This window comes from Chelonia mydas, chromosome 1 (assembly GCF_015237465.2).
Source record: "Chelonia mydas isolate rCheMyd1 chromosome 1, rCheMyd1.pri.v2, whole genome shotgun sequence".
NCBI lineage: Eukaryota > Metazoa > Chordata > Testudines > Cheloniidae > Chelonia > Chelonia mydas.
The window spans coordinates 311,628,555-311,700,643 of NC_057849.1; the positions used below are offsets into that span (position 1 = coordinate 311,628,555).

General features: G+C 41.9%; 1 long non-coding RNA gene across 1 annotated transcript; it reads left to right on the forward strand.

Annotated features, from left to right (window-relative positions):
- Positions 1 to 17,448: 17,448 nt before the first annotated feature.
- On the forward strand, positions 17,449 to 29,946 carry LOC122462340. Its single transcript, XR_006284827.1, has 3 exons — positions 17,449 to 17,589; positions 24,840 to 24,844; positions 29,935 to 29,946. It is a non-coding gene; the product is annotated as an uncharacterized LOC122462340 (long non-coding RNA).
- The last annotated feature ends 42,143 nt before the right edge of the window (positions 29,947 to 72,089 follow it).

A 72,089-nucleotide genomic window follows, 5' to 3' on the forward strand; every position in this document is an offset into this window, starting at 1 on the left:
ACTTCAAGGAATTGTGGATTTTGTGCAAATGATGTGACCTTTTTCAATTTCAGACTCACAAACTGTGATCTAACAGCAATAATGATCTCTGGAAAGTAGACAGTTGTTGATGTTGGTCTACTGAAAATTTCATATGCCCTCAGGCTTTGCCTTGAGGTAAACCTCTCAAGTGGGTTACAATCACTAATGATCACTTCCTTCCCTTCCTGCCTTCTTGGTCAAAGTCACTTCTCTTATCAATTTGTATGTTTGACTGGCAGGTCACCGATCTATATTTTTAATGAGATTCAAAAACATTTCTGCTCTGAAGTGTGAATTCTGAGTTCTGATTATGGACTCAATCCTGCAAATACTTATACACATAAATAACTTTTCACATGGGAGCAGTCCCATTTCACTGAATGTATTTAAAGTTACCCATATATGCAAGTGTTTGGAGGATTGGGGCCTGTATTTCTGAAAATAGAGCTCAGGAATGCAAGTTGGTGAGAAACTCCCCTAGCGGGTAATATCCTCAAAAGGTTTTAACATCCTCTCATGTTTTAAAAATATGTAAGAAGGCTATTGAAGGTTTACGGCCCCCGTTCAATAAGGTATTTGAAACTAACTATGTAAGAATTTTAAATTTAAGGGCCAGGTTCTCTCCTGCACCAGAGTTTGGATCAGCTTGGATTGGGCAATAGGGAGCTGGCTACCAGTTACCAGGTCTTGAGGCCACATACAGTATATCTACACTGCAACTGAAGGTGTGATTCCAGCTGGGCACTAGCTTTACCTGCACAAGCATGACTAAAGACAGCTGTGAAAACATGGTGGCACAGACTTCAGTGTGGACTGTACCAGCACACCAGGAATGCTGGGTAAATATTCATATTGCTAACTTGCACTGAACCCTATGTCCCCATGTCAACGCTGCTATTTTTAGCCATGATTCCATGGGTAAGACTAGTGTGGGAACGTCTATATGAACTGCTATCACATGTCCAACTGCTGTGTAGACATAGCCTTAGAGGTGCTTTTGGGCAGCTCTAATTTGCCCCACTAGTGTGGGTTCCTTGATAGACCAGTGGAAGATTAGCAGAGCTCCTCCATGCCTCCTCCTATCCCCGACACCACATATCTTAGGAGGGCAGGCCAGAGGGCAGCTACCCTATACTAGGGGAATTCTCTGCTACTGATTTGGGGCTACTTCTAGCCACTTTGTACTCCTGAGTAGTGCTCTGTAAGATGATGTCCCAGAGGTTGAAGTTCAGCACATGCTTAAGTACCTTGCTGAACTAGGGCCTTGGGGTCCAATTTGTTTATGCTGGTGGGAAATGTACCATATGGCCGTATAAGAATTAGTTTGTCAGATTAATTAAAAACAGAAGAAAGCTTTTGCCGTGCTAGATGGGCAAATTGGTGTGATTGCAATAAGAAATGGCGCACACTTGCCCAAAATTTAACAAAATCAAATCTATTCTTATTTATTAGTGATGTTCTCTAGGTTTCATAGATGTTAAGGCTAGAAGGGACCATTACGATAATCTAGTCTGACCTCCTCTGTAACCCAGGTGGCACCAGAAGAAGAAACACTAGATTAAACCTAGGAAGCTTGCTCAAGTGGAGCTCAAGATAAGCTTTCCCAGACCAAATCAAACTTCCAAAGCCTTCCATTGCAGTTGCCACACACAGACCCAGTCCTTGTGTTTCCCACACGTAAGGACCATGAAGGTCTAGCACTGCCACCAGTGTTGGAAGTTCTGAAGGGGCAACACTATGACCCATATCCCATCTGCATTGCCTAGTAGGGATGAGAAGATGCAGTGCATGGTGGTGGTATAGGCTGTGGTGTGAAAGGATGTAGTAGTGCTTCTGAAGCCCTTGTGCAGGCAGCATGGTTTCCTCAAACACAAAGACTTCAGCAGCTGTTATCAGTGCAGAGCCCCTCCTCAAAATAGCCCTAAGCTGCAATACAAACCAAGCACCCCAAGCAATTTTTATTTATTTTTCTTAATGTTACATATTTTTAGAGGATTCAGAGCCTGTGAAAAGTTCCAGCCCTTGATTTGCTTTCCTGATGTTCACCTGTTTTGTGGGTAAGTGTGTCTCAGTGAGATGCTGAGGGACCACCTCTAAAGCTGAGAAGATAATTCAGCCAATGTGTCTGTTTAGCCCTTGGCCTCTCTGCTGATCCTCCCCCAAAGGTACCCATTACTGCTGCTCCTTGTAACTGTGGTTTTATTATAAGGACATCCATCCACTAGGGACTGCACTGTGGCCTCCAGCTCATTCCACAGAGGCCACCAGATATCACTGTCAGGGCCATCCCTCAGAAAATATTTTTGGTGCATTTTTAAGAGAATATTTTACTTTATCACATATCTACGTTGTTATTTTATTTCTGTATGTGTGTTTGCTCACTACTGTTCGTAAGCACAAAGGGCCTGATCCAAGCCCATTGAGGTCAGTTAGGCAGCTGTAGCTCACTTCAGTGTGTGCTGGATCAGGCCCAGAAGAGTCACCTAAGTACGAGAGCCAACTACAAGTTACTATCTTGTAATGACACAAAGTAAAACTATTTCCCCATGTTTATTCCTTCCCCCACCCCCCCACTGCTCCTCACACGTTCTTGTCAACTGCTGGAAATGGCCTACCTTGATTGTCACTGCAAAAGGTGTTTGTTTGTTTTTTCCTCTCTCTCTCCTGCTGGTAATAGCTCACCTTACCTGATCCCTCTTGTTACAGTCTGTATGGTAACACCCATTGTTTCATGTTCTCTGTGTATATAAAATCTCCCCATTGTATTTTCCACTGCATGCATCCGATGAAGTGAGCTGTAGCTCACAAAAGCGTATGCTCAAATAAATTTGTTAGTAAATAAATTTGTTAATAAAGGTGCCACAAGTACTCCTTCCCTTTATAGTAAAATCTCAATTGTTTCCCATGCATTTAAACATGAGTTTAAAAAACCCACTAACTTCCCTGCTATAAGAATGTATTGTTCTAGTTTTGTTTTTTATTGAATTCCGAAGACACACAAAATACATGTACTACACTGTAGCAAATATTTATCTTGCGTCTTTTATCTAGGGCAAGCTGGGTCCTTGAGAAAATCTCAAGTACAGTCTTGACCTGCTTGTGAAACAATGTTTCTCTCAGTATGACGCAAATCTTAGCCTCTTCCTCAGCACTTGTAAAGCTGTTGACTCACGCTCCTGACTCTCTTCAGACGTGTTTGTCACGTGCTTACCAGCCTCATGCTCCCAAACAAAGGTCAAGGTAAAATGCAAAGTAATGCCTCAATACCAAAGCACTAAGACCCAGATGTTTGCAGCTCTCTGTAGCCTCCAAAGAGAAGTCTGCATGTTGGAACAGCTGTAGTTTCCTGAAATTGCTGAACTGTTACATTTTCATTCTATTTATTTGAAGTGATTATTAAAATAAATTATTTTGTTCCTTGGAGATAATGCTATCACTTTAATCTAATTTCAAGAAATCTTCAAGGGAGTGCACATATGCATCATGAAAGCATTTCTGCCATTAAAACTTGGCTTCCATATGCAAGCATTTCGACATACACTGATCTGGACAGGAAAATAATAATAATAAATAAATGCTGAGTTCAAGCTGCACTGATGGCTCAGAGGCGATGCCTTTTCCCAGCATACATCATAATGGACAAATCAGAAACTTGGCAAAATCATTTGTCTTTCCTGAGAAGATTAGAGAAACTTGCTTACGTGCAAAGTGACTCCTTTATTCAGTCTCATTCCTTTTTGCCACAGGTTACCAGAATTCCCTCTTCTGATCTCAGGCTCACTTCACTTTATTTTATGTTCAGGGTGGAGAGATGTCATGATTAACCTCTATAAATCGCTATGCAGTGGGGTTGAGAGAGCTCAGCTGTTTAATTCTGGCACAATAAGCAGCTTCCAGGGATCAGCATCCCTGTTTTCATTAAGGGTGAGTCATGTTGGGAACTGTTTCAACTTACATAGAAATCTTTTTTATTATTATTATTTTTCAGTTCAGTGGGTGCACCTTGTTGAAGCTCAAGTTCTTGCCCATATCTGACATAGGGAAGTATAACACCATAAGTTGGGTGCAGCTCCTGTGTTCACTACTCCAGAACAGGAAGTACTTTTCACTTGTCATTTCCAGGATTGGTAGAAAGTCAGGGCAGGGCAGAGCTGGATAAGAGTAACTGCTTGGATAGAGAATTGGATCGGGGTGGGTTAGAGCAGTCCTTTCTATCTTACTCTGAAGGCCTAATAAAGATGCCGGCCCAGTATAGTCATTTAGCCCCTGTAGCACTACCATTATTGTCCACGCATATTTCACACATTGTGCAGGGATTCTGTGCTCCTATAATCAGAAATTTCCAGCAACTCTGTCCCATTTGCAATTTCTCACACAGGTGTTTTCCTCCCCAAACTTCGCATTTTCAGAAAAAGAATATTCCCACTATTCACAATTTCACAGGCAATACCACACAACCGTAGTAATTAGCAGGGAGTACTATGCATTGTGGGGTACTGCCATGCCAAGCAAGGAAGTTACGTGTGGACTGGTTGCCTAGGGCATAAAGGAGACAGAGGAAGTAAAAGCCATGGAACCAATACACATATCTCTGGAATAAAGCCAGCATAGGTTTTTGCTGCAGGGAGGCTTACAGCACAGAAGAAATGTAATGGATAAGGGTGATGTCACAATGGGCATCACTTCAGAGAAGCTAAGCTCCTGAAACTATGCAGATGAACAGTAGGATACAATTATGGGAACTTTGAAGATGCAAATAATCATAGACCCGGCAATTCTGCAGAAAAAAAAATTATGGTGAGCCAAGTTGTGCAATCATCACTCACACCAGCAAGCACTTGTTCACATGAGTAGTTTCATTGGTTTTAACAGGAATATTAAGTATCTTGGTGCTATACAGTGTGTGTGTTACTTTAAGCACTTGCTTAAACAACATGCAGTATAGAGGCCTAAGAATATAAGTGCTCACTAATGTGAGTAAGGGTTACACAATCTTTTCCTAGTGTATTCTTAAACAGGACTTTTGCGTGCCTAAAATGTACATGACAGAAATTTTTATTCAGCAACAGAAATCACTTCTTACATTCTCTCTCTCTGTTTACAAACAGACTGTCACCTCATTTTAAAGGAAGGCCTCCTAAATGAAAATTCCTATCCAAATCTACCAGTAATTAGGATAAACAGGAACATTTATTTTATTAACCAGACAAAATTAAAATCACACCAATCAGTGCAGTGTTTCCAGTTGTGAATGGCATTTTTCCATTTAGTTTGTAAGAACCTCCTAATGAAAGCATTATTTAGACTTCAGCACTTAAACTGATTGTATTCTAGATGCTTAAACCCAAATCTTCCTGACAACTTCCTTAGCTGAATGTTTTGCCCAGACAGTTGCACTGCTTGTACTTGTTGTTCTGCTGATCACCTCAAAGACATTATTGTCGTATCAGTATCACCTTCAGAAGCAATTTAAATAAATGTATATTGCCATGGGGAGGATGGCATTGTGCATACGAGCTGGTTGTGGAACAAGTAAACTCAATCTGGAAAACAAACAATGATTTGATTAACCTACAGTAGCAGATGGTAGACTATACTTGAGCCTGAAGCAGAAGGAGAGTTCAAAAGGCGATGTTAGGGTTGTGTGTGGTATAGGAGATTGTGGGTTTGTATTTTTTGTACAAACAACTGTACTTAAATATGATCACAAATATTCTAGATACAGAGGTGATAGGTGCCTTACAAATAGCTAAATTAGCTGTTTTGAGTCACTCTTTCTATTGCAAGTACTGCAAGTAAAAACTGTGCAAAATCATTTTCACTCTCACATGCAATAGCTGAGAATTTTACAAGAATTTGCTAATTTATTTCAAAGGAAGTGTCACCCCTTTGACCAACAAATGCAGATTTTTGTTGCAAAAAAAATGTGAACATCTACCCCTTTACGGGGAAAAATGAAGAATGAATTTGCCCCAAACCAGAATGGACAGGGCCAGATCACCCCATGCCACAGAAAATCATGTGAATGAAAGCTCTGGTGGAGTATGTAGAAGTAAAGCCTCCAATCACTCAGGATCACCTGGGATGACCTTCTTCTCCGAACATGTGTGGATCTCTACTGCAAAGAGTAGTGCTGATTCTTCCTCCCTAGCACCTGTGACCGATATGGCTCTCCTCTTTACTAACAGTGTGGCTCCAGTAGTTGCCAAGTTTCTATTGGCTGAATCCCCCATATTGGAGTAAGACCAACAGAGGGATTCAGTAGGAGTTAATACTGTTTTAAGTATGTGGAAATCTCTGGTCTGTGGACTGTGTCAAATAGATTGGCCAGTTTCTTGCACCCATCCTGAAAAGCCAATGGAGCATTAACCATAGGGCTGACCGAAAAGTTCCCATCAAAGCTGGTTTTCAACTGAAAATTGGGTTTTCAACTAAATTAAACTTTTAATCTGAAGTGATGGTTTCCCAGGGAAAATTTAAACTTTTTGTCAAAAAAGTGGATATTGATTTTTTTTTAAACATTTTTACCAGGAGCAGGATTTTCCCCCTCACAAATCTGTACTATGATGTAAGAAACTAGAGTTCATTTCAGCAAAACTTGAATAGAATGGGGTGAGCTAAAGAAAATATCTTTTAAAGCAAATTCAGAAGGGGAAGTTACTTATCTTATTGTAACTGGAGTTCTCCAAGACATGTGGCCCCTCTCTGTATTCCATTGGGGATATGCATGTACCTGAGACCAAAGAATTCTTGCAAATAGCATCTATTGGTTTCATGCCTGTGTCCCAGCTGTCCTTGTGCTCTGAACTGAGGGTATGAGGGGTGGGAAAGACCAGCCACCTCTCTGCTTCCTTCTTTACCACTAATCAGATAATGAGCTGAAGCACATGGGAAGGGGAATGGATAGTGGAATACAGATAGGTTCTCGAAGAACGCTGATTACAAGGTAAGTAACTCCCTTTTCATCCAGTGGTGATCCCCCTTTGGTTATTCCACTCAGGGACCTTCCCAAAAGCCCCCTCCATGGCCCCACCCTGCCCCTTCTGCCCAAGCCAGAAGCCGGAGCAGGCCAGGAGCTGTGGACCCTCCACCTGTCTGGGGTGAGGGGGCCAAGAGCAGCCCCTGGTGTGTGTCCCCGCTCCGCAGGTCCCCTGCCCAGGACAAGAAGGTCTGCAGCTCCCCACAGCTGACTGCATGGCTCTGACCCCGACCCGGCTCCGGCCAGGGGATGGGGTCTCGGAGCCGCAGCCTGGTCATAACAGAAACAGTGGGGGACCCATGGACCCTCCATTTTCCCTGGGCAGTGGCCGATGGGGCAGAGACACAGGCTGGGGGCTGCTCTTAGACCCCCCCCATCCCGGGTAGGTGGTGGGTCCGCAGTGTGGTGCCCCATGGTGCCCGGGCTTCCCGGCCAGGCTGGCAACTGGAGTCTGGCTGGGGGTGGGGCCTGTGGCAAAAAGTGGATGGGCCTGTTCCATCCACTTTCAAAAAGTGGGAGGGACATTGCCCCCTGGTCCCCCTATTCCAGCACTCTGATGTCATGTTATGTTTGAAAACAGGTTTCCAAACCAAATCGCACAGATCAAACTAAAAATTGTTTAGCTGAGAATTGTGAAGACTTATTTCATATTTTGCAAGTCCCAGAATGCTTTCACATAAAAACTGAGACCCAGAAGGAAGGAGGACTGGCAGTCAATACACTGGCTAGGCATCTATCTATCTATCTATCTATCTATCTATCTATCTATCTATCTAAGTGTCTTAACTTTTACACTTGGTTTTAATATCTTTGACAATGAAGAAGACAATCATTTAAACCCAACAGAATACAAGATGGCAAATTAACACACATACTATACATGCTGTATAGACTGTCTGCACCTACTGGTCCATGATGTTCAGATTAATTATGATGTTTGTCACTAAGCATCTTCTAGATGAGTGCTTGCACAGTCTGTACCTCTTTCATTTATTCGGACCTGGCAAAGTCTGCAAACAGAAAGGAGAAAAACAATGAAAGCATTAACTGCCAAATCACTCAATCTCCTTCAGGAAAGCTTTCCACAGATCAGGGATGCAACATATCCCAAGCCCACATTGCTACTCAACCACTAAATGCAGTGGATTAAGAATGACAGAGTGGGCTGTGGTTCTTTCCGATGAGGTGACACCTGTTTGAACTCCCTCTATGATGCTCTGTATTTGGAAGGTTTCACCTATGGATCCCAGGAGCCCTAATCGGGCTCGTGTGAGGGATCATACAGGTAAGGAGATGGACCCCATGGGGGAGGGTACCACTGGTCCCAAACAGGAGGAGGAGGGTGCCAAAGGTATTCTGGAGCCTCTTTTGGGACTAATCTCACACCTTGGTATGGCCAGTGGAGCCACTGTTTCAGCCATGAGCTCACCGAAGGAGTACGAGTCCGCTGACTCAATAGGCAGAGCCACTGATACCAGTTGTCTTGTAATGCCTCAGCTGACTGATATTACTGACAGTGTAGGACTCTCTCTGGTGACTACCAGCTCCAAAAGTATCAGCAACTCCAGGTTTGTATACATCCAGCCTGTTGAGGATACTATATCCAACCCTTGAGGTTGGGGACTGGGGAGGGCTTCTGCCTCTTGGTAGAGCTGACAGTGCTTGTTTGGGTTAGGCAGTGTTTCTTGTCATAGTTCAATACCATTTGTGTAGGTGGCGACTGCTCCATTTTCCCCCTTACTAGTTCTGGGGCTTGTCCTACCCCTTCAATGATCGGCCGTTTCGGAGCACTGTTGGCTCTCACTACTGACAAGCCAGATTCATGCTACCTGTGAGCTCCTGTCCTGGGGAGCGGAGTCTCACCCAACTTGGAGGGTTTAGGGCAAAAAGTCCTCTTCCTAGATGAGGACTTAGGTGGGGATTTCTCTCACTTTCTGTGGAGTGCTTATTCTTACTCTCCTACCACCTGCTCTGCTTGCTGGGATCCTTAGTTCTGCCCTCTGCTGTTCTGAAACCAGAGAATATCATGCTTTCAGGGGCACTGCTCAGTTCCTCTCACCTAATTACAGGGTGGGTCTGAGAACCCAAGGTCAGACTGGAGCATCACTGAGCATTCCATCAGGAATCTTCTGAGCTGGAACTCCCAGGATCAATGGGTTCGGGTTCAGGGGTGGAGGGAAGAACAGCAGATATTGCTCTTTAAGGGAATGAGAGACTCCCCCAGGCAATACCAACACTGTGGAAGTCACTAACCAGGAAGGCCCAGGGGAGGCCACACAGGTCTTGGCACTTTGGCCATAATAGATAACCCAAATAATGGGGGCAGCAGGGTGGGGGGAACCCCCAGATCCCTACTAATGCTCTCTCTCAAACTAAACTAACTAACTGACTCACTAGAAAAGGTAAATTAGTTACAGAATACCTGGAATATGAAAAAAGGGAGGCTAGTAAAGCTGTGGACACTGAAAAGTTCCATCTCAGACCACAAGCTACCAGAAATGAAGTAGAGAAGCAAATGGTCTACGATGCCCCTTATGCCCTCAGTTCAGAGCATACAGAGGAGAAGGGTGCAGGCATGGACCAATGGACACTGTTAATGGAGTGTATGTGTGCCACTGGAAAAAAAATCTATTAGGACAACTCACCCTCGCAGCTCCCAGCATAGCATATGTACTTGCTGTGGCTTATCTGTGAACAGACATAGGATCTTGGCCATTGTGCTGATGGTCATTGTTCAGGACTGCTAAATTCACCCCAAAGTGAGCACAAATTCATCTCTGTTTTGCTTATTCTTAATTGCGAATAAATCCTGGAAGTCATATAAGATGTTATATGTAAGAAAACACACGAATAAACTAAAACAGGTCAAATAATATTTTTTTATATAATTGAGGAAGAATGCCCCCCTGGCCCTCTGTCACTGGATCAATGCCTGCAGCATTCATTATGCCCTGCTACTTCTGATACTCTGATTTGGAACCTGTGCAAAATGCACAGAATTTGAAAGCTTGACTCTTTTCCCCTGAAGTGGGTTTGCTTGCCAGGTGAGTTGTTTTATCAAGCTCTCTCAGCTCCATTGAACAGGCTCTTACACGTTCCAGAGTTTCAGAGACGCACCCAACATATCTGTAACGTTCCAGTGACTGGTCACGTTGACACTGGCTTCTTCCCAAAACAAATGTCAATGTCTTTTTATTTTTTAAACGCCCTCTGTTAAATAGATTAGTCAGTAGCATACTAGAGAGAGGAAAATAGCTTTAAATGGTGTGTAATGTATATTACTCCAGTCTTAACTATTCAGGGTGCCCAAAGCAAGGAAAAGCTAGAGGCAGAGAGAGGGAGAGTTGTCAGAAATGACTGTAAACAATGTGTTTTTCAGTCTGACATTTTAAACCAAATAAAGACAGAAGGTTAAGATCCTTGATCCTGATAAAATATATCAGTGTTACTCACCAATCTTCTTTTAGACCCAAATCCAACAGACCACTTAAGCATGCTAATAACTTTAAGCACATAATCAGGCCCATTGATTGAAACATTACTATTCACGTGCTTACATATCTTGCAAAATTGGGCATTTTAACAGGACACGTCAAATACTTTATGTGGGGTTTTACTCTCCATTTATTTTATTTATTTATTTATTTTGGTGCTATCTCATGCTACTAACCATAACATTTCTTTTTTCTTGTGGTCTTGTCTTTTCCCGTATGACAAACCCGGATTTCTTTCCCATTGTGTACTTTTAGGGAGCACAAGCCAACCTGGCTGTACCTTGTTTATATTTAGCATCATCCATGGGGTCAGAATGCTCTTAAAACACAGCTTGTTAGTTAACTTATGTTCCCTCACATTGGCAGAATAAAAGTATGACGAGTGGCTATTATTTTTTATGAGTTGCCAGATGTGTGGGCTAGAAAAGAGAGTAATAGTAATGTGCAGTCCTATACTGCTGAGAAAAAGTTACTCTGCAGAAAATGGCATGATACAGTTCCATGTTTATTGTCTCTAAATGATTTCCAGATGAAATTTACTCAGTATACAAAGAGGATGATTTTTTTCTAACTGCCAAGCCAGCACACACAATGTGGGAGAGTTGAGCTGGGGTTATATAACTAATTAAAAACAAATTAATGTTAATCAGAATCATCAAGTTCTATACTAGCTAGCCTATGCAGCTGCATCATCTTCTGTTATCCTCATCCTCCCAGCCCTACTTTGTTGCAGCCACTTCTTGTGTCATGTCTGAAAATAGACTGTAAGCTCTTCAGGGAAGGAACCATGCCTTTGAATGTATTTGCACAAGACATTGGGTAACTGGGCCCTGATCTTGATTGGGCACTACCATGTTACAAACGAGAACAATAATAATATGCAGAAAAATGAGTGAAACAAAATGTTATTTTCTGTACATCAGTGGACAGCAACCCGTCACTTGTGATCAACTGATCGATCCTGGAGACTCTCCCAGTCAATCAGTATCTCTGGCTGCAGCGGCGGAAGGGGGCTGCCTGCCACTGCCTGCCGCGGCCCCACGCTGCTCCCAGAAGGGGGGAGGGGTCTCCATTCGCTGCTCCTGCCTGCAAGCACTGCCCCCACAGCTCCCACTGGCCAGGAATGGTGAGCTGTGGCCAATGGGAGCTGCGGGGCCAGTGCCTGCAGAGAGGGGCAGCATGCAGAGCCACATGCCTCCCACAGGAGCTTCAGAGGCGCATTGGTCCTTTCCAGGAGTGGCGTGGCCATGTGGTACACTGGCTGGCAGGGTTGGGGGGTGCCCTAGGTAAGTGCCCCCCTCCCAGAGCCAGCACCCCATACCCCAGCCCTAAGCCCCCTCCCGGAGCCAGGACCCTGAACCCCCTCCTGCACACTGAATGCCCTACTGCACTCCAACCCCCTGCCCCAGCCTGGAGCCCCCTCCTGCACCCATACTACCTCCCCCCTCCTGCACCATACCCCACCCATACCCCGCACCTCAACATTCTGCCCCAGTCCAGAGCCCCTTCCTGCACCCCAACCCACTACCCCAGGCTCAGCCAGGAGCCCCCTCCCACACTGCAAAACCCTCAGCCCCAACCTAGAGCCCGCACCCCCTCCCAAACCCCAACCCCTTCCCCCAGCCCAGTGAAAGTGAGTGAGGGTGTTGGAGAGCGAGCGATGGAAAGAGGGGGGATGGAGTGAGTGGGTCAGGGCCTCGGGGAAGGGGCGGGGCCTCAGGGAAGGGGTGGGGAAGATCCTGGGTTGCCCTTAAATTTAAAAAGTGATCTTTGGTTTAAAAAGGTTGGAGACCACTGCTATATATCATTCAGTGCAACTAATTTTTACCTTCTCTTCCCAATAATTCACTGGATACATAGACAAATATTTAAGTGCAAGTTGGTCATTCAAAGTTGGAAATGTGGATTTGAGCATGATGCAAGTTTATAATTTGAATAGGCAAGTAAAGAATTATTCAGCCAACTAATCAGCTTCTGAAATCTGACACCTTCCAAAATGAGTGAGGTGTTTAAAGCAGTGTTGGGAAACTTCGTATTGCTTAAAAACTTTGAAGATTACTTTTATTACAAAGAAAGCCAGAGGGTTTATAAGTGAACATTAAAAACAGAGAGTTTAATATAAAGAATAAATCTCACAGATGCCGTACATAATTTCTACCTCAGGATTATTATTTAATGACATGATGGAATGAAAGACTTTGCTTTTATTTGCATGAGATCCTCAGCTCAAAAGGAGGCTCAGGGCAAAATTCTGGCTTGTTGTACAGGGCGTGCCAAGTGGGGAAAAGAGTACAGGCAGCCTCTTCCTCCTCCTCATGCACCTGCACAGGCCCTGGGCAGAGTGATGCTATGTGTGTTCCCAGAACACAGAGTGGAGTGAGGGGGAGCACACATGTAGAGCCAATCAACATGCTTGCAAGAGTCTACCTAAGTTGTCGGGGTCGAGGGCATGCTACTCATTTTCTGCAGGAGCAGTAAAGGCCACTGTTGAACACACTGTCTCAGCTCTCTATAGACACTCTTCCTACAGCTGCTGTGAGCAGGAAGCATGGCTCAGAGACCCTCTTCAGATACTACTACTCCCATTCCCCTACTACTCCTTGTAACAATCAGTAGAACAGGGAGGGTTGCTTGTCCCTTAAGAGTTAGCCAAACCTGATTACAGAATGAGTCATGCAGGGTGACTGCCCTATAAAGACCAGCAGGGGACTGCAATGAGGGGGGAAAGCTCAGAGATTGCAAGGGGTGAACAGACTCAAGCAGACAGCCCTGGGAGTATGGACTGAGTATCTGTCCAGGTAGGGCTTGTGAGTGTCAGGAGCTATGGGCTTGAGCTCCCGCAGCTAAGGCTGGGGCCAGCTTGCTCAGTCCTCAGGCCAGCTAATGAACCTAGCTGGGCTATGACAGAAGTGCCTGATTGGCTAGCCCACCCAAGTGACTGGAAGGAACCAACCGACTGCATTTACCCTCAGCGGAGATGGCAGGTCACCAGCTGCACAATGCTTATACCAGCAGCTACATCTCCTGTTCTTGCCTCGTTCCCAATCTTGCTCTCCCTTCCTACTCCCTTGCCTGGCTTCTGCCTCCAGCTCTGACCTTGGGCTTGGCTCCTGGTTTGGGGCTCTGCCTCTAAGCAGTACTGCCATGGACTCTGACAAGGAGTGGCCTGCCAAAGAAGGAAAGGTCCCAGGCAGGAGGGTGTGGGAGAGGAAGAAAAATTGCTGTTTGGATGAATGTGAAAACTTTATTTTGTTTAATTTCATAATGCACAACCCCAGGGGGGATGGGAATGAACAGAGTCTGAGTTTCTTGAAGAATTCAAAAGGGGAAACTGAGGAAGGCGACCTGTAACATGGCCCTGTGCCATCAGGTGCATGGGAGGTGGCTGGCCCACTACACTCAGAATTTGGTTCTTACTGTGGTTTTTGATGTTTAATCAGCAGAATTAAAAAGGATTCAACAATGACAAGTCCATTACTTGAGTTTCATGATTTATTTTTCAGAGCTCACTTTGATTATACCAGCATCTTGACAATGGCACTAATAATGGGGGAGGATGGGAATACTATTAAAGTCAGTGGACTATCAATACAGTACATGAATACCAACAGAACTTTCACAAAAAGAAAAGGAGGACTTGTGGCACCTTAGAGACTAACAAATTTATTTGAGTATAAGCTTTTGTGAGCTACAGTTCACTTCATCGGATGCATGCAGTGGAAAATACAGTGGGGAGACTTTATATACACAGAGAACATGAAATGGGTGTTATTATACACACTATAACAAGAGTGATCAGTTAAGGTGAGCTATTACCAGCAGGAGAGCATGGGGGGGGTGGGGACCTTTTGTAATGATAATCAAGGTGGGCCATTTCCAACAGTTGACAAGAACATGTGAGGAACAGTACGGGGGGGGAGGGGGGGAGGGGGAATAAACAGGGGGAAATAGTTTTACTTTGTGTAATGACACATCCACTCCCAGTCTTTATTCAAGCCTAATTTAATGGTGTCCAGTTTGCAAATTAATTCCAATTCAGCAGTCTCTCGCTGGAGTCTGGTTTTGAAATTGTTTTGTTGTCATGTTGCCACTTTTAGGTCTGTAATCGAGTGACCAGAGAGATTGAAGTGTTCTCCGACTGGTTTTTGAATGTTATAATTCTTGACGTCTGATTTGTGTCCATTTATTCTTTTACGTAAAGACGGTCCAGTTTGGCCAATGTACATGGCAGAGGGGCATTGCTGGCACATGATGGCATATATCACATGTGCATGTGAATGAGCCTCTGATAGTGTGGCTGATGTGATTAGGCCCTATGATGGTGTCCCCTGAATAGATATGTGGACACAGCTGGCAACGGGCTTTGTTGCAAGGATAGGTTCCTAGGTTAGTGGTTCTGCTGTGTGGTCTGTGGCTGCTGGTGAGTATTTGCTTCAGGTTGGGGGGCTGTCTGTAAGCAAGGACTGACCTGTCTCCCAGGATCAGTGAGAGTGATAGGTTGTCCTTCAGGATAGGTTTTAGATTCTTGATGATGCGCTGGAGAGGTTTTAGTTGGGGGCTGAAGGTGACGGCTAGTGGCGTTCTGTTACTTTTTTTGTTGGACCTGTCCTGTAGTAGGTGACTTCTGGGTCAGTTTCTAAAGAACAATGTGACTGTTACTGTAAGAATGTAGTCTCCCTTAGCCCACTGAAAGCAAGTCCTAAGGTCAGGCATTAGTACTAAGAAAAAATAGGCCTCTCTATGAAAAACAAACAGAATTATCTGATAAAAAGGTCAGTTTGAACTTGGGCTGTGTTGACCCAGGGTTTTATGTGACACTGTGTCATTTGGTAGCTACAGATGCTGAACCTAATATGCCAATAAGCTTACATTAAAAAAAAAAAAAGTGTGGCCAAGATGGAATGAAATCTCCCATCAGAAGAGGTTTATAAAACCTTGACTCTGAAAAAACGTTCATAACAAAATCTGAAAAGAGATGAAACTTGGCCTCACACTCAGCAAAGTAGCCAGGAATACTTGGCCATCTCAAGTTCTGAGATTAATGATGAAACATGAGTAGTGGGAGAAGCAGCCTTTCAGAGTTCTGGGAGAGGCGGGGGTAGACAGGCTGGCCTCCTGCTTTCCAGAAGACTTTTGTGATTGAAAGAGGGGTGAAGATCTATCAGGCAGTTGGAGCACACCAACAAGCCACACCATCAGGAGATTACAAAATAAAAAGAGTTCCCACAGCCTGCTGGGAAAAGGGGGTGGCAAGATTCCTAGCTGTTGCTTCAGGTTTACTTGGAGTTTTAGGTTTGTAGAAAGCTATAACTCCAAGCAAACAAGAAGGAGCACTAGGTCTACAAACTATTGTGACCCAAACCCACTGGTATTGGCTCCTGAAGCTCATGTGACCCAAAACTGTCAGGTTCAACGTTACACCGGTTAAAACCATTACATCCCACCTCAATAACAAGAAGGGTTAATTAGAAAATGCTTAAGCGTACTTTGGATCCAATGTCTGCTTCCACAGTCTTTGAATCTTTAAAAGAAAGAAAAGGTGTCAACAGAGGTTGAACTATACAGCAACGTCAGACACAAGAGGCCCTCAGGCCAGCAGTGGCTGTAACCCAGAACAGTCTCCCAAAACAGACAACCAAACCACATGGTAAATGCAGAATGAAATAAGTAATTGAACAGAAGCAGTTACAAACAAACAAATTGACACAGGTGGGATGGTTTTGGAATTCTGAGCTGGCCAACAAAACAAAGAGTTTGTTCTAAAAAAGGCTGATCAAATTTATTCCTGCTGAAATGATATATACATTGAGACAGAAAGCTCCCTGTGTAGTGACTGTCTTGTATTGTGTGTTGTGCGGCCCCTACCACAATAAAGCACTGATTCTAGCTGGGATCTCTGGGTGTTTTGTAATAAGATAAGAAGAGAAAAAAGCCCAATTATGTTCTCATTACTCCACAGTCGTAAATCCACTGATGTCAGTGGAGTTATACAAGCATAAAGCTGGTATAAGAGAGAGGAGAATCAGACCCATGATAAATCAAGTTGAGTGGGATAATTTATTAATCTGTGTCTGTGTGGGTGCACTTTTTCAGAAAGGAAATAAACCAATCAGCTGAGTTCAAAGTTTCCTGAGTACTCAGACCGCTGGAGGAAAAGAGGCCTATTCATTAAAACAAACAAAAAAAATACACTAAAAGAGCAGTTTGAACTTATGGTCTGTTTACCCAGATTTGATGCAACAATTTCTGTGCTACTGAGTAGTAACAAATACAGAAAACTACAGCAGCAGCAGCATGCCTGGGTAGTACATAGATCATCAACTGTGAGAAAGAAAAACACACAACACAAATGTAGTTGCCAGCATAGGAGCAGATCCTTAGCTGCTGTAAAGTCAATTGAGCTATGCCAGTTCACACTAGTCAAGGATTTGGCCAATCTGTCATTTAATCTGCAAACAGTTTTGCCTCTTTTTCCATTTGCCATTTAAATATTATAAACTTCATGAAACAGAACAGGACAGTTATATTTGGCAGAGAGATCACTGCTGCCAGCAACAGAAGGAATATAGCTAGGGCCCTACCAAATTCACAGCCGTGAAAAATGCATCACAGACCATAAGATCTGGTCTCCCCCCCTGAAATCTGATCTTTTGTGTGCTTTTACCTTATACCTAACAGATTTCACAGGGGAGACCAGTGTTTCTCAAATGGGGGGGGGGGGGGGCACAAGATTATTTTAGGGGGCATCACAGTGTTGCCACCCTTACTTCAGTGCTGCCTTCAGACCTGAGCAGCTGGAGAGCCAGCAGCAGGACAGCAGTAAAGGTGGCAATGCCATAGCATGCCACCCTTACTTCTGCACTGCTGCCTTCAGAGCTGGGCAGACGGAGAATGGTGGCTGCTGACGGAGGGCCCAGCTCTGCAGGCGTCAGCGCAGAAGTAAGTGTGGCAATACCCTACCAGGCCATTCTTACTTCTGCGCTGCTGCTGATGGCGGCTCTGCCTTCAGAGCTGGGCTCCTGGCCAACAGCCGCTGCTCTCCAGCTGCCCAGCTCTGAAGGCAGTTCTGCCGCCAACAGCAGCCCAGAAATAAGGGTAGCAGTAATGCAACCTGCCCCTCCCCTCCCCGTACAATAACCTTGTGACACGCCCCATCCACAACTCCTTTATGGGTCAGGACCCCTAAAATTACACAGTGAAATTTCAGATTTAAATAGCTGCAATCATTAAATTTACGATTTTTAAAATGCTATGACTGTGAAATTGACCAAAATGGACCCTGAATTTGGTAGAGTCCTAAATATAGCTGATATGTTGGTTCTTCTTTGTTACTTAACTGCTAGTATAACATAGTGCTTGATATTTTCAAAGGTGCTTTACAAACATTAATTGTAAAATCCTCATAGTAAGCCTGAGACATAAGTTTTCCTATCCCCCCTTATATGGAGAGGGAAAGTGAAATGCAGATGTTAAAACTTGCTCAAGGTCAATACAGAGCCAGAAATAGAATGAGGAGGTAGGGCCTGCTGGATTCTATGCTCACCACCACTAAAAAACATTGTATCTTCATGGGAACACATCAAAATGGAGAATCAAGTGCAGAGAGCTGCGTAAAAAGTGGCCTTGTCCATAGTAGAAAGGAGTTGTGAGTGTAGGTATACCAGCAAACCCTCCTAGAGGGGAAGCAGCTGATACTGACAAAAGAATTATTTTGCTGGTATTGCTTATACCAGTTCCCCAAGTGGAATAAACTGTACTTGAACAAAGGACCTTTTTGCCACGTAACTGCATCTACACTAGGGCTTTTGATCCTATTTTACGTCAGCTAAATTGAAATAAGCCTGGTTTAAATTGAAATAAGATTAATCAATCACCTTTTTGCACTGGTTTAACTAAATTGGCTTAAAAGCACGCATTAAATTAAAGTGAGGTGTTTCATTAGAAGTGATACAGGAAAATGAGGAACCTCTATCCAAAGAAGTAATTATAATAGTGTAACAGTTCTCAAACTATGGATCAGGGCCCCAAAGTGGGGTCGCCAGGGCTGGCTTAGCTTTGCTGGGGCTCGGGGCTGAAGCCGAAGCCTGAGGGATTCTGCCCTGGGCGGCGGGGCCCAGGTTACAGGGCCCCTGGCTGGGGCTGAAGCCCTTGGGCTTCAGGTTTGACCCCCTACCCTGCCCAGGGGAGTGGGGTTCAGGCTTTGGTTTTAGCTTCCCCACCCAGGGCAGTGGGAATCAGGTGGACTCAGGCTTCGGTCCCCCCTCCTAGGGGCATGTAGTAATTTTTGTTGTCAGAAGGGGGTTGTAGTGCAATGAAGTTGGAGAACCCCTACAATAGTGGATAACATTAGAACACCTACAGTGGACATGCTGTGAGAGACAGAGAGTACTATCCATACTGAGGAGAGACTGCAGTTCCACTGGGTGAGGGGTTGTTGTGCCTGGCTAACTATTAGACCAGTGACAGAAATCAGAGACCTATAATAATATTGTGAGCCAGCTATGAAGGGAGGATGTCATGAGACACCTGAGAATGCAGGCCTTATCCCTGATATGCTGCTTGCCAAAAGGACTGGGGGAAAGGGACAAACTGGGGGAAAGGACACATACTTGTGATACATAAGGTATTGGTACAAATAGTTCAGCGCTTATGAGCAGGTATCCTGCTTCATCTTTATCACACATTACGTTGTTCATTTACAGATCTCTTGTCCCCCAACACTGCCATTCTCCTCCTTTTGTCTCTCTCTTCCACCCACTGCATCTTGTCACAACTGTAGCTGTTTGGGCAAAGTTTGTATCTACAGGTTTGTACAGCATTTAACACAGTGGGGCCCTTTATGCCAGTCCCGACTGGAATACAAATAAAGAATCAGATTAAAACGATCTGATATTCCCTCACTTTCCTTAATGAAAGTTGTTTTTTTTTTTAATGAGATAACTGAGTTTTAGATTATGGCCAGGTCTACACTGCAAAGTTTTATCAGCCTAGCTATGTCAGTCAGGGGTGTGAAAACCCCCCATGCCCCTAGCCAGCACAGCTATGCCTGCAAAAGCTCCATCATAGGCAAGCTACATCAGCAGAAGAGTGCTTCTTCTGGCACCACAGATTAAATCCTGGTATTGCTATACCAGCAAAGCATTTGGATGTAGACAAGGCCTATGTTTACAGTAACTTCCCTGAGGTTTGTTACTGAAGGGAAGCAATCATCTGACCTCTTGTGAGAGGTAGTCCCAGAGATAACAATACTGATCCTGGAGCACCCAGTCACTGGCTGCAGTCTGTAGGGAGATGGGAAGAGAGTTGGTTAGCTGTAAGGAGCTGCAGAAAGAGAGACTAAAGTTTACACTCTCTATCTTATGCCATCATTCTAGCAGCCAAATGCTTCCAAGGTGCCATTGTAATGGCCTCAATGGACTTCGAGGTACTTTGCTCTTTGTATATGATAAAGAAAATGTATATATTTGTGGTCTTTGCCCCAGACTGCCCCTTATACTTGTGTGAAATGAGGACAAGGCTCTTCAGGTGAAACACAGAATTGTACCAACATGACGTTTCTGTGAACACAAGGGGGATGTCTTCATCATCATTATACATAACAACAATAATACTTAGTTCTTATATAAATCAAACCCCTCACAAATGAAAGATGCTCTCTTTCTCAAGTTGCAAAACAAAATACTTATTTGGTTATTTCTTCACTTCACAGTTAGCCATCACCTTTCAATGAGCTAATTACTTTTGCTTATAGCAATTGAGTTGCTTGCACATCAACTTTCTTGAAGGATACAAGTACCTTTTATCTTGTAAAAAGAAAAGGAGTACTTGTGGCACCTTAGAGACTAACCAATTTATTAGTCTCTAAGGTGCCACAAGTACTCCTTTTCTTTTTGCAAATACAGACTAACACGGCTGTTACTCTGAAACCTTTTATCTTGTGTAAGTCATTTGCAAATCATGTTTTTAGGCCTCTTCTGTCACACTGAAATGGATATTTTGGGAAATTATGATGAATTCTCCTAATCTGTGCTATTATATAGAAACTGGAAATGGTGTTGATGAGTTGTCAGGCTTTGCTCAGTATGTGTATTTGGCATCTCTTGGCTTTTTTGGTTAAAAAATCTGGGCCTCTCCCTTCTAAAAGTAAGGAAAGTCTAAAACTACAGCTTCAACCATATGAAATCTACCCTCTGTATCCACAATATTACACACAAGGTGTAAAATAAGTGTATCATAATTAACATACGGTTCTCCAGAAATCTTAAGGTAACAGAGTATGTACAATGCCTAGCCCAGTGAGGCCCAGTCTCTGTTGGAGCCTATAGCCATTACTGTCATAATAAACAATCAAAGTTAATAAATACATATGGACCCAATCTGGCAGCTCTTATTCAAACAAAATTCCATTGAGCTTCCTGGGACATCACTACAGATCTTTAATTAGCCCGAGAAGCACATAGATACCACAGTGATGACTGTTGTAGAAAACCATCTTGAGTGCTGGTTTACACTAGAAAAGTTATACCAGTATAACTATATTGGTCCCGGGTGTGACTTTTTACCAAAATAGTTATTCTGGTATGAGACCTAGTGTGGATGCAATTATACCAGTAGATAGGTGCCTTTTACCAGTATAGTTTATTTTGCTCCCAAAACTAGAATAAGCTATGCCAGTATATATATATCTATATTTATAGATATATAGTTTTATATCTATAAAACTGCATCTGTACAGGGTGGGGGAGGGAGGGGGTTATGTCACTCCAACGATACCCATATAGTTAAAAGTGAGAGATCTTTCTAGTGTAGATAAGACATGTCACCTTTGGTGCCCTATTTCTGCCACTCCTCCCGAGCAGTCCATGAGAGTTTTGCCAAGTGAGAGCTTGGTGGTCAGACTTTAGGATTGAATTTCAAAGTTTTCGTTGAAAATTCTGTTTTCAGCACACATGCACAGACATACAGACACACGCAATCCCCGATAATTACATGTAACAGTTGTCCAAGAAAAAAAAAAAAATCTGTTCTTGGTTTCACCAAGCAACATATTTACATACAGGAGGGCATTGATCTCAAATGCAGTATTTGTACAAGAAATCATTCTAGCCAATAACGCAGTGACAAAATCAAATAGCTGAGACGATAACTAACGGAAATAGAAAAATAATTACGAGCTTAACCTACAGACAATCAGGGGCAATTTCTGGCTGCTCTGGCGAGACAGTCTCAGTCCAAAATTAGTCATCCCAATTTTGAATATATGTTCAGTCCTATATAACTGGAAAGCGTTTGCTATTCTTTTGCGGGGCAGATCCTCAGCTGGTGTTAATTGGCACAAGCTCCACTACAGTCAGTGGAGCTAAGCTGATTTACATCAGCTGAGGATCTGGCTCATATTTTAAAGTGAGGTAGTGGTCATGCAAGGTAGAGAGGGTAAGTAAGGTGCCCCATACTACCTTGCATGGGCTACTGGTATTGCTGCTCATAGTGGGGGGAGGGGACAGAAAACAAGCTCAGCAGGACTGGTATGGCCTCCCTGCCCATGTGAGGAGAAACTGTGGATATGGGAGGGGAGGGATATAAATTGCCAGGGCGTGGCACACACCAGTGTGTCAGTACCGGTGCGTCAGCGGTGTACGCTCCGCCGAGTTTAGACCCAGTAGAGTTTACTCCCTCCCTGGAACAGAGAGCTGACCAGGAGAGAGATTATGATTTGCGGACAAGGGTAACCTCGGGCAGACCATTAACTCAATTTAACCCTAAATATCTCTCCTCATAACGGACTGGAAATTTACAGAAGCAATACATCCATTTTGCAACTGCAATATATTTTCCCCAGACATTTTAGTATTGTTTAATATTTGCAAAAATGCAGCCCTATTCCTGCCTTTCTCTCTACAGACTGATCTGCCTGTTTTCTTCCCCATTTATTGCATAGACTACTCCTATGCTGACTTTCCTGCCAGGTGGCCATCAGCTTGTTCCTGAGATATTTCACTGAAAATACCACAAGAACATCTGTGTTGCTAGTATTTCAAGAGGAAGCTATTCCCCTTTTCACATTCAAACCACAAAGCCTGCATACTTCTGCTGGAAAAAATGTAGAAGAAATAAAATGACCAGATGCAAACCCTCAGGCAGCGTATTTCCATCTTTTTTTGTTTTGGTTTTAACTTTGAAAGGAATGTTGTGCCTGTGAAAGAGGCTAGATGGACAGCAGAATTCCCCTTTTTTTTCCCTTCTACAGAACAGGTATAGGATGGGCAGGGGCAATGTAAAGTTCCACACTCTACTAGCCAACCCCGCTTTGGAGGGACGATCTGACGTGGGGGAAAGCAGTACATTCCCTATCTTATCCACGTTTGCCAATCCTAGCCAGGGTTTTATATCTCCATGGCGCTTTTGATCCATACCAGAAGAGTCAGTCGTGGACAGGAGTTAAGCTTCATGTTTGGTGGGGAGGCTACCAGACCTTTTCTGCTTCTAAGGAGGCAACCCATGAGGCTCCAAATATCTGTCTCTGTGGAGCTGGGGGTTCGGCCAGGGCAGATGCACATTGTCCTCCTTCTGCCCTTAGTAGAGTTCTTCATGGAAGTTTAATACAGTCCAAAATCAGGGGTGTGGAACAGCGAGGTCTGGGGGGCCCTGGCCCCATCACTTTTAAAAGTGGGAAGGTTATGCCCTCCCACTTTTTACCTGCCTTGAAGGCAAGTGATGGGGGGGATGGGACAAAGAATAGTAAACAGGGGTAGGGCATCAGGGAAGAGGTAGAGGGAGGATGAGGTCTCGGGGGGGAAGAGGCTGAGCAAGAGCAGGGCTATGGTTCGGGTGCCAGGGCCCTCCCCCCCCCCACACACACATTTCTAGGGAGCTTCTGGCATGCCTGACCAACACAGATTAGCTGCTGCCCTCATTCTCTTATGCTAATGTCCTCTTAAAAGAGGTGGAAGGGGTTCCAAGGCAGCCATCACCTAGGGTAACCATCTCAGTGCAGCTCCAAAGGATCCATGCTGTCAGGGAATATGAAATTAAAACGTAGCACTGGTGACTCAAAGCTGGCATGAAGTCAATGCATGAAGTCAAGGCCTCTAGCTTTCCACTGGTCCCTGTGATCCAGGTGTATGCTAAAGAACATTGGAGGCATTGGGCAAGGTCTCCAGACCCCTCACGGCTGGAATGCTTGGGAGAAATCGTTGTGAGGAAAACCCTTCACTGAAGGTTTCCGCACAGGAGGAAATAATCAGATTCAATGTTTTTAAAGGACTTTTACAAATTTATTTGTAGAATTCATGTCAGTGAGCAGGACGGCTTCTATGATAATAACCCAGGATAGAAAGCTACTGTTGCTATTTAACTCAAGGAAACAATAATAAGAAAAAGCCCTCAAGGTGAAATCTACACCATTGTATTATTTTGTATTGCCGCTACAAAAGACAATATTAAACACAGTTTAATTAAATGGACTTCAGGAATTTATTTGATGAAATATTTTGCCCATAAAACCTGTTTTATGGAATTTGTCACTCTCCCATCTTCTATGCCCCTCTTTTAGAAAGGGAAGGAAATTATGTTTAAGCAAAGAGACAAAAGATCTTTTAGATATTTTAGAGCTCTATAGCAGACTAATAAAGCAATCCCTTTATTTACTTCATCTTCTCATTGCAACAATCATTTGCAATTGTGGCTTTTAGGAGACAAACAATTGGTCATCTTTTAAAAAGTAATTCTCTACCCTGAATGTATTTAAAAAGAGGACTTGATCCTGCAACATGAAAAGCACCCTGGGCCTCATGCAGTTAAGCATGTGCTCAATTTTGAGCACCTGGTCAATCCCTCTGATTTTCAACTCACTTACTTAAAATTAAGCATACGCTTAAATGCTTTGCTGGATTGGGGTCCAAGTGCCTAGCACTTTGTAGGATTGTGTCCAGTATGAGAAACCCTGTGTAGACATTATATTGTGTTGAAAACAATTTTGTCCTTTATCTGTGATATATACAATTAATGAACATAGAATTAAGAAAAAAATAGGGGCAGGATGAACAAGAGAGCCTGTGGCCCCTAGAATGGCAGGGAACTGATTAGGTGAAACCTGCCCAGATGATCAATTTGCGAACATCTAGAAAATGATAAGGTGATAAGTAACAGTCAACATGGATTTGGGTCAAGAACAAATCATGTCAAACCAACGCAATAGCTTTCTTTGACAGGGTAACAACCCTTGTGGATAGGAAGGGAGTGGTAGATGTGCTATATCTTGGCTTTAGTAAGGCTTTTGATACTGTCTCACATGACCTTCTTATAAACACACTCGGGAAATGCAGCCTAGATGGAGCTACTATAAGGTGGCGTGGTGGGGTGACGACTCAACGGTGCAGCGCCTCCTGCTGATCGTCTTGGGAATTAGCTCTCCAGCCTAAGGAGTGCCCTCTGCAAGCCAGTGTCTCGCCTGCTGCTGGCCCCTGTGTCCCTCCCGGACCTCAGTGCCTGCTCTATATCTGGGTTCTGCCGCCCAGAAACAACCCACAATCGGGGTCACCACACCCAGGGGAACCCCCAATCTTCTATCCCCACCTTACCTCAGTGGCTACTGCCAGTCATCATCTAGCCCCCGCTCTCTGGGGCAGACTGCAGTTTGTAAACCACTCATCATCGGCAAGGGGGGTTGGACCAGCTGCCTCTGCCTATCTAGGGCCTGCCCCTTTGCAGCCCTAGTGCCCTTTTGTAGGCCTTTGACAAGGCGTTCAGCCTGGGGCTTTGCTAGGCTGGAGCTCCCCAGCTCCCTTTGTCCTTCCCCAGCACTGCTCCACCCTAGGTATCCTTCTCAGCTTCCCAAGCAGCCAGGTCCGTCTCTCTCTAGAGCCAGAGACAGACTCTGTGTTTGCCTCTGGCCCTCAGCCCTCTTATAAGGGCCAGCTGGGCCCTGATTGCACTGGCTACAGCTGTGGCTGCTTTCCCCATCAGCCTACCTTCTCCCCGCCACAGCCCTCTCCCGGTCTGCTTCAAGGCCTTCTGGCCAGGAGCGGGGTGAACACCCCACTACAGGTGGATACATAACTGGTTGGAAAATCATTTCCAGAGAGTAGTTATCAGTAGTTCACAGTCAAGCTGGAAGGGCATATCAAGTGGAGTCCTACAGGGATCAGTTCTAGGCCCGGTTCTGTTCACTATCTTATCAATGATTTAGATAATGGCATAGAAAATATACTTATAAAGTTTGTGGATGATACCAGGCTGTGAGGGACTGCGAGTGCTTTGGAGGATAGAATTAAAATTCAAAATGATCTGAACAAACTGGAGAAATGGTGTGAAGTAAATAGGATGAAATTCAGTAAGGACAAATGCAAAGTACTCCACTGAGGAAGGAACAATCAGTTGCACACATACAAAATGGGAACTGACTGCCTAGGAAGGAATTCTGTGGAAAGGGATCTGGGGGTCATAGTGGATCACAAGCTAAATATAAGTCAACAGTGTAACACTGTTGACAGAAAAGCAAACATCATTCTGGGATGTATTTGCAGGAATGTTGTAAGCGAGACAAGAGAAGTAATTCTTCCGCTCTATTCCGTGCTGATTAGGCCTCCACTGGAGTATTGTGTCCAGTTCTGGGTGCCACATTTCAGGAAAGGTGTGGACAAATTGGAGAAAGCTCAGAGACGAGCAACAAAAATTATTAAAGGTCTAGAAAATATGCTCTATGATGGAAGATTAAAAAAACTGGGGTTGTTTAGTCGGGAGCAAAGAAAACTGATAGAGGACACTATAACAGTTTTCGAGTACATAAAAGGTTGTTACAGGGAAAAGGGAGGAAAAATTGTTCTTCTTAACCTCTGTAAGATAGGACAAGAAACAATGGGCTTAAATTGGAGCAGGGTCAGTTTAGGTTAGACATTAGGAAAAACTTCCTAACTGTCAGGGTAGTTAAGCACTGGAATAACTTGCTTAGACAGGTTGTGTAATCTCCATCATTGGAGATTTTTAAGAGCAGGTTAGACAAACTCCTGTCAGGGATGGTCTAGACAATACTTAGTCCTGCCATGCAACACATGGGACTGGACTAGATCACCTCTTGAGGTCCCTTCCAGTGCTTCGATTCTCTGATTCTCTGATCCTAGCAGATGATCCACATTCTCTGCTGCAAAGGAAGGTGAACGTGGCCAATCTCACCTGGAGGGAAAATTCCTTGCCAAAAATGGAGATCAACTTGACCCCGGAGCATGTGAGCAAGACACACCTGCCATGTATCTAAGAAAGAGCATTCTCTGTATCACCTCAGAGCACTGGCCCACCCCGTGCTATGTCCTGTCTCCAGCTGTGGCCAATCACTGATACTTCAGAGGGAGGTGGGGGAAAAAACAAAATATATCTGGCCAATTGGATGTCAGGGAAAAATATTCCTCCCTGACACATGCTGGAAAATAGCTAATGCCCTGAAGCATGAAAGCTGATTATAATCATTAATGATAGATACCTTGCATTCCTTCCAGATTTTACTCTTTAGTAATGTTGAACCAGATGACTCACATCATTGTATATATTCCATTAGAGAATTAGCTCCTGGTCTGAACAACAGAAATAAACTTTTGTGTCCCATGTGAAATATACTATTAATCAGGTTTTAAAGGAACTATATATTAGTTAAATTAGGAATGTACATTTATTTGGCCAAATCAATCCCAGTGTAACTCCATTTTCTCTGAGTGGCACTGAGGGGGAATTAGGCCCCAAATGCACAGTATTACGTGATGGCAGACCCAAATATAATTGGCTACCCACAGCATCTGATTTTAGAAGTTGTAGTAAAAGTGACTAAAAACACATCCAGAAAACAGCAATGCATTTTGATTAAGTACATTTAAAAACTGTTTAAATGACATCTCTGATTTATTATCAAAAGTGGCATATAAGAAATTCAGCACCCGATCCAAAGCCCATTAATGCTCCCATTGATTAAATGGGCTTAGGAGCAGGTTCTCTGGCCCCAATCCTGGAAAGATTTATGCACATGCTTAGTTTTAAGCATGTGAGTAATTCCATTTAAATCAATGGGACCAGTCACATGATCAGAATAGGATCAGGTCCTGAGAGTGTACAGGAGAGTTCTTTTCCAGAATTGTTATTCTTACTGTGCTCTCCACGTTTTACTATGTCATCATCTGAATACTGATGGTGATCATTACATTAGGTAGTGATTTGCTTTTTAATTAGGGAGAAAAATGGGAGTCACTTGGGATTTGATTATAACATGGCTAATTTAATTAGTTTTATTTTTATCTTGTTCATTCTCTTCTAATAATCATTCAGACTATGGGTACTTGGGCTACAAAAATCTATCGCCTTCTTTGCTGTCAGGGGCTAAGTAAACTTGTGTTCTGCAGTGTTTGAACATTTGACTGTTTGCTGGATCAAACCATTTTTCATAGTATAACTATATTTCAGAGCTATATACCCTGTCATAAAATGTTTTTTTTTTCTGAAGACTGCCATTGAATGGGTACATACAGAGTGAAATTCACTCCTATATGGAGGAGCAACATAAGGCCTATCAGTCATTTAAGTCCCACTTTGAAGTTGAAGTAGTGGCACATAGGCCTTGAGCTATCCTTCTGCACAAGGGTAAATTTCACCCAGTATCCCCCTTATAGTTGATTGGATCCTTTGGTGTTCACCTTTAGACACATTCTGGCTCATTATTTTATACATTTTCATGAATGAAAGAACAATCATGGAGAGAGCAAAATACATCAATACTTCCCAAAGAAAGTCCCAGAGAGAAATCACAGAGTCGGGCTATGGACCTGCTTCTTTAGCATAGAGTCAAACTGTTTTCAGTGGGAATCGGTGTGGATTTTCAGTGGGAATCCCTTGATAGGACTGAGGCCCATAACTGGATTCATTTCAGGAAATACCTTTACTGTTTGATAGGTGAGAGTAGCTTTGCAATTTGTGACATAGCACTGAGATAAATCTGAAAAATAACTCCATGGTATTATGTATATTATACAGACACTGGTAACAGGTGATTGACAATTAATTGTCACGTTCCTGCTGAGCTAGAATCTTGAAATTTGGTACAACATTGCATAGAAACAGAGTAAAGACCTGATGAACTGGCCCTATTTAAATTCACACAACTCACAAAAACAAAAATTGAAGATCAACATAAAAGAAACTCATTTTACATACATCTCCACACTACACAGTAATAGATCATTAAAATATCATATGTAAGAACTTGACAACTATAATACAGTGCTGTGGTTATATAAGATTCTGAAGGCAATATCACAACCTATACTCTCCAGTATTTTTTTCTGCAATATTAGGCAAATATTGAAGGCTCACAAAGCTTTGTTCTCTTTGCTTCCCCCATGTTTGGCAAGCTGTTCATCCACCTGAGACAAATAATCCCAAAGTTTAGAGAACAGCAAAACCGTCCGAACTTTTTCTGAGAACAACTTTATCATATGTTGCATGAAAATATTACAGGGCTATGGGGTGGTCCAATTTAAAGTTCAGCTCATGAGTATTTACAATACAACATAAGTTAAATAAATGGATAAATGGATTCTACGAACAGCTTTACCATCTGCTACACGAGAGAGAAGAAAGAAAAGAAAAATGAGCTCCATCTGCTGAAGTCTGCTATGGGGTGGTCATGATAAAACATTTGGCACAGAATATGTTTAAAATTAAACAGTCAAAGTTTATATTCTGAACTCTTTTTGAAGCCCTGTTTAACTCAACTGTAGCTGCCTATTGTTACTTCATACAAACAGAGGAATATTTTTGCAATACTTTGGGCTCAGCCATGAGTAATTCTTTGTATCCAGGGAGGAGCATAAGGGAGTTCTTTACCCACATCACCAGAGGCTTTACGGAGTGAGAACAACTGCCTATGGGCTCCTACTTCCCATTCCATGAATGTGGGAAGGAAGTAGGCAGTCAGGGACAGGGAGGGATGGACCCCAGACCCCACTCCACCCCAGCATTCTGGCCTGACCCAATGTGCCAGAGATATTGCAAAAGGAGAAGTAATCTTTCCCAGCAAAATGGATGGCAAAACTGTAACCCTAAGAATCACAATCTGTTTCTTACCCTGTTATTGCAGGGTTACAATTCAGCCCATAGAGTTTCTTTCCAGTTTTTTTGGAGAAAGAAAAATTAGGGAAAGGTGAGAAAGTAGTGAAAACTCATGCCTTAATCCTGCAAACAGTTATGCATATCCTTAACTTTCTGCAAGTCGGCTGTCCCAGGAACGACTCTTTGCTGAGCTCAGATATGCACTTGAACAGTCCCTAAAAGGGGCGTAATCTGAGCATTTGGGGATCTAGCAGAAGCCCCAGAACAAAGCTGTCACTCCACCAGCGATACTCCTCTTCATCAGAGAACATTCTGACTCAGAGGTCTGTGGCATTTATACCGGAAGATAACCAGAATGGGGCATAGTTTAAACAAAGAATAGGACAATTTAGCCTCTTTCACTAGTTATCCACATATTCCTTGTTGAAAGAAACAGCTTTAAGATCCCTAGGTGGGAAGCCTTATATAAAGTAAAACTTATGAGGAGAGATTTTCAAAGACACAAATGGCAGTTAGGCCCCTAACCCCCGTTGAAATTCAATGGCAGGCACATAACTGCTATTTGTGCCTTTATATATATATATTCATTATTATTACTATTATTATAGCAGAATAGTTTGCTGCATGAACACAATATATACTATGTACTTGCTATAACAACCAATGTACAAATCTTCTTATATAGTTAATACGAGCTCTCTGACTACCTTGGAACTTATTCAGCTTTCACCTAGCTTAGAAATGTAAAAACAAAATTCAGCACTCAGGTCATGTGGTGGGGTTTGTGATTGTGACACTTCCTGGAACTTGGTTCACATAAATAATTCCGCTCTCCTTTATAGGTAGTTTTTTCATTGGTAACTGCTACACTATGGAGGTAAATGAAGTCTATCAAGTAATTCAAGTGTAACTCATTAAAAGTTACCATTGCAAGTTTAAATTGTACTGCATATTATTTCATAGGTGCATGAAGCTCAGGATTCTGATAAAAAAGAACATGATTTCACCCTTTGCCCAAAACTTAAGCTGTTGACATGTCAAACTTCTTTGAGGTTAAAAATAGGTTCCTCCCAGTACCCCATTATTTTGGGATTTTCACTTACTTCCTGAACTCTTGGTTCTGATCTGGGCTAGAAATAGAAAAAAATCACAACACTGGAAGATTTATCCTTGGTATCTCTAGCCCAGTTTTGCAGATTCAAGTGGTGCATAGCATTCAGATCCGACTTGGAGAAGGCTCTGTGCTTCTGAGTGCTTAACCCAATTGAACTGAACTGTCAAACGTTTTCAGATTTGCATGTCACTAATCATATCGTGTATGTATGAAAAAACAATACACCTGTGTGCAAATCACATATACAAACTGCAAGCTTCTTGTAAGAAAATGCATGCCTCAGCAAGGAGCATGCCTCATTGAAAAGAAAGCCTTAATCACCAGATCAGATCTTCAGTGTTGTAATTCAGTGGAGCACCAATGAAGTCTCTGGATTGACTTTGGTGGAGCTATGCCGATTCACACAAATTGAGGATCTGGTCCATAGTATCAGGCTCTCAGTTTTGACTGGGCCGTACCGCAGATGAGGAGTCAAGCAAAATACCTCCCTGAGCACCCCAGTGCAAATGGTAATGGTGTAGCTGACAAAGTGAGACAGTCAGGTGATAAATAGGGCCGTGTCCCTGTCTCCTCTCTGTCCCTTTGAGCGTCCTTGTACCTCCTCAGCACAGGTCGTGCAATTGGGACAAGCCACTGTGCAGGAGACAGCATCTCTAAAGTCCTTTTACAATCTGCCCCTGTGTATTATGCATTGTTAGAGAGACAAAGTGCATGAGGTAGGATCTTTTATTGGATCGACTTCTGATGATGAAAGAGACAAGCTTTTGAGCTACCCAGAACTCTTCTTCGGGTCTGGGCTTATGCATTGTTAAGTATTTATTTAGGAGGTTTTTTACCCTATGAATAGCATTGAAAGAATATGGCATAAAAAAAAGATTGGCTTTGATCCTGTCCATGGGTATGGGAATTCATTGGGGCATCTGCATGCAGGATTGGGGCCACAGGGATTTAGCGGGAGTTTTCCACCTATTGTTCATAAAAAAGCTTTTTATTAATTGACCAGATTTACTTTGTGATTTAAGAGGCATTTTAAAAGTTCCGTGTGGATGAAATGTACAACTGTTCAGAAGGTCTGCACCACTTAAGTCCCATTTACACCCTAGGTTGAGAGCTTAAGTAGGATTTATGGGGTGCATAGTCCTTGTGTGGGAATTATTTACAGGTAGAATGTCACCTTGTATGTATAAATCTAGTGATTATCCAGTAAACATACAGTACCAGGTCCTCAGCTAGTGTAAATCAGCAGTGTTCCAATGAAATCAATCTGGCTCACAGTTGGGTTCTTTCTGTTGTTATTTCAGTGCTGACATCTATTTGTTCTGAGTGAACTGAGATGTTTGCTTAAGTCAGAAAACATATTTCAATATGGCTTTGTTTTAAAACACACTGTTAATACAGTATTGTACTATGCCTCTAACAAAAGAAAAAAAAACACCTGGCATTTTCTTTCCTTTCTGTCCCTCTCCTCTTTACTAAATTAATTCCTCAAACCATTAAACCTACATAGCAGTTACTAAACATGGCCATTTGCCTAGCACTGATGATTCAGTTACAGCATATGCCTCACAATTGAAGATGAGGGGTCAGCCACATGATGTAAGCAGGCACACCAGGTCTGAATCTGGCCCGAGGTCTCTCAACACATGATTTATGTTTCCTAGCCAGGCTTGGATTGTGTTGGTAGATGTTTTATTGTTTACTTTCCAGCTGGCAGAGAGAGTCCTAGACTCATAGCAGTTAGATATGGAAATACCTATTAGCTTATCCTGTGCCTCTCCCTGCCAGAACAGGGATTGTTCCCTAAACTACATTTGCTAAGACTTTGTCCAGTCTAGTTTTAAAATTCTTATGTGATGGGGTTTTCACAGCCTTCCTAAGGAGATTTTTCCATAGTCCTCATTGTCTTCACATTCAATCTACATTTTTCCTTAAATAATCCCATTGTCCCTGTTACCACCTTGGTGGTAAGATATGTCTCCCTGTCTCCTTTAGTCATCACTTCGGCAAAAATGTATTTACCACTTTGCACAAATAAGTCCTTCTGGTCTTCTGCTTGGTTTCACAGTCATTGTATTTCTGGCAGTGTGATATCTTCACCTGAATGAAATATTCCATACGTAGTTGCACCAGAAAGAGAGAGTAATGCCTCTCTGTCCTGTGAGGTGAAGTCTGTGTGTAGGTATCCCAGGACTGTATTGATCTTCTCTGAAGTGACATCACATTACACACTCATCTCTAGTTTGCTTCTCTCCCTTCACTATCATTATTGCTTCTCAGGTTTCCCCTCCTACTGAAGTTGTGTGTTTTGGGATTGTTTCCCCCCAGATGCATTAGCCTGCATTTTTCCAAGGTGATCCTCATTTTATTATTTTATGCCTATGTTCCTAATCTCTCCTAGGCCCTTTGGGTTATCATCGGTCCTCACTGGAATTTGCAGCTCCTCCCAATTTAGTATAATCTACAAATACCATTAATGTGCTGTTTACTCCCCTCTCCAGATCACTGAAACCTCATTCCAACATCTAAAATAATTGTGCACCTTTGAGGTATGGCTGAGATATAGTCATATGACAAACCTAAAACATAGGCTCCTTGGTCTAGTGTAAACAACTGCATACTGTAACATTTTTGGATATGATTTTTCTGACAGACCCTAAGCAATATTTTATTGCCTGAGTAAAAGAATACTGGAGTTCTCATACTGGTTAACTCTCTCTATGGCCTTGAACAAGTTACTTCACCTCTTTGTCTCTCCACCCCCACCTCTGTTTGTCGGGTTGAATTAGATTGTAAACTCTCTTATGATGTGTTTGTACATTGTGTTTTAGATGCTCCTGTAATAAAAATTAACAATTACATAATTAACTCTTTTTTTCATCTGTAAAATAGAGATGAAACTTAGGGTCAGAATCTGACCCTAATTATTATTATTATTATTATTATTATTATTTATTATTCATGTTAATTACTGTAGTGACTATGGGCTAGCCAAGAATGGCATTCCATTGTGCTAAGCACTGTACAGAAATAGAATCGTAGACACTTTCTGCCCCAAAGAGCTTACAGTCTACACAAACAAGGCAGACACAGGACAGGGGAAGGGGCATAACACACAAACAGGGTTACCCCAATGTAACTCCAGTCACTTACCTGCATCACAGAAGTATTTTGAAAGTAACTCACTGTTTGCAAAGCACTTTGAAGATGCAATCACTATTTAAGGGCTAAGTCTGATTTTTATTCATTTATAAAGTTGCTTGTTAAAAGTGCAATGGGTGTGGGACGGTGGGAAATAAAACACCTGAACATAAAATGTGTGCAACCCTTCCTTAGCCAATAGGAGTAAAAGTCAAGGGTGAGACTGCAGAAATATTAGATATTCTACCCACAATACTATTCCCAACAATACTTCAGATATTTTAGTTTGCACATTCTTCCTCAATCTTATGATACAAAGCCCCCATACACTTTCCAACATTGATTACTTGTATGTGATATTGAAAGCCTTGCTTCTCATTTCTACCCTCAAGCAATAGGATGTGTTTGTTATTCATCAGCAATTACTCAATTCCATGAAGAATGGTAATTTTGAAATGACAGTGAAAAGGAAAGCAAAAATTGTTGTACCAGACTATGTCTTGTGAGACACAGGGGGATAAGACCCAATGAAGAATAATGCCTGCATTGTCTTGTACAACCAATTCTACTATTTGTTTTTTATTACTAATTTCCTAAATGTATCATGTGTACTGAGTCCATCTCCTCTATTTATTTTGAAAAAAGCTAATAAAAATACTGCAAAAAAATCTTCCAACTGGAATATCTAGGCCAACATTTTCCATCCAGTCCGCTCTCTTCTTGCCTATCTCTGTGGGAGTGAGGGTAGCAAACTAGTGATAGCTGCTCTTTCACTACCCAGGCACATAGCTGGGCTCACAACTGTGGCCAAGATGAGCATAAAGAATGGAGAAAAATCTATGTGGCTGCTAAAAGTTTGTGTTACGGGTGTCTGGTACACGCCATGGAAATTCAACAGCCATTTTTTACAAAACCTTTTATTAGGAAAGCAACATTGATTAAGAAAGTGTAGTTCTAACAGACGGCCACACTTGCTGAGTTACTAAAAGCACTGGAAAATAGTTATATGTAAATGAAACAGTGAATGAGTAAAAATAAAAGGACTAAATTACCCATCAAAGAGGTGAGTATTAAGAGCGAATATATGTGGAATGCTGGCACACAAAGCTCTGCTCTGTTGGATTCTAAATAACCAGTAACAGCAGCAGTGATTCGATAGAATGGGCCAGATCCTCAGCGGGTCTACGCTGGCCAATGAAGCTACAGCCATTTACATCACTCAGGGATCTGACCCAGGGTTTGGCTATATATATGCAGAGAGAAACATACTTGGGTGTATCCTGACTCGATGATATTATCAAACATTTCCTTTTGCGATTTAACATATCCATTTATAAAGGCAAGTTGTGTACATGACATTATGCAGTACACTTTGCATTATTTACACTCTCTATTTGCAAAGAATCTTGAATCAAGAATACTTGATATTCTTCCATCAGTCAAAGTCAGCAGAGGAAGAAGGTCACCAATATAAGCGATTATTCCTGTCAGAACGAGTGGGATCGTTTCCAGTCATTCCTAGTTTAGATTCAATCAATGTACATCTAGTTCAGAGTCAGAGTTTTACATTCTATGTGATGCTTCCGGACTCTGTTCCCCTGTGATTCTGTGTATCAGTTGTGGCAGTGATAGCACAAGGAAACAGAAGACCATGCCTTTCGTTTTAATTTGCTTTTGCTTCCCACGATGCAAAAGTGACCACCTCACAGGAATTTCTATAGGGAAGTACACTGAGGTTCTAGCTCTCTGAGCTTATCTTACTGACATCGGGCTGGAGGACCTGTATCAAAGATTTTTAAGGGAAGAAAAGAGGAAGCTTGAGTATTCAAAGCTACAAATTGTTATTCTAGCTGTGACACTGTGCGACTGCTCCATGTCTTTTCAACAAACACTTTTCATTTTTGGTGCCAGCTAGATCTGATAATAGAAATATTGTATGCAACAAGAGCATAATACTTCATACAGAGCACCTCTCCAAGCCCACCCCCCAAAAAATCCATTTTTAGTTCTGCGTATCACAGATTCAGTATACTGAAGCCTGCAGCAGTTCCTGCTAATTTGGAAATATAGTTAGCCAGAATATAATTGTGGCTAATGCAGAACTGGATGGCTGTGACTGGCCTAAAATTTGTTGTCAGCAGGCAGAAGATTAATTTCATTTACTCTCTTTGTCATGTCTCACTGGTTTCCTTTTTCGCTTGTTATCTCCAGTGAGCTGCTGCTGTCACTCTCAATTCACTTTCTACTCAGTTATTTGTTATCTGAGGGATCTGTCTACACATTTTCTCAATATGACATTTTCCCTCCTCCTGAACCATAGCTGTTATCACAAAGGCTACACTGCTGTAAAAGGGGTACATACGGTACATTGAACTTATATCAAAGTTTATAATAAGAGTTACAAAATTCTGCTTCAATACCCACTCTCTAAGTACTCTAGGTGCCTAGAAATAGTTTATTTTCCTTTACACAAAAGGATGTGCCACTGGGTTCTTTAGTTTCAATCCCCTTAGTTTTCATGGGCATAGGAAATTCGGCAGAAATACAGAGAGCCCCTCCACATTTGCACCATAATGCAGTATATTTGTTTTGGTCTAGATCAGTGGTTCTCTCAAAGCCGGTCCGCTGCTTGTTCAGGGAAAGCCCCTGGTGGCTGGACCGGTTTGTTTACCTACCGCATCCGCAGGTTCGGCCGATCGCAGCTCCACTGGCCGTGGTTCGCCGCTCCAGGCCAATGGGGGCTGCAGGAAGGGCACCCAGCACATCCCTTGGCCCGCGCCGCTTCCCGCAGCCCCCATTGGCCTGGAGCGGCGAACCGTGGCCAGCGGGAGCCGCCATCGGCCAAACCTGCCGCATCGGATGCGGCAGGTAAACAAACCAGTCCGGCACACCAGGGGCTTTCCCTGAACAAGCGGTGGACCAGCTTTGAGAACCACTGGTCTAGATCATTCCTGTAGGATTATGCATGCAAAAGGGAGCCAGGTGTGAACACTGCTATCCCTGGGGTGGGTGTGTATGCGTTTGGGTGTGTGCTTGCATGCATGCTGTTTCTCTGTCACGTTGTCCCCCCCGGAACAGACACCACAGAGAGCTCTCCACAGGGTCAGAGTTGTATTGCTGTGAAGGAGCAAGATGATGGGCCAAGGTAAGGGGCCAGATTGCTCCTCCACATAGGACACAAGAAGAGGAGCCATTACACTGCTATTTATTCTGAGACTACATTGAGGATGAGCCAAAGTGCTTTGCTGAATTGAGGCTTTTAACAGTTGGACTCCCACAAGGACACTGATTATACTGTTTAACCAAGTATGCAGCTATGTTAAAGGGCCTATTTTCCTCATAAAGCATGAAGGATTTACCTGAATAATTTCCATCAGTGCTAATGGAAGCTTCAAAGATTAGGATGATGACATTTTGGTGCTTAGAAACTCTACATATTTGGGGTTTTTTTTGTTATTTTATACAGAGAAGATCTTATGTTCCATGTCAAAATACACAGCAATGTGTGCTAAGGAAGGACAGTCTACCTTAACTTTAACTTTGTCCTTCTTTGGTCAGTTTCAGTAAGATCCATAATATTCATTCAATGAAGTTTGTGTGGTTTGTTTATTTTACTAAAGTGGCTGGCGAGATGAAGGCAGCTGGGACACTAAGGGAATTAGCCAGCTGGTGAGTATCTCTGGGGCACCTCTGTCTTACTACTATTGATTAGCTTTGGTGTGGGGCAGGGAGGGAGCAAAAGAAGACCACTTTCAGTGCTGTGTTGGGAACTTGCCATCAAGATTGGTAGGACTCTGGTCTGGTTGCTGTGTTTTGGAATCTAGGCTTAGTTGCTGACTATCTGAGCTAGGTTGCCCTGCAGTTAGGTGTATTAGCACCTGCTTTTTACCAGGTGGTCCTTTGAAGGGCTCTAGCAAGGGGTTTGGCAAGCAAGAGCAGTGCAGCTTGTGATTGGGTAGGCCAGTGATCAGAGGTGGCTGAGTGAGAGGGGTTGAATCACCCATTCCAGCTGTGTGTGGGGCCCAGGCTTTAAAAAGCATGCAGGCCTCCAGGGGCTGGTAAGATGAAGGCAGCTGGGAGACAAAGGTTAGACAGCCGAGTTTGCCAGCGGAGGAAAATAGGGAGACAGCGTTGTGGTGGGTGGGGGAGGGGGGGTTGTTGTTTTTTTTTCTTTCCTTAATTTGCACATACTCTACAAGGAAGAACACACCAGGGGAGGAAAATGGCTTGTCACCAACAACACTGCTAGCTCTTCCTCTGCCTTCATCTCTTGGGGCCACTGCCAGACTTGCATCCTGACCCTAGAGACTTCCACCAAGGCCTTGCTCTTGACTTGCTGGGAATGTGGCCTGCATATCCCACTCATGAAAGGTGGGCAGGGGAACCACCTCGTGTGAAACGTGTCTGTTAGTGGAGTCCATCAGGAAGCAGGTCAGAGCTACAGGAGGAAGTGGTTCATATGCATAGCATCCAGGAGCACAAGGATATCATCAATGGGATGTACATGGAAACATGTGGGATGGAGGATGCTATCCAGCCACAGAGGACTACAGCAAAACCAGAGGAGGAAAAACTGGCTGCTCTGTGAGGAGGAGACTGACTACAGGACACATCCTGCAGTAGACAGTTTCTCCTTCCCCTGCCCATGTACCTATCCATAAAGGTGAAGAACCATATGCTGTATTGTCAGCAGGAGGTGAGGACCAGAACCCAATGGCTGAGAAGGAGAAGCCCTTCACCGTCAGCACTGGGAGGCTCTTGGTCACTGCACCCAAGAGAAGGAGACATAGGGCACGGGTAGTCGGGGACTCCATTCTAAGGGGAATGGAACCATCTGTCTGCCTGCCTGGCATGTCCCCAGAGTTATGCTGTCCGTCTGGTGCCCATATCCAAGACACTATGGAAAAGCTGCCCATGTTCATCCATCCCTCTGAACACTATCTCATTATGCTAATCCATGTAGGTAATAATGACACTACCAGCTGTGACCCTCAGCAGATCAGCAGTGATTACAGGGCTCTGGGAGCTAGGGTGAAGGGGTCTGGGTACAGATGATGTTCTCATCTGTCCTGCCAGTTGAAGGTAAGGGCCCAGGCATGGATATGCGCCTCCTGGAATTCAATGCGTGGCTGCACGATGGTGTTGATGAGAGGATTTTGGCATCCTCCACCCTGGGATGCCATTCCAGAAAGAAGGTCTGCTGGGAACAGATTGGGTCCTCCTGATGAAGAAGGGAAAAGACCATCTTTATGCACCAACTCACCAGCCTAGTGAACCAACTAGGTTAGAAGGGGGCAGGTGACAAAAGCCCACAGGTAAGCATAAAAAAAGGCAACCTTAACTGAGGATTAGATGTTGGTGGGGACATGGAAAATTACAATAGGAGCAACAAGAGGGAAATCAGTGGGGAAATCTGCTCAACTTCTTAGATATCTATACACCAATGTAAGAAGTATAGGGAATAAACAGGAAGAACTGAAAGTATTAGTATGTAAGCTAAATCATGAATTAATTTGCATCATGGAGACTTGGTGGGATAAGTCTCATGACTGGAATATTGGTATAGAGGGGCATAGCTTGTTGAGGAAAGATAGGCAGAGTAAAAAGGAAGGAGGTATTTAATTATGCATCCAGAATATATACACTTGTTCTGAGGTCCAGAAAGAGGTGTGAGGCAGACAAGCTCAGAGTCTCTGAGTAAAGATACAAGGGGTAAAAAAGAGGTTGATGTCACAGCAGGTGTTAACTACAGACCACCAAATCAGGAAGAGATGGTGAATGAGGCAAACAACAAACATCAGAAATACCCAGAACATGAGATCTGAAATTCAATAAAGGTAAGTGCGAAGTACTACACTTAGGAAGGAAAAAATCAAATGCACAACTACAAAATGGGAAATAACTGATACGGTGACAGCACTGTTGAAAAAGGTCCGTTGTTATAGTGGCTCACGAATTGAATATGAGTCAACAACATGATGCAGTTGCGAAAAGACAAATATCATTCTGGGGTGTATTAACAGGAGCGTCATATGTACGACATGGGAGGTAATTGTCCTGCTCTACTTGACATTGGTGAGGGAGTACTGTGTCTAATAATTGGAGAGAGTCCAGAGGAGAGCAACAAAAATGATAAAAGGTTTAGAAAACCTGACTTATGAAGAAAAGTTAAAAAACTCTGGGGATGTTTGGTCTTGAGGAAAGAAGACCGAGGAGGACCTTATAACAGTTTTCATATATGTTAAGGGCTGTTATACAGAGGCCAGCCATCAATTATTCTCCATGTCCACTGAAAGTAGGACAAAAAGTAATGGGCTTAATCTGCAGCAGGAGGGAGATATAGGCTAGATATTAGGAAATACTTTCTAACTACAAAGGTAGTTAAGCTGTGGAATAGGTTTCCAAGGGAGGTTGTGGAATCTCCATCATTGGAGGTTTTTAAAAACAGGTTGAACACCTGTCAGGGATGGTCTAGGTTTACTTGGTCCACAACACAACACAGGGGCTGCACTTGATGACTTCTTGAGGTCCTTTCTAGCCCTACATTTCTATGATTCTATGAAACCTAACGAGTCAAATATTTTGAATGATGTGATAAGATAGGTGTTATAGCAAGGGAAGAGTTGGTGTCATATTTTAATGCCGTTCGGAATCAAACTACAGCTTCAGATAAAGGAGTAAATGAAAACCCATACTGAGGGAAGTAAATTTTAGTTTCCATACTTTAAAGCTATCATTTAAGCTGCAATAAAAATAAAAATAGCACGTACAAAGGAAAACATTGTTTATTTGTATTGCTTGTTACTGTACAAACATTTAACAAAAAGACAGCGCCCACCCCAAAGACCTTACAATTTAAGCACAGGAGAAGAACAGGTAGACAAGAAAAAGACTAGGGCAAGAAGTACACAAGATAACAGTGAGATGATTTTGATAAGCAGTAGTCACAGTGCACCAGCTACCTAACCATTGATACCTTTATTAGCAAGTTCTTATGTGTCGCCTAATGAGAAAAATTTCTGTGGAGCACACTGTCTTTTTTGTTTGGTTTCAAAGAATTGTAGCAACCATATACTTTAAAAAATCAAAGTAACTGGATGTTAGTATCTTATTTTGGTGATTTTACCTCACCTAAATGCCAAACTGCCATGTTTTGTTTTAACAATAAGACGCCTACGTTCTGATAAATCTCCGATTCAGAATATTTTGATATCAAAAATTTGAAGAGTTTAAAAAAAGTACTAAGTGTTGGAATGTGAGTTGGACTTTGTTTGCTCACAGGCATATGGGAGGATAAGATCCCCAAGTTCTACCTGGTCCTTGGGCTTGGGCACAAGCAGCTAACTGGTGCTGTTTGCCCACTAATCACCCCCTAGAACAGATTGGCAGAATGGATGGGAAATAAGCAGTGACTTGGTCCCCTCAACATATCAGCCATTGCAGCTGAACAGTGCAGTGGGAGGAGTAATTTGTTGCTGGTATAGCTCAATAGAAAATGTCTTCCGCACTCCGGAGCAAGAGGGGAAGATGGAAGGGAAGCCCTACGCTGCTCCTGGGATGGTCCACCAGAATGTTCCCCCTACAAGAGGTTTCTGGCAAACCTACAGTCTAGCCCTAAAGTTGTGAATTCCTACCATTGTCCATCAGGACTGGAGATTTTTTGTCTCAGCGTTAATTTCACCATGCTTTTAAAAAAATAAATCTGATCTCTCTTCAGGCACAAGACAGATGTTTTCTGTTGCATGGAAGTGGTAGCTTTATTACCTTAAAAATGTTAAATATATGCTGCATATAAAAAAAATACGTTATCAGTGAGAAGCAGACACTACAACCACTGCTTTTATGGTTTTCTCTGCAGGTACATACCGATCCCAACATATGTCAAATACATAAGCACATTCTCAAAGTAATCTGGGAAGCTAGCACTACCAAATAAATGTAGAAGTGGCTAATTTTTCAATCATAAAGAATATAGCAGGGGATGTAAAAACTAAACATAGCTGCAAATGAAACAATATGCCATGGATTGCTCTTTTAGGTAAAGAGCGTTAGTGAAGTTCAACTGACAAAATAAATGTATATACCCAGTGACTACAATAAATAGAGAGATTAGGACATGGCATTTTCCATCCTTTGCTTAACATGACCATGTTGATACTATTACAGAAGGATCATTGTAACCAGAACTAACATTTCTCTGCTTTAATGCACTATTCAATTTCACTTTTGTAATGACTTTAGGTGCCACTCATGTTGTTAACACACACAAACCAACCACTTCCCCCAGCCCCTTCAAATTATGGTCTAGAGACTATCTTTGTTTTGCAGCTTTTAAGTAAGCTAGCAAAACACAGGGCTTTCCAGGGTTTTCCCACAAATGTGTATTCATTTGTTTGCCATTTTCACTTACCATCAACAACATCACTGTTTGGGGAGGAGGTTTTATTGCTGAAGCAGAGTTTTCATCATACTGGGTCCAAGCACACAGAGAAGCGTCTGATCCCATATAGCTGAAGATTTCATGCTTGATATTCATCTAATTCTAGTTTATGCAGCTTAATAAAATTTAATCCTCTCTTCTTGTGGAAAACACTTTCTTGACATATTCAACAGAGTCAGTGTGAGAATGGTACACAGGAACGAAACATTTTTGTGAAAAAAATCAGTTGATTTTTTTACAATTTTAGGAATTTTCTCTTCACATATAAGAAACAGAAAATTACTTTTAAAACCATAATTAGGTCTGAGTGAGGAGAAATATAAGATTCATTTACACTTCAAAGTATAAGAATGACTTAGCTTTGTGTGTGGCTGTTAGGAGTTTGGAAAGTTAAAATAAATCATATAGGAAATGGATTAGTGGGCAGTGTGCAGGTGAAGAAATCAGAGGAACCAGATAATAAATTAATAACAAATGCATTTATTTATTACATGGGTCCACAGTTTATCATATATCTATTACCACCACGTATGTGTTGTGCAGTAAAAATCTACTGGGGGTGTTCCAGTTAAAGGGACCTTAATTCTTAAAGTAGAGACACATCATTTAATTATAAATCGTCATCATTATTATTTATTGTTTCTTTCCCCCCATTTCATTTCTTTCTCTTTTCCCTTTTTGATTAAAAAAAATTAAGGTGATTAAATGCAAAACAAATTGAAGTGGAGATACCCAAAAACAATCACAAAATTATAAAAGTTAGTTTCCTGAACCTTTCATTTTCCCATTTTGCACATAAAGTGTATGTAGTGGACTAAGCAAAGGACAGGAAGCCAAGAACAGGTATATTATCTATTCCTGGTCCTCAGACTGACTCTGTGTTTGTCCCTGGGCAAGTCACTCAGAATGTGTGTACTTCAGTTTACTCAGCTGTAAAACGGTGACAGTAATGTCCTATACTCCGAGCTTTGTAAAGTACTCAGAATCTGATTGCCCTTCCTTCAGAAATACCTGTGCAGGCCATCAAAAATCTCTGGGAGCTTCTCCATTCACAGCTTTCTCCCCAGCAGTTCCATTGTGGGGCTAGCCTTCATATTGCCCACAGACTGTAGGGTTCCATCAGGTGTCCAAAGTCATTTACACACAAGCACTATGCCCCCAAACTGGCTCTGAGTCTTCAACTGCTCCCCCTCTTCCCACACTAGCTGGCAAGTGTGGCTTTAGCCCAGTGGTTCTCAACTTTTTTCTATACAATGACTCCATGTCACTACAGAAAAAATGTCAGGATGCTCCTCCCATCCAGTCATAAAGAAAGGGAGGATGCCCAAGACCTCTCTGGACCTGTTCATGAATCCCATGAAGTTTAACGAAGTCTCGAAGGCTTCCACTGTCTGTGGCTGTCCCCACTTAAAATGAAGATCCTTCTAAGGAGGGGGATGTGACGTGAACTCCACCAGGCCAGTGAGAGAGAAGATGTGTTCCCTGGCCTCCCATTCCTCTTTTGGCTCATCACCCACACCCCTTCCACCCCTCTGTATGGATCCCCAGACCTGTGAAAAGCCCTCTTTGGGGCCGCGATGCCCTCTTTCCACACAGGAAGAGAAGACCTATACACAGAAGGTCTCCTCTGTATGTGAATCTTGGGGCACAATCAGGCCTTTGCGATCTTCTGAAGAGCTCTACGTATGTGGAAAATATTATGATTATATTACTTGACAGGGGGTATGTGAGGATTAAACCGGTAATGTTTGTATAGTACTTTAAGTATTATTTTGCATGTTTGATTTCTCAACCTTAAAACTTCATTAATATTAGTTTTTGCATTTAATTACTATTCACTTCTCTCTTGAATAAAGAACATACAGATTAGCCAGAACTAGGATTCTGAAATCTTCATCATCCCACACCAAAAGCTTCACTTAATTTTATGTGCTGTATTTTCTTTTCTGATCCATTTACAGACTTAATTCTTCTGTGACCTATGTTTGCTGTAGGAATGATGGGCTTTCATCTCTGATTAGTCTCCCCAACATAAGAATTCTTTATAAATATACTGTTTGAACTTCTAGTGAACTTTGGAAAGTCCTTCGATCATCAAGAGATAAATATTACCACTGTGACATCAACAAAGTCTCTCTTACCAAGAATTAAACTTTGTTCCGAGGAACTGTCAAATGTTAAAATAAAGAAGCAGGTGTGCTTATTCAAGATGCTTACAATATCAGGCAGTCCACTGTTGAGTAAATGCTTACATTATTTCAGTTAGTGCACTATTCATCAGTGCTTTATTTCTAGTTTTATTTCAGTAAAGAAACACAGAAGAAAATTGTTGTGGGGATTATTTTTCAGCTCTGTGAGCTTGATCCAAAGCTCATTGAAGTCAGTGGATATGACCCCATTTGGATTAGGTAAATTAAAGTCAAGGTCATTCCTGGGGACTTCTTGGGAAGATCAAGGATCATTGTCATTGAATTATAAAATTAGACTATTTCTTTATAAAATGACAGATTTCAAAATAGCTGGTCTAGACTCTGTGTATCTTAGAATATTAAAAGGAATTTTTAAAAAGAATTTAAATCACTGACAATGTATTTGAGAAGTTATAAAAACAGAGGAGCCACAAGATGATTGGAGAAAAGCAAATAAATATGGAAAAAAAAGGATCCTGACAATTACTGCCATACAAATCTAACTTTCAACCCTACTAAAATAATGGAACAAACAGCAGAAGGAAAAAAGAGACCACTACATTTACGGTATCAAAGCTGAATAAATTTTATTTTTTTCTGTTCATGGACAATTCTTGAAGTTAACAATTATCTCACATTTATTTGTTATTCAAAATTATTTGTTGGTTATTCCAGCCAATAAATTTTGATCTCTGAATTGCACCAAGCAGCTTATTATAAACACTTGATTTTCTACAGGAAATGTTTTAGCTATGTTGATTAGCATTATTGGATGCATACATCACATGGTGTGCTGCTGTTCCTTGATTGAATGATCATCACCCTCAGAATGAGGCTTTCAATGCACATACTCACATATCTGATTTTAAAATTTGCTTTTTGTGTGATTGTTCTCCAAAATTCACTTTTTGTTTCTACAGACAATCCTGCAGTTGGCTCATTTACTAATATATTTTCAGAAAGCAAACACAAAAAAGGGGAGGGAGGGAGAGTGAAATAGATACCACAGTGATGGGAGCAGTATAAAAACCCAAAAAGAACATAGTCAAAGTAAATTAATTTAAATATTGAAAAGAACATTCAAGAATATTTTGTCAGCATTAGTCCAGCTTTAAATAGAACCATGTGAGATAAGCAGTATGGATGTAAAAGGAACAGACAGACAAAGTTTTTAAACAGTATAACAAACTTAGTGGATGAAAGGAAAGCAACAGGCATAATATATCTCTATTTAAGAATATCTAGCCAACACTTGTAATTTTGACTTCAATGTGGTTATGATTCCATCCTTGATGTTTTTCTCAAAGCCTCGGGACCTGGAGTCACATTATTACGTGAGAATTTCAGCTTTAATTAAGAATGAAAAAAACTAAGTTTCTAGTCTTCATATTCGCAGAGAATAATCTGATCATATGAACCCTAAAAACAAAAAATAAAAAAAATTAAAAGATCCCTAGATTTATTATTTGGTTAGTGGAGAGAACATGATTTGGGAAGGCTTGAGTATCTCACAAATCTTACTCTCTACATTAATTCAGAATGGCTTGATTGAATGAAAATTAAGAGAAGGACAAAACCAATGGGAAACCATACAAAGCAGTTTGAGTTGGATGCAAGTGTTGTCCAGTGGGCTATCACAGGGAGCTGTGAGTGGCCAGACCTGCGGATGCTCAGGTAAACCAAACGTCTCACGGTCCGCCAGGGGCTTATCCTGAACAAGCTGCGAACCAAGTGTGGGAACCCCTGCCTTTGAGTGACTCAGCGTGGAGTTTTGCATTCAATTAGCAGAAAGATATGGACAATAAACAAATATTAGGCCGCTAGAAGGACAACTAAGGGGGGAGTCTTGAGACCTACAGAGAAACATGGCAGAAGAAAAGATGGGCCTGAACCTAAATCCCAGGTCTGAACACCCTCCTAGTAAAGGAAGTCTAGCTCCAGATCTGAATTTGATAATTGGAGCTGACTCCTAACTCTATAAAAGGCCAAATAAACTCAGATCTGGACACCCCTAAAAACCCTTAGGGAATTCTGATGTAAACTGTGGCTCTGTCTTATGCTAGAAACATAGATACATACAATGAGACAATCCACCTGGAGTTTGGATTGCATTCTGATCTGCAATTAATCAAAGATCAAAAACTTGGAATACTGTATCTTATTTCCATACGCTCTCCAGAGTCTCAGAAATTCCAAGCAGATGTTTTAATTCATAGGAAAAAGGCATGTGCAAAAATTACATCTCAATGTTTTCAAGAAACCTTCCCCCCAAAGCTGCATATAGTGCTGAGCTAGTGTTTTGAGCTTGCTTTCGTGCAGCATACAGTTGTCATTCCACCAGTAATCACAAAAGAATAGTCATATGGAGCTCTTTAAATCAAGTTAACATCACGATCCATAGTAACAACGACTAATACATAACATTTATATAGTACTTTACCTCTTCAAAGCGTTTTACAAATATTAACTTGAAAACTTATTCTTTGAAAAAAACTTTTTGGATTGAATGTTGCAATGCAAATTTATGTGATTAATATTTAGCATGCCAAATTCATCCCGGGTGTAATTCCACTGACTTAAATGAACTTGCACCTGATACAATAGGCCAACATCATATTTCCCCAGCCTACGCAGGAAGCTCTAATACAAATAGTAAACATTAATTACTAGCATGGTGTCAATTTGTATATAGCCCTTTCATGCTATTGGTTATTATATAGATTCTGGATACAGTATTTTGCAGACTTCAAACAGATAAACTATAGGAGCACTATACATACTCATCTAGGATCCCAGCTAGCCATGTACTGGTGTTCAGCAGTTCCAGGGTGGAGATGGGACCAAGGATCTTTGCCTACCTTGCACAGCCCATGTAAGAGCCAGCTACAAGTGCAGTCTGTGTACAGAGAGAGAGCGAGAGAGAGAGAGAGGGTGTATACGCAGAGACTGCATTCCAAAGGGCACAGAAATGGAGCAAGACACCCCAAATGGGACTGGGAGGAAATGAGGATATTGCCTGTGGTTCAGGCTATGCACCCCCAGAACCAGTGGGAAGCACAAAGGTTTGGGGAAAGGGATGCAGAGGAAACTACAGGAAAGATCCTATCCCCTGCTTGAGCCCTTTTCGGCCACCATGATGCACCAAGTGGCTGTAAAGGGTGTGGAAGGACCTGATGGGGAATTCCCACAGTACAGATGCAACGTAGATAGCCCTATACAACCCCCTTGTGCAGTTCCTGGCACAAGACTGTGCAGATCTGCAACACCCAGCTTGGAGGACTTTCTATCTTTTCTGTCTGGCTGTTCTAGACTTGGGAAAGAAAGAAAGAAAATCTGAAAGCACATACCCCGGGGCAGTTTGAATACTCCTGGGGCTGAATTAAGTCACCCTTCTGGTCCCATTTTGTGCACATTTGAGTGGCTGCATTCTTTCATCCATTCATTTGCAGATGATAGACACTGTACATTCCTAGTTTTGCAGCCTCCATCAATATGCGTCTTTTATATTTATATGCATTTTATGATCCTGCTGATTGTTTGAGAGACTGCATGAACTTAATCTCTTGACCATTTCAACACACCATGTTAATGACTAGCTTAGGATTCTCCTTTATTGTAGTGTAACCATAATCTATCTAGAAATTTTTCTAATGAAGTTATAAAATTCTGACTCAAATATCAATGCAAATGTATTTTTATCCTGGCTTTGTCCTTCTGACAAAATCCTATAGAACTGTATTTCATTTGGGGACTTGCATGCATATATGCTGTTGCCGAGGCTTATATGGTGTTGCATTGCATTATCAACAATACCATTTTTTAGTCTTATTAATTAATTTGGAAACTGATGGTGGAACAGCAGTTCACAGTGAAGAGATAATCAGGTTGTACCCTAGTGAAGGAGGAAATTTTAGCAGCTTCATGAGCATGCATCAATAGTTATAGGTCTGTAGTAGAAATAAAACAGGGCTTCTATTTTCTTTGAAGTTCTCCTTTGTCACAGAAACATGCCCCACTGAATATACACAGCAATTTTTGAAATTGTCTGTGTGCTCTATGCCAGAGGCTCTCAAACTGTGGGTCAGGACCCCTGTTTTAATGTGGTCACCAGGGCTGGTGTAAGACTTGCTGGGGCCTAAGGCTGAAGCCAAAGCCCGAGCCTCACTGCCCAAAGCTGAAGCCAGAGCCCCACCCCATTGGGGTGGAAGCTGAAGCTCAAGGGCTTCAGCCCTGGGTGGTGGGGCTCAGGCTTCGGTTTCAGCTCTGGGTGGCAGGGCTCAGGTTACAGGCCCCCTGCCTGGGGCTGAAGCCCTTGAGCTTTGGCATTGCCCCCCACACCCCCTGGCCAGGGTGATAGGGCTCGAGCTTTGGCTTTCACCCCCCCACCTGGGGTGGTGGGGCTCAGGTGGGCTCAGGCTTCAGTTTCCCCTTCTGGGGTCGTATAGTAATTTTTGTTGTCAGTCAGGGTCGCGGTGCAATGAAGTTTGAGAACTGCTGCTCTATGTTGTACATCAATATATCAGTACTCCCTCATGTGTACATTTGGGCATGAGTATTCTCAAAGGACCCAAAGTAAAGGTTTTTTCAGCACTTTTCTACCTGTGTCTGATGTTAGACTAGTCACCTCACTTTACCTTCTGCAAATGCCTGCTGGATTAGCTGTATAGCATCATGGGAATATACACTTATTATCCCTCATAAAGTGTGCTCCCTCAAATGGTGGAGCATGATCCCTTTGACTTCTTTATGGAGAATCTGTATGAATGACTTCTTCCATGGCCTACTCGCAGTTCACAACATTCCAAGGGGCTCTCCTTCACTAAATGTCCCATCCGATACTTTGTCTTTCTTTAAATCCTTGAACCAAGATGGAACAGAGACCAAGGGACTGGAGATCAGTCTATTTTTGGCAGTGACTTAGTTGGGACAATCACTTCCTTGACAATTGTGCCTTGGTTTCCCAGTTTATAAATTGGAGATATTTCTCTTCATATAGGACTGCTACATGGTTTAATAAAGTAATGCTTTCAAAGTACTGCCTTGGAAGCCTCTGTTGCACCATTCCAGTCATGTAATACATTCACTGTTTCCTAGGATAACCTGGGCTGTGCTTCATCAGAGTTGACTGAAGTTTTGTTTTGCATAACTTCAGTTCCTCCCACCCCTGTACTCTCTGACCTCCAATGTATTAATAGACACTTCAGGAAGCTAGGAGCAATTCTCAGAGACTTTTCCTAACCAATCACATTCTTGTGTATCTAGCAGAAACTAATGATAGTGCAAAAAAGGTCAGGCACTCATAGCACAGAATAAATAAGGCACATACCTCAACCATGGGCATGCAACTTCCATTTGAATCCCCAGTCTTGGGCACTTAGGCAAACTGAGGAATTTTCAAATCCAAATGCAGGGAGTATACCTACTCTGAACATTTGCTCAAAGTGCAAGGGTTTTATGAACTCAGGAAGAAAATTATATCCCAAACAAACAATGAAATTTTCAAAATTTGCTACTCTACTCTTGTTCAATGTTCATTTTAGCAGTAGTTCTGTCCCTCATGTCAAAATATTACCTCTGCCCACCTTATTCCCCATTCTAAGGTAGCTGCAGACATGACATCAATTTTTTCATGTCACATCTGTGCCATTCTTAGACAGTACAAACATCTCACCAGCAACAGATGTCAGGGAAAAAAAGCCCTATTACTAGGAAATGTGGCATGGAAGTGGATGGAAGGAAAGGAGGGGATTTGGAGTCCACAGATCTTCCAAGGGAAGCAGTGGGGGCAAAAGATCTATCTGGCTTTAAGATTAAACTCGATAAGTTTATGGAGGAGATGGTATGATGGGATAACATGGTTTTGGTAATTAAATATTCATGGTAAATAGGCCCAATGGCCTGTGATGGGATATTAGATGGGGTGGGATCCGAGTTACCCAGGAAAGAATTTTCTGTAGTATCTGGCTGATGAATCTTGCCCATATGCTCAGGGTTTAGCTGATCGCCATATTTGGGGTCGGGAAGGAATTTTCCTCCAGGGCAGATTGGAAGAGGCCCTGGAGGTTTTTCGCCTTCCTCTGTAGCATGGGGCACGGGTCGCTTGCTGGAGGATTCTCTGCTCCTTGAAGTCTTTAAACTACGATTTGAGGACTTCAATAGCACAGATATAGGTGTGAGGTTTCTTGCAGGAGTGGTGGGTGAAATTCTGTGGCCTGCGTTGTGCAGGAGGTCAGACTAGATGATCATAATGGTCCCTTCTGACCTAAATATCTATGAATCGCTTGTAAGAAATCATGGTTTAGGGACACATTTTGATCTTTCCTCTTGGCCAAGTCACATAGCTTTTTTTCTTTTTGAAAATCTGGCCCTCAACACCCACCAGCTTCCATTGCGATTCTTATGGCCAGATTTTCAAAAGTACTCAGAAACCAATGTGCTAAAATCGCCTGAAAATTTGTACCCTTATTCTGGTCCATAAACAGAAGCAAAGCTCCTTTGAAAATCTGGCCCTACTTTTGAGCTGAGCTCTTTGAAAACTTGAACCTTAGCTTCTCTGGGCCTCAGTTAACTCATGAAATGGATATTAGTGTAACTTGCCTCTCACAGGCATTGTGAGGCTTAAAAATGAATGCTTGTCAAGCACTTAGAGTGCAGATGAAATATCCCATATAAATGCAAATAATTATAATCTGAAGTAACAAAAATTCTAGATTTCTGGGTTTTGGATTTATAGAATTCCTAGAAACTATCCAAAATGTTCATTTTGAAAAATGAGGACAGAACATTTAACTGTAACAATATTTGAAAATAGAGCTCTAAGAAAAAAATAAATATAATTTTTTTGGTATCTAAAACTAAAGAAAGTCTCAAAGTCTTCTTGCTTAAAACACCTTAGTTATTCAGAATGTGCAACTCTACATTGTGTCCTGGATTTGGAAGAGAGTTTAGTGAAGGAGGTGCAATCATTCACTAGTACACATGCAGAGTGTACCTGTTAGGGCCACCTGTTTGGACACAAACAATAGCTCAGTAACACCACAAACTCTGCTTAATGTTTTCTGAACACAAACACACGCACACACACACTAAAAAACAAATGTTAGTTTTAATGCCAGCCCAGAAATGTGTACTTGAAAAGGTCAATTTAATTTGTCAGAAGCAATTTTTCCAGTTGAAAATGTGCCATTTCATTGAGTCTTTTCGTTCCTGTGAACAAATTTTTATTAATGCTGAATACCTACATAAAGGGCAAAGTTCTCCTTTCTTATCCGCACAATGCACTTTATTGCTTATACCAGGCTCTGCCTACATAACAGATCTCTCAGGTGTGCATATAGGGGAAGCAGAATATCAGACTCGAGATAGTCCATAAGGACCAGGTAGACCAGTGGTGGGCAACCTGCGGCTCGTGGGCCGCAAGCGGCCCATCAGGGTAATCCGCTGGCGGGCTGCGAGACAGTTTGTTTACATTGACCGTCCACAGGCACGGCCACCCGCAGCTCCTAGTGGCCATGGTTCACCGTTCCCGGCCAATGGAAGCTGCAGAAAGTGGTGGCCAGCACGTCACTGCGGCCCGCGTCGCATATAGGATCATGGCCACAGTGGATTTGGGATTTGGTGGAAGAGAGGGTCCACATGGTCACAGTGGAAAAGGGATTGGGTGGAAGAGAGGGGTAATATGAATCAATTCAAGGAAGGCATGCCTGACTAACTTAATTTCCTTCTATGATGAGATAACGGGCTCTGTGGATGAGGGGAAAGCAGTGGACGTGTTATTCCTTGACTTTAGCAAAGCTTTTGATACAGTCTCCCACAGTACTCTCACCAGCAAGTTAAAGAAGTACGGGCTGGATGAATGGACTATAAGGTGCATAGAAAGCTGGCTAGATCATCGGGCTCAACGGGTAGCGATCAATGGCTCCATGTCTAGTTGGCAGCTGGTATCAAGTGGAGTGCCCGAAGGGTTGGTCCTGGGGCCAGTTTTGTTCAATATCTTCATTAATGATCTGGAGGATGGCGTGGATTGCATCCTCAGCAAGTTTGCAGATTACACTAAACTGGGAGGAGTGGTAGATATGCTGGAGGGTAGGGATAGGATACAGAGGGACCTAGACAAATTAGAGGATTGGGTCAAAAGAAATCCAATGAGGTTCAACAAGGACAAGTGCAGAGTCCTGCACTTAGGACAGATGAAACCCATGCCCTGCTACAGACTAGGGACCAAGTGGCTAGGCAGCAGTTCTGCAGAAAAGAGCCTAGCGGTTACAGTGGACAAGAAGCTGGATATGAGTCAACAGTGTGCCCTTGTTGCCAAGAAGGCTAACAGCATTTTGGGCTGTATAAGTAGGGGCATTGCCAGAAGATCGAGGGATGTAATCATTCCCCTTTATTCGGCATTGGTGAGGCCTCATCTGGAGTACCGTGTCCAGTTTTGGGCCGCACACTACAAGAAGGATGTGGAAAAATTAGAAAGAGTCCAGTGGAGGGCAACAAAAATGACTAGAGGGCTGGAGCACATGATTTATGAGGAGAGGCTGAGGGAACTGGGATTATTTAGTCTACAGAAGAGAAGAATGGGGGGGGGGGGGATTTGATCACTGCTTTCAATTACCTGAAAGGGGGTTCCAAAGAGGATGGATCTAGACTGTTCTCAGTGGTACCAGATGACAGAACAAGGAGTAATGGTCTCAAGTTGCAGTGGGAGAAGTGTAGGTTGGATATTAGGAAAAACTTTTTCACTAGGAGGGTGGTGAAGCACTGGAATGGGTTACCTAGGGAGGTGGTGGAATCTCCTTCCTTAGAGGTTTTTAAGGTCAGGCTTGACAAAGCCCTGGCTGGGATTATTTGATTGGGGATTGGTCCTGCTTTGAGCAGGGGGTTGAACTAGATGACCTCCTAAGGTCCCCTCCAACCCTGATATTCTTTGATTCCAAGGAAACATGGTGACCTGTGTGTGAGAAACTGATCATCAGGTGAATGAGACTGATACCAGAACAGAGGAGGTAAGGGCAACACAACAACAGAAGAGAGCAAGAAAGAAGGGTGGGGCAGAGTTGTGAAGGGCCTCAAAGGACAATAAACTTGCATTTGATGCTGTGAAACAGGGAACAGTCAAGGGAATGAAAGGCGAGGGGAGAGAGATGTGGTCAGGGCAATGGGCAAGAAAGATGATCTTATCAGCAATGTTCTGATTGGATATGAGGAGGTTGAAGGGGGTGTCAGGGAAGCCTGACTGGAGGCAGTTACAATATTCAAGATGCAGGGGATGGGAGAGGTGGAAAAGAGTTGTAGCTGTAAGGACAGAGAGAAAGGGACATATCTTAGCATTTTAATGAACATTTGACCACTTCCTGAGAATGAGAGGCCAGAAAGAGGGAGGAGCTGAAGAAGACACTTGGGAGGCGTAGATGACAAGGAGGATGGTGATGTCATCAACAGTGACATAAGCATGAATTACACTTATTTACAGGTGTTTGTAAGCCATTACCCTACTGTACAACTCCCTCGTGTACACTGATGAATTTATCCTCACAATGACTCTTCAAACAAGAGGAAGTATCCTCATTTTATAGATGAGGAAGGAATGGAGCCACACAGAGATCTATGAGTGACTTGCCCAATATATCTATGAAAATTGGGAATTTAAGCCATTGTCTGGATTTACCCATGATATGACCCTGCTAACTCATTCCCACCGTTATCATCCATACTTCAGTTAGAATATCCTACTTTCAAGGGCATGTCACTAACAACAGAGATAAAATGTTGGGGAACAGCTACTCCTTGGCACAGCCTTCCCCAACTGATCACACAGGAGTCCTGGGGGACTCTGTGGGGCCAGAGGGGTACTACCAGAAGGAAAGATCAGAAGCTGAGTTCTGAACATTAACTTTAGCCTTTTATTATAACTAATTGAGATAGGTATTCATTTTGACAAAAAAAAATTAAAAAATCATTTTTGTAATATATTTTCACTGATTTTGGGGGGTTTCAACCAGAAATCCACCAAAAAAAATGTATTTGGTTTTCAGATCCTTCTCTCCCCCCCAAAAAAAACTAAAATATTCAATGACAAAAGAAAAAAGTCTCAATTTTTTTGTTCAATCAAAAAGTTTGTTTTTTTATTCATTGGATTTGAGCAATTTCGGGCAATCAACAGAGCTGTAAGAGGAGCAAACACAATATTAAAATTGTCAGAACAACCAGGTGTATGTAGTAAAACAGCCATGATGATGAGAAAACCCATAATACTAACATTTCTGTATAAGGGGGATTAGAGTGAAGTTCATGTTCAACCACTTCCATTTTTCAGTAAACATGTCAACTCAACGTCAACTACACAAAACAGGTGCTGTGAAATTTAACAACACAGTTCTTCATATCAAATATGAAAGTAGGCTGCTTACTGTATAAGCTGCTATTTTAAACCTGAACTTCTGAGCAATAAGAGCACAGCTCCAACTAGAGTTATATAACAATGAACCAGACTATGTATTTTAATTAAGAAACATATGCAAAATAATTCATTAGAAAACAACACTCAAATCTAAATTATTTACATATAAGCACAGTCACATGGGTGCTCAGATAACAGGTTTATAGCCAAAATGCTGTGCCTGCTCCCAATGGTAAGTATCACAAGAGCATTGCTTTTTCAAAATGAAAAAGCACATTTTTCTATTTTCTCCCAAAAGACCAGAGTATTTTTATTCATACTATTTCTCCGCACCCCCATCCACGTTCCCCCCCCCCCCCGCTGCACCACCACCAAAAATCACCTTAGTGAGACCAAGTGAGACCAAATTTCAACTCCAAAAGTGATTGCTTCCCGCAGCTCCCATTGGCAGGGAATGGCAAACCACGGCCACTGGGAGCTGCAGGCAGCCATGCCTGTGGACGGTCAATGTAAACAAGCTGTCTCGCAGCCCGCCAGTGGATTACTCTGACGGGCCGTGTGTGGCCTGCGTGCCACAAGTTGCCCACCACCGCCTTAGATACTTTTGAAAATCTCCCAAGTACATAGAAATCACAGAAATGTTAGGACTAGAAGGGACCTTTATAGGTTATCTAGTCCAGTCCACTGTACTGAGGCAGGACTAAGTATTATCTCAGCAGTTCTCAAACTTTAGCAACCCGAGGACCCCCATTTTGATTTAAATTTTTTCACAGACCCCCAAGCCAGCTTCTAATTTTCTCTGGGAGTATTCAACCCCTGCTCAGCTCCAGGCCCCGCCCCATCCCTTCCCCCAAGACCCCACCCCTCCTCTTCCCTGCCTCTTTCCACCTCCTCCCCCAAACGCGCCCCTTCCCCACTCTTCCCCCTCCCTCCCAGCACCTCCTGCATGCCGCTGAACAGCTGTTCTGTGGTGTGCAGGAGGCACTGGGAGGGAGAGGAAGAATTGATCAGTGAGTCCCATGGACCCTCTCAAGTACCCTTGTGGACCCCCAGGGGTCAGTGGATCCCAATTTGAGAACCACTTATCTAGACCACTCCTGACAAGAGTTTGTCTCTGCTTATCTACCCTGACAGTTAGGAAGTTTTTGTATGTCAAACCTAAATCTCCCTTGCTGCAATTTAAATCCATTGCTTCTTGACCTGTCCTCAATGGATAAGGAGAATAATTTATCACTCTCCTCTTTATAACAATCTTTTATACACTTGAAGACTTATTTCCCCACTCAGTCTTCCCTTCTCCAGACTAAACAAACCCAATTTTTTCAATCTTTTCTCATAGGTCATGTTTTCTAGACCTTTAATCATTTTTGTTGCTGTCCTCTGGACTTTCTCCAAAGAGTGGTGTCCAGAACTGGACACAGAACTCCAACTGAGGCCTTATCAGTGCTGAGTAGAGTGAAGAATTACTTCTCATGTTTTGCATACAACACTTCTGCTAATACATTCCAGAATGATGTTTGCTTTTGTTTTTTGCAACAGTATTACATCGTTCACTCATATTTAGTTTGTGAGCCACTATAACTGCTAGATCCTTTCCTGCTGTACTCCTTCCCAGGCAGTCATTTCCCATTTTGTTTTGTGCAGTTGATTATTCCTTCCTAATTTTAATGCTTTGCATTTGTCCTTATTGAATTTCATCCTATTTATTTAGACCATTTCTCCAGTTTGACAAGATCATTTGGAATTCTAATCCTGACCTCCAAAATGCTTGCGACCCCTCCCAGCTTGGTACCATCCACCCGCTTGATAAGTGTGTTCTCTCTGTCATTATCCAAACCATTTATAAAGATATTGAAAAGAACTGGACCCAGAACAAATCTTTGTGGGACCCCCATTTGATATGCCCTCCTTAAGTGTGAACCATGGATAAGTACTCTGAGTACTGTTTTCCAACCAGTTGTGCAACCATCTTATGGTAGGTTCATCTACGCTATATTTCCTGAATTTGTTTATGAGAAGGTCATGTGAGACAGTAGCAAAAGCCTTACTAATGTTGAAATATATCACATCTACTGCTTGCTCTCCCCTCCGCCCCCCGCCCCAGCACATCACCCAGCTTGTTACCCTGTCAAAGAAGTATATTAGGTTAGTTTGACATGATTTGTTCTTGACAAATGTATATTGACTGTTACTTATCACCTTATCTTCTAGCTACTTACAAATTGATTATTTGCCCCATCATCTTTCCATTCACCATAGTTAAGCTGACTGGTCTATATTTCCCTGGAATGTCCTTATTCCCCTTTTTATAGATGGGCAACTATAGTTGCCCATTTCCAGTCCTCTGGGATCTCTCCTGTCCTTCACAAGTTCTCAAAGATAATCACTAATGGTGCAGAGATCTCTTCAGCCAGTTCCTTAAGTATTCTAGGATGTATTTCATCAGACATTGCCAGCTTGAAGACATCTAATTTGTCTAAGTAATTGTTAACTTGTTCTTTCCCTATTTTAGCCTCAGATCTATCCCATTTACACTGCAGTTCACTAGGTTAGTTGTCTGATCACTGCTAATCTTTTTGGTGAAAATGCCTTTTTGTTTCAGTTTAACACTTCAGCCATTTCTGCATTTTTTGTTATTGTCTTTCCCTCCTCACTGAGCAAATATAGAGATACAAAGTACCTATATTTACCAAAGTTTACTTCTGAAACACACACACGTATATATCATGCACAGATGCAATGTGAGTGTACATCATGTGCAAGTGGCCCTTTCCTAAATGATTGCTAGAGGCCTGAGAACAATTTGAAAGCAAGGCATGATTTCATATGCTGTGACAAGTTGAGTCAGAGACCTAAACAGCCCTTGGCTTATATTCTTCCATTCCTCTTTTGACTATTGTAGTTAATGACATTGGCTTGCCCAGTACGTCTCTGGGCAAACCAGCTTTTTTCAGCTGCATAGAAGTGTATGAGCCATTTAGCCTAAAGGTTATGTGACCTTCTGATCAGCTGCAACTCAAGCTACTGGCAGAAGTGCCTGTGTAGCTGAAGCACAATACTGAAGAACAAAAAGAAAAAGAATTCGCCTCCAAGGTCATCTTGTATCCCTAGTTGAGCAGGCTACAGGATATGGAGGGTACACATGTGATGTTGTGGGAGGAGGGGCGTGAAATCACACTGAGGTAGGTTTAGATGTTCTCTGTTGACAGGTTTAAATGTTAAGCTGAAACCAAGTTCTCTCTTCCTTTCCTTCTTTTACGGTTTTTTTTTTTAAGGCTATGCTATGCAATGCATGACTCACAAGCTTTGAAGACATGCCTGTGGAAATAGTTTTAGTTTGCAGAGACTACTTCTGTCCTCCACACCTTGTCATTCTCTTCCTAACTGACAAACACTGCTCTCTGAATGCATGTGAACAGTGGTTGCGTGACAACTGCCTCTCTCTAGCTGACTCAGTTGTAGCTTGATTTTTTCCGGCTTCTTTTTCTTCATTCTAGGCTGTAATCGCCAGTGTCTGGCTTGTAGTACTTTGGTCACTCCCAGAAGGTAGGACCTTGTTCTGTTTTCTGTTTCTCTCTTAGTTAACTCTTCACCGCATATCAAGTCCTTGTGCAAGTATGATTACTGATCTTTTGTACCAGTATTTACTCTTTTCAGCTCTGCACTTTATTTATTTTTACTGCCTTCACACCATGCAAGGCCTCAATTTCTTTTCATCTGCTTAGTTTGTAATTCATAGAAAGAAGGAAGGGAAGGTGATTGCAATTTCTTCTTGAGCAATGGCAGCATTTGGAAAAAGCAAATGGTGAGCATCATTAGGTCCTACTGTTACACTCCTCTTTCTAAATTTTCTTTTCTGAGAGCTGAGTGTATGTTGCATGCTGCTGCATTGGCCTCTGAATGTAAAACAGTCTAACAACTAACAGCATCACAAGACTCATGCCAGTTATATACATCTTACCCTGCACAATAGAGCACATCTGTTCAAAATATGTGAAAGACAGTCTTGACAAAATGTTGCACTTCAGAAGAATATTGTTGTGTAAAGGGTTCTCTTACCTGTAAACTCTGGGATTTGATTTATCACCATGAGAAACTTTTCAGATAATTTAGTCAACAGATTGCTTACAGAAAGAGGGCATTTTTCCACAGTTCATGGGTAGAAATAGATAATGGGTATTCCCTGCTTGGCATATCTATAGCCTTTAGTGATGCCAAATACCAATGTAGGAATCATTACGTGAACATTTTGAATTTAGATAGATAAAATTATGGTGAGGTTTTGATTTAACTGGCCATGTCTGATTCTGTAGCATAATATTATTCAAATGTCTATTTATGCTTGTGTACATGTCCTGGAATAACATTGCCATTACATTACAACATCTCCATTGTAAATGCTTTCCAGCAGGAACAAGAGAAGCCAGTATCCCAGCCAAGAAACAGACTTCAGCAGGAAGTGATCTCAGCAGGCATACTCTTCACTTCTGGAGTTAATTTTACTTGAGCCAAAAGTCAAATGAGGACACATCTAAGCATACAAACTAGAGTAAATAAAATGTGCTATGTATTAAATGAAAGTCAGCCAACAAAGGACTTCTAAAGTACATTAGGTTCTCTTTCTTTCATCAGTAATACACACTTCTGCAATGAAAACTGGTTCTCTGTTTTTAATATACACACTGAAGTGATACAGCACCATTTAGCTGGAAAAGTGTTCCAGCCAGTCTCTACTGAGATCTAAACATGTCTGTGGACTGAAAGCTGCTTTCGTTAACATGCATTTTTTCTTCACATGGAAAAGTCTTGTAAAAACATATGCAGTGATATGTAGCCTTGTTATGTATGCAATCTGAATTTCTGCCATTGAGCAGACAAAAAACTTCTGTTCCTGCTCCTCACACAAAACAGCATGTGAAAAGCTAAATTATAGTGTTTTCTTCCCCATAACTCTGACACTGTTAAGCAAAAGGCTAACAATATGTGTACCTATATCCTGGTGATTTACAATTGTTCACTTCATGTTTTTTAGTGATTTCAGGATGGTTTATGGATCATGTTGTCTATGAATATTATCTTTAATTACATAATCATATGCTATTTTTCCTACAGGGTTCATCTCATTCAGTGCACAGGATGGACGAAGCTGACTGAATGGGCAGCTATTCAATATTTTGTGGTATCTTCGGTGTTCAATGCATGGCCCTATGCCTTAATTGCCTATGTAAACCCAGCTCTGAATACAGAATGATTCATTGTCTCATGGGCTTTTCAATGGCACTCAACACTGTAGCACTGGAGTGCGTCACAGACATTAATTCATTTATCTTCACAACACTCTTGTGAGATAAGGTGTTATTCCCACTTTACAGATGGGTAACTGGGGCAGAGACATAAATGGGAGGGACATAGGTATTAATCTAGAGGCAGAGCTAAATGGCTCACACACATGTCATTTAAATCACTTTTGTTCATAGGGATTGAGAGACCCTTGTTGCAACATTGAGGGAAAAAAGATCTATGTGCTTCTTATGGGTTATTCCAAGTTAATAAACAAAATTAAAATTAATTAAACTTCTAGCTAAAGCTATAACTTGTACTAAACTAATTAAGAATTGAACAAGTCAAGTCAACAAATCAATAAATAATCATACAGTCAGTCATAAGGCCAGAAGGGACCACCAGGTCGTCTAGTCTGACCTCCTGAATATCACGGGCCATGATATGGAATGGAATCAATAATCAGTCAAATCATAACATGAACACTATCAAGATTCAAATCATGAAGATGTCATAACACATACTAACCCCAGAAACCTAAAGAAGTGTAGTTTATTTCTCAGCCCGTTAAAGCACTATTTAGACTCCCTGAAATTTACCGCTTTCCTATTACCTACTTTCCCCACCTTGAAACAGAGTGGTCAATAATTCAACTTATATAAAGCTACAATAAACTAAATCTTTCTGATAATTGCCGGTGAATGAGCTCTTTAAATCAGAAGAGAATGATGGAATGAATAAACAGTTTATTGAAGTCTTTAAAGAGAGTAAAATTCCCAGATGGAAAGTCTTGATTTTAAAATGCACTTTTTCATATTTGATTTCTGCTCTATTATTATTCTGTAACACTTTACTCTTAGGGCCCCTCATGAAGAATGTATGTGCTTTTCTGAATGTCTTTCATGCCTAATAGATAGGGCATAATTTTAATAAAAAAGAGTTAAACATGAAAACTATTTAATTAGCAGTGATTCATTCAAAAAGTTAACCTACTCATGGTAACTTCCCAAACCTGCTAGGCAACTGGAAAACACAAGGAGCAAAAATTATATTACATAAAATTTCTGGAAAATTGGCATTTTTGTGTTAAAGCAGTATGGGATGTATTTATAAAATCAAAACATTGAAGCTTTTCAAAATTTCAGATTCTATCAAAATGATAAAGTGGTTGACAATTAAGATTTCTCCAACAGGAGTCTTTCCTGTGACTTCAATGAACTTTGGTTCAGGCCCTCAGTGAAACATAACATCTTCAAATGTTTGATCCAGATAAGAATTCCAAATTCAGGAGTGTAGATGATTACTCAAACCTTATTCAAATGTCTGGAGTCTGCAAACCAGGGCTGAAAAAAATTGTATATTAAGAGGGGCTCTCTTACAAGAGTTATAATATTCTGCCAGTTGGGCTGGAAATATCCCCAAATAACTCCAGCCCTCCTCCAATCATGGCACTCATGAAAAAGCTGTTAATTTGTCATGTCATCCCAAGAACAGTTTTTCCCCTCATGAAATCTCAACACTTCCAATTCCAGTCAAAAGCACGAAGTGCAGAGGAGCATGAAAATGAAAAAGAATGGGGTGGGAGAGAAGCTGAATATTTGCAAACCTTAAAAAATGTTCACTTTGAAATGTGGGCATGCCTTATATGCAGGGGGGAAAGGAAATATTTACAATAGTTCACATTACTAGTATGGTTTCAGAGTAGCAGTCGTGTTAGTCTGTATTGGTAAAAAGAAAAGGAGTACTTGTGGCACCTTAGAGACTAACACATTTTTTCTAAGATGCCACAAGTACTCCTTTTCTTATTACTAGTATGGCTCTTTGTAAAAAATAAAAATAGCTTTCATGGACTCAGGAGACATGCTTAACTTTAAGCACAGGGAATGTCCCTTTGAAGGCAGTGGAACTATTTGTCAAAGGGTACTCACTTACTGCAGATGGTGTCTCCTCATGGTTGCTCTGAGGAATAGCTCTCTTCCAGGTTCAACACCTTTCCTTGCAGTCTCTCAACCCATTGCCTTCTCTCTGGCTTCCTCTTCATGACTCAGTCCTCCAGACAGGTCACATGTGGTATCCCCTTCCAAGGTATCAAATCTCACCGGACCAGCTCTCCATGCAATGCTACTCCATCAGTGGCTGGTATGAGAACCCAGGCAGACCCACTACTCTGGGTTCCACCCCAGGGATCCAACAACATGCAGCCAAGGTCATCTCAGTCTCCACCCTGTTGTTCTCTCCCTGGACTAATTCCTACAGTCTTTCTTCTCCCCCTTCTCTTTTCTGGGTACACCCTTCCCTCAGGGCCAGGCTTTCTGGGTCTACTCTTTCCCTGGGTTCCTTTCTTCCCCCTCTAATGCACAGAAGGTGGCTACAGACTTGCTCACAGTTGCCCTGTCTGTTGTCAACTTCCTGGCTTTATACTAGCCCAGCTCCATCATCCGGTAGGGGCTGCATCTCCAGCCTAATGCCCTCATGTCTGGCCTATCACATGAATTGGCCCTATCTCGGCTTCCTTAACTCTTTCAGTGCTGGTGTGGGGTGAATACCCCATCACACTGCTCATAAAATTAAATACAAGTGTAAGTCTTTGCAGGATCAGGGCCTTAGTCTCCATTTAGTGGACCAATTATTATGGATATTGACTTCAGTATTGCAACATCATATACACCATATAACCTACATATTTTAGTCATGGTGAGCATTACCATCACTGCCATGCACCAATCCCCTAGACCTCCTCCCCTCCTAATGTACAATTTTTCCATTTGCTTAATATGCGATCATACTCTAGTTCCAAATACTAGTTCAGATGAACTAGAAATAGCACTGGTAGGAATTACTGCAATTTTGTCCACTAGATGCAAACTCTATAGCCAATCTGTCACTTGGAAGAGGGAATGATCTATTTCACCTTCAAACATTTCCTCTGATGATGCAGATCTAGTATTGATGGACTCTGGAGAAGGTCGTATCCAGATGTTAGAGTTTGAATCACATAGAGTTAGAATCACAGAATTTAAGGCCAGAAAGGACCACCCGATCATCTAGTCTAACTTCCTGTATATTACAGGCCACCAACACCACCCAGCACCTGCAGACTAAACCCAACAACCAAGTCACCACAGATGGCTTTGTGCAATAGGGAAATTTCAGAAAAAGTAGTGAGAAATTCTCTGTAAAACCCCTTTCTTCCCCAAAATATACAGAAATGTAAAACAAAGCTAACCAATCAAATCTGTAAAGATGAAGGTACAGCTGTACTGACAAGGAAAATGTTACAAATAGACCCAGGCCAAACTTTCAAAACAAAGCAGGGTTTTGTTTCAAAGCTGAAACTTAAACCAGGTTCACCAAAATGTTCACTAGGGTTTATGAACTCTCCCAGAAATTGAAGGCCCAAGTCTTAGAAAAAGTGGGCCATTAGATAGTTTCAGATAGAAATCATGCATTATTCATTATTCTAGTTATGACTTAAAGGGAAAAGAAGGAAGACTGATTGAGTGATTTGGGTGGAGCTTTGCTTTGGTTTTTTTGGTTGTTTGAACTCAGAACTGAAAGCAAAACTCAGAAGATGTGAATCCATATGAAATGAACCCCCTTTTAACCAAATCTGCTAAGATTTACAGTACTGTAGTTACAAAGCCAAAACCAGAAAACCACGGAAAAAATTGTCTATAACATCAGAAGAACGAGCAGAAGATTTATAAAAATCATCCTGGAAGAGTCAAACAATAAATCTACCGCTCCTCTAATAGCATCACCACTAAAATATGCTAATTTGCTATGTTATAGGGCATAGCATCTCTCCAATTTCTTACACTACAACTAGAAATGACACAAAAATTTTTGGAATTTAGGAGTAAGAAGTTAGGCTGATTTCAGATGCCACCACTCAGAAGGGCCCTAATCTGGTAAAGACAGCTGAACAGGTGGAGCCCCTGCACAAATGTGGAGTCCAGTTGAAGTCAATAAACTTCAAGTAGGTGCAAGCGCCCACCTACATGGATACTTTTCCAGGATAATAGCCTAAAATATTAATGTAATTACAAGGCATCCAATGAGGTTTGTTAATGTACTTTCAATTCAAATAATAAAACCATTTGAACTTTCCCAACTAGAACAGCAAGTGAGTCAATGTTTTAAAGGTGACTAACCTCTGTAATCCATTGAATGTAAAATGTGTTATTTATAATTACTAAAAATTGATACTGTAGGTATTTCCACAAACCAATGACAAATTACTAGCCAGTGTACAATAAAAACATAATATTCAAGTGTTTACTTTGTCTTTTTAATAATATACCTAAAGACACCATCAGTGTCTCCACTGTTGACTACCACACTCCCACTATCTTCTCACTGTCAGCACTGGCATCTTCTCTCACCACCTCAGCACAAGTTCCACATTCCCCTGTGTGAACCAACATCTCTCTTTGCCTTGTCTTTGTCCTCTCTGCTTCTCTGTCTTCTTCTATTAAAGATCTTTCTGTAAAGATATCTTTTTTCTCTTGTATAACTTCTTTTTTCTTTTAAGTGGATTTTGTCTTGTTTTGTTCCTTATTTTTCTATTCTCCTTCTTCAACATCTCTTTCTCTCTCACCATCCCCTCCAGCTCTGATGGCTTCTCATTTCTTCCACATCCCTTTAACAGCCTCCCCCCAATTATAATCACCTCCCCATGGCCCTACTTATGGTCCACCTATTTCTACCACTCATTCCCACTGGACTGGCCAGGAGCACCTCCTGGGAGCAGAAAAGAAGGCAGGCAACCCCTGGCTGCACTGGTTTTTCCTTCTCTCCAGGAAGGACTAATAAGTATACAGTTGGGTAAGGGGCTGTTCTCTATTACATTACGTGCTCCTCCTCTCACCCATTTCCTACTTTATCTTCCCCCTGCTCTGTGATTTCTGGGCCTGTCAGAGGCAGAGGGAGATCAAGGGCGTCCTCAGAGGGCAGAGACAAAAGCTGGGGCAATTGCATTGAATCACTGGCCAACATTTACTGAAAGCATGTCTTGAAAGGATTATACCATCACTTGAAAGCTATCAAGGAAGATTGTTTCTCCTAAATGGTAATGATGGATCTTGGCTTGGCCCCTAGAATTCCCATCAGCAACAGAGAAATTCAGACTTTTTGACTCAACAATTATGCATATTTCCCTAACGATCTTGTCTTTTTGGTCAGTGCCTTTCAGCACAATTAGTCTCTATATCTCATTGCTGATATAGGGGGATGTGGTCCCAAAACACCATCAATACAGAGAAGAGACAAGTACTCAATAAATTTAAATGAAAAATTAAAGGAACAGAAAAGATTGCTAAAAAAATCACAAAATTCAAACATAAAATTCAACTGTATTAATATATATTATTCATTAATATATTTAAAATGATCAAACCTTAGCTATGAGCTGGGTAAATAATGGCAAATTATATTTTTCCAAATAAATTATTCCCTGCATATTACACATTTCATCAACTGAGTTTTATGACATATTATTAAACCATCTCTACTTCTGATGGTGTAATACACATGTTGCAGACATGGGAGGAGAAGAAGATTGGAGCAATTAAGTGCTATGTGAAGATATTTTCATGCTTAGTTAAACCCAAGTGAAGCCACTAAAGAATTTAATATACTTGAATTGTAAATTCTGTCTTGTTATGCCTCTAAGGTTACAAACATCCAAGATGACCTGAAGATTAGGTCTGTGTCCTCTTTTGATTCTTTAGGATGTAAAAAGAAAGGTCTCCTTCTCTTGGCCTTCACCCTGTAAAAACTGTTTTTGTTCACACTTGTTTTTCACAGTAGAAATTCTATCCTGCTTTCTCCTGGAAAATTCTAGAGAAGAACTGATAGGTTCATATCATTTCAAATGCCAAGCAATTAAAACCAAATTGAAAGGAAAGTACTTTTTATTCAAACTGTTTAAAAGTGATTTTATTTATTATTTTAATATCATTTAACTCAAACACCTGAGACAGAGCTGAAGGAAAAGCTCCTTGTTAAAGATTCAGTAAGTCCACCCCTGCAGTGAATAGCTAAGTCCATGCTGCAAACGTTTACACATGCTTTGCTTTGAACAGGTCTATAGTCCCAGTGAAGTCAATGGTACTGCTCATGCATTTAAAGCTAACAATATACATAAATGTTTGAAGGATTGGGGCCTAAGAAATCTTCCAGTCTTCATATCTAGGTTCTCCAGTCCAAGGAGACCTCCAGCAAAGCAGGGAAACTAAAATTTAACTTTGTGAACAGGGTCCACTAACAGGGAGTTTCGAGAGGGAGTTCTACAGGTGAAGGAGGAGCAAATATGGGACCCTTGGGGTAAATGGCTGTCTGTAGTGTGTGTTTGTGTTTGGGGGTTACATGCTGTGTGCTGAGCTTGTGTTTGTCTGTCTGTCTGTTTGTTTGTTTGAAGGACCATGTGCTGTGGCCAGCAGTTGGAAGCTGTGAGCTTCTAAATAAGGTTTGAAATCTAGAAGCCTCTCTTCATTGGCTAAGCAGGGCTATCAAGGAGGCCAGGGCGCTTTGCGGACAGGGGCCGCAAATAGGTAGTTTCGAGAGGGAGTTTGGAAGGGGAGTGGGAAGGGGGCAAGGTACACTTGCCATTCTTTAAAACCTTTACACTAAACTATAATCAAAACTTCTTGATTTAAACAAAAACCCTATCATTAACCTAGGTAACTGTAGGAGAAAATGCAGGCAGAAGCCCAGCAGCAGAGTGGGGCTATCATTTTTATTGCACTCAGTGTAGCATGTATGATTACCTGCCCTGTGGGTGGGTGGCGTATGTGTGCATTCGGTGCAAGGAGCTCCTGGCCTTCAGAGACCGTGTACGGGCTTTGGAGGCCAGGGTGGCAGAACTGGAGGAACTAAGGGAGGCAAAGAGGTATGCTGATGAGGCTTTCTGGAACACTGTAGATTTGTCCCACCTCCGGTCAGACAGCCCCTGTGCTGTTAAGGAGGATGAAAGGCCCAGAGAAGGAGAGCAGTCAACAGGAACAGAGGGAAACCTTCCCATAGTTGGGACCCTCCTTCCAGGTGATGTTGGGGTATCCTCTTGCACTGAGGTTACCTCTCCGGGGGAGGGAACTCCAGTCATTAGGAAAACGTAGGTGTTAGTAATGGGAGATTCGATCATTAGAAACATAGATAGCTGGGTTTGTGATGACTGGGAGAACCGTATGGTGACTTGCCTGCCTGGTGCGAAGGTTGCGGATCTCTCGAGGCATCTAGATAGACTTATGTGTAGTGCTGGGGAGGAACTGGTGGTCGTGGAACATGTAGGGACCACTGATATATGGAAGGGTAGGAGAGACGTCCTGGAGGCCAAATTTAGGCTGCTAGGAAAGAGACTGAAATCCAGGAACTCTATGGTGGCATTCTCAGAAATGCTGCGAGTTCCACGCACAGGGCAAGGTAGGCAGGCAGAGCTTCAGAGTCTCAATGCATGGATGAGACAATGGTGTAGATAGGAAGGGTTTAGATTTATTAGGAACTGGGGAAACTTTTGGGACAAGGGGAGCCTATACGGGAAGGATGGGCTCCACCTAAACCAAGGTGGATCCAGACTGCTGGCACTTAACATTAAAAAGGTTGCAGAGCAGTTTTTAAATTAAGAGATGGGGGAAAGCCGATTGCTGCAGAGGCGCAAGTGGATCAGACAGAGACTTCTCTTAGAGGAGAATCTACTGATAGATTTCAGAGTTCAGAGTAACAGCCGTGTTAGTCTGTATTCGCAAAAAGAAAAGGAGTACTTTGTGGCACCTTAGAGACTAACCAATTTATTTGAGCATAAGCTTTTGTGAGCTACAGCTCACTTCATCAGATGCATAAAGTGGAAAATAGTGAGGATGTTTTTATACACACAGACCATGAAAAAAAGGGTGTTTATCACTACAAAAGGTTTTCTCTCCCCCCACCCCACTCTCCTGCTGGTACTAGCTTATGGTTTTAGTCAGGAGGAGAGGATGGAAGAGGACAAAGTATGGGCCAGACCAGAAACATTCATAAAAAAGAATCTGACACATCAGAAAAGGGCAGACAAATAAACAGTGACAAGTTTTTAAAGTGCTTGTACACAAATGCTAGAAGTCTAAATAATAAGATGGGTGAACTAGAGTGCCTCGTGTTAAAGGAGGATATTGATATAATAGGCATCACAGAAACCTGGTGGAGTGAGGACAATCAATGGAACACAATCATTCCGGGATACAAAATATATCTGAAGGACAGAACAGGTTGTGCGATAGGGCGAATGGCACTATATGTGAAAGAAAATGTAGAATCAAATGAAATAAAAATCTTAAATGAATCCGCATGTTCCATAGAATCTCTATGGATAGTAATTCCATGCTCTACTAAGAATATAACAGTAGGGATCTATTATCGACCACCTGACCAGGACAGTGATAGTGACGATGAAATGCTAAGGGAGATTAGAGAGGCTATCAAAATAAAGAACTCAATAATAGTAGGGGATTTCAATTATCCCCATATTGACTGGATACATATCACCTCAGGACGAAATGCAGAGACAAAATTTCTAGATACTTTAAATGACTGCTTCTTGGAGCAGCTGGTACAGAAACCTACAAGGGGAGAGGCAACTCTCGATCTAGTCCTGAGTGGAGCGCAGGATCTGGTCCAAGAGGTAACTATAACAGGACCGCTTGGAAATAGTGACCATAATATAATAACATTTAACATTCCTGTGGTGGGAAGAACACCTCAACAGCCCAACACTGTGGCATTTAATTTCAAAAAGGGGAACTATGCAAAAATGAGGAGGTTAGTTAAACAGAAATTAAAAGGTACAGTGACTAGGGTGAAATCCCTGCAAGCTGCATGGACGCTTTTCAAAGACAGCATAATAGAGGCTCAACTTAAATGTATACCCCAAATTAAAAAAACACGGTAAAAGAACTAAAAAAGAGCCACCGTGGCTTAACAACCACGTACAAGAAGCAGTGAGAGATAAAAAGGCATCTTTTAAAAAGTGGAAGTCAAATCCTAGTGAGGTAAATAGAAAGGAGCATAAACACTGCCAAATTAAATGTAAAAATGTAATAAGAAAACCAAAAAGGAGTTTGAAGAACAGCTAGCCAAAAACTCAAAAGGTCATAACAAAATGTTTTTTAAGTCTATCGGAAGCCGGAAGCCTGCTAAACAACCAGTGGGGCCCCTGGACAATGGAGATACAAAAGGAGCACTTAAAGATGATAAAGTCATCACAGAGAAACTAAATGAATTCTTTGCTTCAGTCTTCACAGCTGAGGATGTTAGGGAGATTCCCAAACCTGAGCCATCTTTTGTAGGTGACAAATCTGAGGAATTGTCACAGAGTGAAGTGTCACAAGAGGAGGTTTTGGAATTAATTGAGAAACTTAACTGTAACAAGTCACCGGGACCAGATGGCATTCACCTAGAGTTCTGAAAGAACTCTAATGTGAAATTGAGGAACTATTAACTATGGTTTGTAACCTGTCCTTTAAATCAGCTTCTGTACCCAATGACTGGAAGATAGCTAATGTAACACCAATATTTAAGAAGGGCTCTAAAGGTGATCCTGGCAATTGCAGACCGGTAAGTCTAACGTCAGTACCGGGCAAATTAGTTGAAACAATAGTAAAGAATAAAATTGTCAGACACATAGAAGAACATAAATTATTGTGCAAAAGTCAGCATGGTTTCTATAAAGGGAGATCATGTCTTACTAATCTATTAGAGTTCTTTGAGGGGGACAACAAACATGTGGACAAGGGGGATCCAGTGGACATAGTGTACTTAGATTTCCAGAAAGCCTTTGACAAGTTCCCTCACCAAAGGTTCTTACGTAAATTAAAGTTGTCATGTGATAAGAGGGAAGATCCTCTCATGGACTGAGAACTGGTTAAAACACAGGGAACAAAGGGTAGGAATAAATGGTAAATTTTCAGAATGGAGAGGGGTAACTAGTGGTGTTCCCCAAGGGTCAGTCTTAGGACCTATCCTATTCAACCTATTCATAAATGATCTGGAGAAAGGGGTAAGCAGCGAGGTGGCAAAGTTTGCAGATGATACTAAACTGCTCAAGTTAGTTAAGACCAAAAGATCTCAGAAAACTAAGTGATTGGGCAATAAAATGGCAAATGAAATTTAATGTGGATATATGTAAAGTAATGCACATTGGAAAAAATAACCCCCACTACACATACAATATGATGGGGGCTAATTTAGCTACAACTAATCAGGAGAAAGATTTTGGAGTCATCGTGGATAGTTCTCTGAAGACGTCCACGCAGTGTGCAGCGGCAGTCAAAAAAGCAAACGGGATGTTAGGAATCATTAAAAAAGGGATAGAGAATATCTTATTGCCCTTATATAAGTCCATGGTACGCCCACATCTTCAATACTGAGTACAGATGTGGGCTCCTCATCTCAAAAAAGATATACTGGCATTAGAAAAGTTTCAGAAAAGGGCAACTAAAATGATTGGGGTTTGGAACGGGTCCCATATGAGGTGAGGTTAAAGAGGCTAGGACTTTTCAGCGTAGAAAATAAAAGACTAAGGGGGGATATGATAGAGGTGTATAAAATCATGAGTGGTGTGGAGAAAGAGAATAAGGAAAAGTTATTTACGTGCTCCCATAATATAAGAACTAGGGGGCACCAAATGAAATTAATGGGTAGCAGGTTTAAAACAAATAAAAGGAAGTTCTTCTTCACTAAGAGCACAGTCAACCTGTGGAACTCCTTGCCTGAGGAGGTTGTGAAGGCTAGGACTATAACAGGGTTTAAAAGAGAACTGGATAAATTCATGGAGGTTATGTCCATTAATAGCTATTAGCCAGGATGGGTAAGGAATGGTGTCCCTAGCCTCTGTTTGTCAGAGGGTGGAGATGGATTGCAGGAGAGAGATCACTAGATCATTACCCATTAGGTTCACTCCCTCTGGGGCACCTGGTGTTGGCCACTGTCGGTAGACAGGATACTGGGCTGGATGGACCTTTGGTCTGACCCAGTATGGCCATTCTTATGTTCTTATGTTAACATTCCTGGTTTCCAAAGAAAAAGCAAGTAAACACACAAAATAGTTTAAAAGAACAAAAAGCCCTTGCACACCATCTTTATATTTCAGAAGAAAACCTGCTAAAGGTTTTCTTCTGAAATATAAAGATCCTATCACAGCGTGATCACTTGGCATCTTGTGTCTTCCTCATGAGTTAGACTAACAACATCAGCAGGCCACCTTTTGTTTTGGAAAACAAGAAGCCATTCATTTCCTGGTCCTGTGGCCAAACTGTAAGAAAAACATAAAGAAAGGCTTTTCCATAAACATTTTCTATTTATCTCATTTGCGTTTTTATGGGTTCTCCTTGTTCTGAAACAGCACATTTATATTCAATTAAAATCCCAGCCAACCCAAGAAAGGTACAATCTCCATAGCTGAACAATGTTGAAATCAGGAAACTGCATCTTCCTTGTTGTCAAATGCAATAAAAAAAAATAATCTTTTATATGTTTTCAGTGGGGCACAATGATGGCACATAAGCCAAAAAAGCATTAACGTTGCTCAATCATTAATTTCCCAGGTCTCAATGAAAGTCTTTTACAAGACTTGGCTCTCAAAATGCAACAAATACTGGAGGTCTTGTACTTCTCAGGTAATATTGTGATTATGTATGAAAAATGACACTAATAAAACAGAATGTTCTTCCTCACTTGGACAGATTCCCACTAATGTTTACAGTTTGTGTGCTTTTAAAACTTGAAAAAAGAAAAGCTTCATGACAGCTGAACCTGAAAAGGGACCGGGAGAGTCAGTTTGGATAAACATCTGAATGTCTGTGGGCTGATCCAAAGCACATTGAAATCAATGGAAAGACTTTCTTAGCTCCAATAGGCTTTCAGTTAGGTCCCATACATTTATCCAGACCTTGTGAGTATCCCAACATATCCCACAAGGCT